Source organism: Anser cygnoides, chromosome 4, assembly GCF_040182565.1.
Source record: "Anser cygnoides isolate HZ-2024a breed goose chromosome 4, Taihu_goose_T2T_genome, whole genome shotgun sequence".
NCBI classification, from domain to species: Eukaryota; Metazoa; Chordata; class Aves; order Anseriformes; family Anatidae; genus Anser; species Anser cygnoides.
The window spans coordinates 39,584,301-39,656,389 of record NC_089876.1 but is presented as its reverse complement, the minus strand read 5'-3'; the positions used below and the strand labels follow the sequence as shown (position 1 = coordinate 39,656,389).

Sequence of the window (72,089 nt, the reverse complement as noted above, 5' to 3'; positions counted from 1 at the left end):
CAACAAACAAAACCACAGTGTTTATTGTTTAACAGAAGTACTTTTCCCCCTTGGAATTCAATATAATTCCAATTAGCTTTAACCCAATACCCTAAGGAACGTGACATTCTAAGGGTCTTGTGTGTTTGAAGATATGGAGGCTGCTGGATTGATTAAATAAAGAAAGAAAGAAATAGATCAAACAGTAACACATTAATCAGGATGGACACTTACAGAATGTGTTCCTAAGAGAGAGATTTGATTCCGGTGAATATGAAATCTTTTTGTTTGCATCACCGTCACTCGAAAGGGAATTCAACTAATTCTTCTAGAATGAAGTAGCAGTTTATAAAATAATTATTAGTGAGTAACAGCATTAAGATACGATACTTCTTCAGGGCTTGCTTCAAAGAGATTAAAGAAGAAAGATTTACATTACATGCATAGAGAGCAGGGATTCGAACAATGCCATAAAGTAAAAAAAAAAAAAATAATTAAAAAAACCACTCTATTATCTGATGAATGTGTCAATTAAATATAACAATTAAGAGGAATAATTATGCCAATATGGTTTAGATACCACACTGCTATGTAAGAGGAAATCTGGTTTTAAGAAATATATTTCATTTGTATCTACTTCTAAAGGATTAGATAATTGTTTATGGGAATGGTATTTATTAGTAATTACAGTCAGTCAGATAGCCTGAGTAGAGAAGGTAACAAAATTTATTCTGTTCACAGACCAGTCCAGAAAAGAAATTAAATGAACTCTGTGAACCCAAAAGTCCGTTTTGCTCACTTATGTGTTTTTTTTTTTTTTTCAGTGGTGAAGAAGTGTAGCAAAGCAGAGGTGTGTTACTTTCACTCCAGCTGCAGAGTTTGGTGGGTTAGTGTATAGGCAGGAAGGCAGAAAGGAAGAATAAATTACATTTCTACGCAGTTTCTGTTTATGCTGTTGTACTCCTTATTTGTTTTTGGCAAGTTAAGCATAAATGACAAAGTAGTTCCCTGAACCAGGACTAAAAAGTAGCTAAAAAGCTGGGGGAGGGGGGAAGGATGTGTGTTTTTGTTTTAAACAAGCTATGATTTTTCGTTGCTTTTTGAATTAGGCAAAGGTTTTATGCTAGGACTCAAACTTTCTCAAACTTTTTGTTTTGCTTTCTAAATGGATTATTTGAAATTGTTGTGTACTTCCTGTGTGGGAATTTTCTGCCATTATGCACCACTTAGTGAATGGATGAGTCATCCAAAAATGAAAGTGTCAAAGAACAATGAAATGGGGAACAGGAACAGAAAGAATTATTTTCTATAATTTTTAATTATCCCATGAATTTGAAACTGAGATTTTTAAAAATTCTTTATTTTTCTAATCTTTGCAATATCTCATTAAAAATAATAAAGGGTCTGTTTAACTGTTATCGAATACTCTTTCAAGTATATTCCATCAATGAAGATAAAAAGATAACTTTGAAGAAGCAGACCTTATCTCTAAATCAAGCACAGAAAAAAAGATCCTGTAATCTTGTGGTGTTTACGAGCCTCTTTCTCTGAGAGTTGTTCTACTCTGAAGCTCATTGGAGGAGCCAAGTGTAAAGAAAGGAATGGTGAATTGCCCAGAGCAGCAAAATTAGAAGTCTAGCAAAAATGTATGGAGCAGGTTATATTCCAAAGATACTCCTTTATATTACTAGGAAAACAAAACAAAAAGAAAAAACAAGTCACACATGCAAATTTTTTTTAATACTCTTCAAATCATGATCCATATGTATGAATGAGAGTTTCACTGCTTTTTCTTATTCCGTATTTTCTCACATTCACATATCACAAAAAGGCTTGAACTTTAGGAATACTGTAGTTTTAAGCAATTATCGTTTCTAAATAGTTGTATGTCTTCCCTTAGGAAAGCATTTGGAAGCCTGCTTAGGAAGTATAGCTACTGAGTCATGCTTGAAGTTCAGTCCTCAATTTACACACTTTCTGTAGTTGCAGTTCTGTAAACAAGCTAAGATATAGTGGAAATCACCCTTATAGGAAGAGAGACTGTCTCTTGCATACTGATTTGAAAAATGTCTTAGATGCCTTGGTTGTAGATACTGCTATCGAAATACTGTTTTGAAAAAGCAAAGGTCAACCTCAAACTGTAGTTAAGGAAATATTAAGTCAAATTAAGTGGATAGTATATTCTGCCAAGCTGAATAACCAAGTTATTGAGGTATTTACTGGTGGTACCTTTGCACACCTGCATTGTACATCTGCAATGTAGTACCTACCATACAGACTGTAAATTCTGAAATTAGAAATTATTTGAAAAAAAAAGAAAATTAAAAAGCCATCAGAATGACTTAAGAATTAGAAATTCTAAGGAACAGACTGAAGAGTTGAATTATTTTATTGTATTTCATCTGCCCAAGGTTAATTTGGGATGTAATTTAATTCTGATATATATAAGTAGAAGTATGAGGAAAAAATAATTTTTAATGATAGATAGCTTTAATCTGAAGAAAAAGGGAGAGCAAGATCAAATGACTGACAACCAATGCTCTCAGGTTAAACTAGAAGTGTTATTAAAGGTTTTTCCAATGATGGTGATAAATAACAAAGTGAATCCTCAACCCTCCCCACTTCCCACCCTCACTGGACTCATAAATGTAGAGAGAATGTCTTCTTAGAGGTTGTGTCCTAAGTTCAACCAAAAATTTGATCAAATGTTGACTATACATAAGCTCAAAACTGATTTTAATAGAGCCTACTGGGCTTAAAACCTACAAATATTTTTATGAAATATAATGCCATGGCTCCATGCTAATCTACAGTTAGTGCAATAGTATGGAGATCAGATTTATATGCAGTAAAATTAAGAATAATTACAAGTTATAAGCACAATGTATTAATCAAAAGCTTCATCCATACAGGGTACTACAAACATGGGTTGAAAAAATATTGGAGCATTCCAGGGACTTAGTAGAGCTTGATATAATCTACAGTACTGTGAGAAAACAGATTTAAATGGGATTTTTCAATTAATGCTGAATCTTGGGACTTGAGTATACAAGCAAACAATAAAAGGCAAAAGAGAGACCTTGGGAAAGAAAGAAAAATAACAAAAGATTATCAACTTTTAAAAACTGTCCAGCCTTTAAAATACGAGGCAGGAATAGGATAAATTAGCATATTGGGAATTTTTAAGGAAATGTGTAACAGAGCCTTTGATATGATTATCTTCTGGGCTTAAGGGGTGTTTTTTTCTTTTTTCCTTTCTTTTTTTTTTTTTTCTTTTTGCTTGTTTGTTTATTTTCCAGATAGGAAGAAAAATGATAGTGGATGTATTACCCACTAATTAATTTTGTTTCTTCATGTCCCTCCTTTCCTTTCTAGCTCCTTAACTTAAATGCTGAGGCTATGAAAAACAAAAACATATTAAGAAAACAAAGCAGTCTTGGCTAATTTTTTTTTTTTTTGCATCCCCTACATTTACATTTTAAAATAATTTTAAACCTGATACTACTATTTTTTAATATAAAAATGTTGAGTCATAGAAGTATTTAAAACAGTTTCCAGTTTGAACAAATAGTCCTTTTTCATTAAACATGAACACAGATGTTAAAAACAGTCTAAATAATTTGAGTATTTATTATTGTACTTCTAATTAATTTCTGATATAACAAAAGTCAGTTCATAATCAATGTTCAATTAGAAGACACGACACACTCTTCATGTGGTAAACCAAATCTCGTCAGGTAGAAGTCAAGGACAATATTTTTGTTGTATAACAGAATCTTCTAATGATTTTATTATTACTTTATTGATTCAGGTGCATAGTGATTAAATTAATAAATTTTACCCTGTTCACCTCATAAAAAAGATGAAAATATGACAGTCTTATAGGAAATAATGTCCTTTTTCAAATGCTTCTCCCAGATTAGTGATAAAGTATACAGGCAAATTCTTAAATGAAGACATTTCTCCATACTTGGTCAACTATTCTGTAGCTTCCACAGATGGTTATGACTATCTTTAACACACAGATAAACTCAGAAATTAATAGGCCAAACACATATGTGCTCCTCTAATTCATACATTTCAAGAGTGAAATACTTTTTTTTTTTTTTTCCTCCACTGGAAAAAAAAAAATCTATTTCAATATTTAGCTCTTCAAAAGCTTCAAAACATTTTATAAGGTAAGTACCATGCTATCCTTTCCATGAATGTAAAGACTGAAGTAATCAGCTGAAACACAAGGAAGGGGAAGAGGCGAACAGGAAAAACATACTAATCTCTAAATCTGATGATCCTTCCGAATGTCTAATTCTTACACCTGGACAGATGTTATACTGCATATCAGAAGCATCCTTACCTTTAGTCAGGTACTCCTGACCTTGTTATTTGCTCAGTTTGTAATGTGACATACATAACGCTGTAAGAACTGAACTGTTCAGCAGTGTCCAGGAGAGCACTCCTAACATTTCAGTGTAGTTAAGCAATTTCCATTCTAAAGCATGTATTTCCAAAATAATAATAATAGTAATAATGATAATAAACAACACAACAGTTTAAAGCAATACTACATAAGGAGTTGAATTCAGGCATTATACAGAGTTAATTTTTCATGCTAAAATTCATTTTCTACTTGTAAAAATAAATTCTGTCAAGATAATTATACTCTAAAAATTAAGACCGATCTTGGAAACTACTTGAGATTGGAATTTAGAATAAGGAAATAAGGCAATTCAACTTCTTCCCCACTCACAAGTGAAATCTTTCCACATATTAATGAAATTACATATCTTTGAAAGGATTGATTGAATGCTGTGGCACATTTGTATTTCTAAGATGCACAATGTATGTCTTAGAACAGATAAAATCCTAGAGGTTTAGAGGGTAATACTTCGGTACTTTTTATTTGTATGTTCTGATGAAAGCCAGAAGAAAAGAAAAGGCTAAGATCAGTCATCACAAATACACATCAGGAAAGTCTGGTGAGAAATGGAGTTAGAAATTTTGCTCTGGAGTTTGTGCAATGTAGTGACAGAGTCTTATGTGTCTGCTCCGCACAAGTATAGAAAACACTTCTGCTATTTCACAGACCTTAGCTATTTCACAGAATTAAATGTCCACTTGAGTTTTAAAGAAGTCTTTCAACCGTAAGGACTGATTTATTCTCTTATTAAGCAAACCATGTTAAACTTGTACTGAAACATTGTATTTTCTTAAAGTTTTGCAAACATCCACACCTGTTCAGGGAAGAAGAAAAAAAAAAAGTTATCTCTACTCATGTGTGCTTTTAAGGTTGGTTATAAGTAAGGAGGTAACACCAGGATTGAAGATGCTTTAGTTGTACTGTGTGATGAAGTTTGTGGGTGCAGCTGGTTATGTCAGCACATGCCAGCAAAGAAGCACTCAGTCCATTTTACCTTCTTAATTTGCTATCCATCCACCACCAAACTGGGAGTAAATTTTACTGCACTTCAGGTAATGTTGTAGTACAGATTTTGTGGTATAAACCTGCAGCATAAACATAACATATCCAGAAGGATCCAGAACCAGTTTAGACTCAAAATAAGGTATTTTATTTTCATGTAAGTGTACTAATTTCTACAAAAGTAATCTTGGTATAACTTGAAGGTGATAGAGCTGGTAAGAAAATGCCAGTTTGGTGGAATATTCACCTCTTCATAAAAATTTCTTCGCAAAAAGATATTAAATAAAAAATCAAGGTAATTCCATCTGATTAGAACAGGAATTAATTTCAACTTTAGTTCATTTCTGTGGGGAGATAGGTTTTTTATGGAAATCTTTGGAGAATGTGAACTCTCAATGCGGCCAAGGGTTGTTCAGCCATATTTCAATCACAAGAAATTTTAGGAGAAGTAGCCTTGAGATTATATTCCTATTTTGGAAATGCTGATTCCCTGAAGATAAAATGAGAGAGTGGCGACACAGGGAGAAAAAAATAAAAAAAATCAAAGTTTTAGAAAATTGTTACTTTTTCTCTCACAGGCTCAAACTTTAAACTTTGCTGTCAAGGGAAGAAAGACGCATCAGGTACACCAGCACCTGGTCAGTATCTGGGTTTCATTTTGTTAGTTTGTCATTGCTTCTGGAATTACTTTTGTGACCATGGACACACAGATACGTCGAAAAGGAAAAAGATGAAAAAACCCACAGTGTTTCCTGACTAAATGAGGTGACAAAAAAAAAAAAAAAAACTGAGAAAGCAAATAATGAATTTCAGGGAAAGGAGAACAAGCAACAGTGTGAACTTACAGCAACTGACATTAGGAGTGGTCGTACTTGAGCTCAGCTTGAAAAAAATAATAAGAAAAAAAAGGTCTCTTGTTTTTCAAGTATCCCACTTATTTGGAGTATCAATACAGTTTGGATCCACGAATAAGAAATAAAGGAGGGGTGGAAATATATTAAACTTTGGGTTTAATTCAGGAAGCACTTATTTCCTGTGGGGGTGATGGAGCACTGGCACAGGTAGCCCAGAGGGATTATGAAGTCTCCCTCCTTGGAGATCTTCAAGAGCCACCTGGACACAGTCCTAAGCAACCTGCCCTCAATGTCCCTGATTGAACAAGGGTGTTGGACCAGATGACCTCCAGAGGTCCCTTCGAGCCTGAACCATTCTGTGATACTATGATCAGTGTACTTTCAGAAGAGTCAGAACAGAGTCACATCCTTTCCCTTGTTAATACCTTCTTTAATTTGTTTTTGTATGCATTTTTTGGATTCTTGAACTGTAGCTAGTGTTATGGTATATTTACTCTTCATTACCCTTCATGCTGTTCTATACTCTTTATTGCAGATGCTCTGAACAGCAAAGAAGTGATCGATGTGTCAGAATTATTTTAGTTGTTGGAGAAACTGGGTAATGATAACACTGAAGAAACCTTTGGTTAAGGAAGAGTTCTTGTGGCTACAACTGGAAAATACTAGATGTTGGAGGGCTTTGTGCCCTAACCATAACATCGTCAGGTACTTTGCAGGACTGTTTGTGGCCCAGAGTCTGCTGCTGCCAAGGCAAGAAGATATTTTCATTTTAAGGTAAGTACCATAATGTTTAATTGGTTATCCTGGGGTTTGTTTTGTGCATCCTAGGAGTAAGAACTATTTCAGAAATGTTTTGTATTTTTTGAATCAATTATTTTACTGTACGTTTATTTAAAAATTTTAGTTTCTACTCTTCAGCATCACAGTCATAATGTGGTTCATATCTGACACAGTACATCAGAAAGGAGAAATACTAGAAGGCATTTTAGTCACAAAATTCATTTTCAGTGAAAAGTAAAGTTAATTTAAATTATCAAGGACACCTTGTCCTCTTCAATAGCCACATGTAACTGAAGCATTTTACATCTGGAGATGTCTTTTTTGCTTTTTCTTTAAATAACACGAAAAAATATGTTGTTCCTTTTCAACTATGAGGAAAGTGTGATGAGGTGTTCTTTCCTATTTGAAGTATGTTTGTGGTTTATTCTTTATGTTTGTGGTTTTATTCTTTTCAAACTCAATAATTTTTTGTTTCTAGTGTATGCATACATGAAGAGTATATTTTACTGCTAAGATAGAGATAAACTAGCTGCCTGAAAACAAATGCATGTGTGCGTGTGTGAACTTAGAATCATGATTACTTGGATTATTTGGGTAGAGAACCATCCGATTCAAGGAAAGTTTCTTAAAAAGAAATACTGTTGTAAATCTCTCTCTAACCATCTTTTCTAAAAAGTGTTTTTTTTTTTTGTTTGTTTATTTGTTTTTCATATGGATTTGATAGTTCAAGTAGCAGAAAGACATAATTGTGTTTTTCAGGTTATGCTAGTTTTCTTTAAAGGAATACACAGTAATCGATCGTTACAGAACAGTTTTACTTGGTAGAATGCCAAGTAACAGCAGTATAAAATGCAGTTCTTAAAATATTTAAAATACAATTCAGTTAACTTTGAAGGCCTATAGAAAAGCTATTTGTAGGAAGAATGAAAGATAAACAGATTCATTTCTATTTTCTTCTCACAAATGTAAATGTAAATCATTTTTGAAATTCTGTGTCTTCTTGTGAATTTAGAAACTATAAAATTAAAGTCAAGCATTAAACTTTTATGAAGAGAACAAATTAGAGATCCCCTAGTAATAACTGAGCTATCACTACTGTTCTCAGTCATTTTGGCTGTCAAGTAGACATCTTTCTTTGTCTGACAAGGAACACATTTGCAATTCAGAACAACAAAGTTTTTTTTTTTCTTTATGGAGATAAAGAGTATATTAACTAACGTTCAACATCTGTAATATCTGTACAGATGACTGAAAAAAGGTATTTATATGGGAGATACATTCCAAAAACTTTTCTTTAAAAAGTAATTTGTTCTGATTTATGATGTTCTCATTAACAATTCCTTTCTAAGTACTGGTATTAACAGTGTTTTGATGCTGTTTGACCAAAACAAGAATAAAGGGAAGAGCAAATAATACTATTTGACACTTTTTCCTACTTTTGGGTATGTTCTGCTGCTTGACTGAATACTTCCATTAAATTCAGCACACAAATTACACAGTTAGGAAGTGTTTCTCCATGCCAGTCATTAGCATGTTCTGGAAGAAGAGAACAGAAGAGAAGAAAATAATCTTTTCTTTAACTTGTTCTGTGTATTTGACAGTGTTTTCTGTTCAATGCCATATCTTGAGTGATTTTTAATTTAAAGAACACTCAAAGGCTTATATGTATGGCAATATATAAAAATATATTTCTTATAAGAAAAGATTATACATCCCCACTTTTATTCGTAGGATCTTATCCTGATAACACTCTGGATGGTCATAGAGTACTGGATTTTGTAGCGGATTATCTACTTTGGGCAGTAGATATCAGTACTATCTGTTGACCACAACTGTAGAGTAATAATTAACTTTGGTATCAGCATTAGTGTCCATTCATAAGAGAAAGTGGCAATACTGTGGAGTTATTTCAAATGTTGTGTATCGACATTATGATAATCCCTGTTCATTCATGAATAAACTCACTTGAGTTGAAATTGCAACTCGTTGGAAAAAGAACCTGCTTCAGACATGAGGTGAACTGTTGTTCAGCAACTACTGTTGCTTTTGCATCTTTTAGAGCATGATGAGATGAATATACCTTAGATAAGGAAACAACTGTACTACCATGGAAGCAGTCACACAGGGATACTCTGTATTACTGGACACTTGTATCACCTATATCTAAGGATACTTTGTTCTGATAGGTCTTACATCAATATCAGTTGTTAGAAACTGTAATACTTCCAATTTTTTTCTTTTTTATGCTATTTTTGTAATCAAAACATTTTCTAGCTCAATACAAACTGCTTTCCAAAATGCAAAAAAAATCAAAATGCAAACTCATTTCTTGGTAGTGAAGGATGAACAAATAAGGTCTTAATTTTTTAATCATCCATCCATATTAATAGTATTCATTTGGCGTGCACATAATGGCATTTATCAGAGCATGTGAAAATACTTGACAAACCCTTTATTGAGCCTCTTAACACTTGGGAGGATTAAATCTGTCTTCCAGATAAATTCATTAATAATAATGTGAGAAATACTTCTTTTTACTTCTCTGTAAGCTATGATAAAGATTTTGAGCTCAGTCTGAAAAAATAAAATGCTTCTGGTGGTCCCTGTTCAAAGTCATCTGAAGTGAAATGTGGTGATGCAGTTAGTAGACAAGATCTGAATAGATGACATTTTTTGTACAACAAATGAAAATTAATTCACTCCATGACCTATATAGAGAGCAGAATGTGTGGAAGGACTGAGGGGTAGAGATAAGGGTTCGTAAACATATAGAGTGATGATGACAGTGGGGTCCAGATGGGAGGGGACAAGAGTTAATCAAGTTTTCAGTTCATATACAGAAACTCCTCTGTACTGGAAAATTGAATATTCCAATGCAATAGCTAATTATTCTTGAGGGAACCAAACTGAGGGCAAAAATAAACTCTAATTATTACTAAATTGATTATGTTTGTTAGATTTTGAGAAATTTAGTTTGGGGTTCCTTGTCATCCAGCATTACCTATTCCTAAGTCTTCTAGTCTAGCTGGTATTTTGTTGCTGTTAATGTAGGCATAACGATAATTTTCTCTGAAGCTGGAACAGTTTAACCTTTTTTCAGTAGGTCACTGAACAGGGGTGACTGTGGAAAGGGTCTGAAACACTTCTGAGCTTTAAGCTCTGTAATTATACTATGTAACACTCTGTAAACACATTCCTTAATGCTGGCTAGAAAACTAAGATAAATTGTCAGAGAGGTGAGGCAGGTAGCTTACCTTACCTTCAGGAAGAATACAGAGTCTGGGTTAAGATAAGAGAAGGAAAAGACTAGGGGTCCTGCAGTGGCTACAGTTCAGTGAATTAAAGAGCGATGCATGATGCATGAGAAACTGCAGGAAGCATTCAAGGAACAGGTCCTGGTCTAACAAAGGAGGGGCTTTAATTTCTTGGATTTTTAATATTAACACACTAGACATGAACAAATTCTTGGAAGTGTGGAGGACAGTTTCTTATCTCAGAGGTTCGATAAAGCAGCTTAGATGTAATATTCGCAGCGAAGATAAGGGAGAACAAATTGAGCATGTGAAGACTGAAAGGTAAGTGAAGAGGCATAATGGTAACATGATGTAGTTCACAATTCTAAGAAATAGGGAAAAAAAAGCAAGAGCAGAAGGATGGATACAATTCACTTTAACATTACTTAATACTGTCTTGAGAATTTAAACTGGGAAAGAACCCTTTTCCTTAAACTACTTCCTAATTTTATTTAATTTCTGAATACCTATTAGTATAATATTCACCTGTTAATACTGTGGCTTCTGAGAGCACTTAGCATGAAAGCATAGAGGAAATGATGGTTACTGAAGAAGAAAAGGCAATCACTAAGATCTCTTAGAATCTGAAAATAAAAGCAAAGGAGTCATGTAAAAGGAGAACCAAAAAATTATGATCAAATTTAAAAATTAAGGTTAGCATAACCATGTGGGGATAACCAGAAAAAATCTAAGCAGCAGTATAAAATGAAAATACCAAAAGATAGAAAAAAACAACCAGAGTTCTACTAGATATGCAAGAAGTAAAATTAGAGGAAGGCAAAGGGTCATGTAGTTTTACTGATTAATAGCAACAAGAATAGTTAACAGGAGACAAGGTGGAGTGCTGAAAGGCAGTCAAGAGAACACTCCACACACTGGATGAATTAAAGAACTCAGTTCCCGATGAAATTCACTGCAGAGTATTTAAGGAAGTAGCCTAAGAAGTCTCTGAATATTAGCAATTATCCTCTTGAATTAATGGAGGCTGTCCTTTAAGTCCCTGGAGACTTAAAGAGCAAACATAGGAACTTACCTTTAAGGAAGAAAAAGATATTTCTTGGGAAATAAAGACCATTCAGTGTAGCTGGAATACACTGAAAGTTATTTGGAAAAAAAATATGAATAGATTTATAAGCATCTAGGAGATAATAAAGTGATTAGGACAGGTAACATGGATTTGTCCAGAATGAGCAAGTCTAATTTTCTTCTTAAACGAAAACACTGGCAGACTGGATAAAGCAGGAATACTAGATATGTTATATTCTGACTTTAGTAGAACTTTTTGCGTAGCTTTCTTCATAGCTAACTGGGGAAGCATAATGTAAATAGATTATTTCAAATTAAGATGAAAATGAAAAATTGGAAAAGAATACCTCTGGGGTGATTACCTGTTGTAGGCAAAGTGGGAAAATTTAATTTTTAAGTGAATTACTCTAGATACCTTTTCTGGATATTATTCTGTTCAGGATTTTTGTTAGTTAATTGCATATTGCCCTACTTCAGTTACAACTGGTTTTGTGCTTTCAACAATCAGGATGAAATACTGTTTATATTTTGGGCATCTCACTTTTAAGAAAGAGATAGACAAGGAAGATAAACATACAATGTCTTTAGGTAGTCTTACTTTTCTTCTGGAAAGGTTTACCTCCCTCTGTGTTAGATTGTGTAAGGACATTGGTGAGACCAAGATAAGTATTTCTCTTTGGTAGCTGAAGAGAAAACCTTATTGGTGTTGCAGGCAGCTGTCTAATACACAGCAAAACTCACTACAGGCTCAGAAAAGATGTGCTTTTTAGGAAACTTAGAATACTTCAGAAGAGAAAGAAGAGGGGACAAATTATCTTATATGCAAATGTTTGCTTTTGGTTCCACAAGGCCTAGGAAAGCCTTTGATTTGGCTTGATTTGTAGGGAAGATGAGTTTTGTTACATATAAGAGAAAAAAATTATATATATATATATATATAAAAGCACAATTAAGCAAAAGGAAATAAATTCCTTAAGGAGTCTGTGACATCTCTCTATTAAAAGAAGTGTTCAGAAATAACCATCTATCAGGGGTAGTCTGAGTCTTTCTAACCTTGTTTCAGTGCAGGGGGGTGAACTAAGTCAGCTTCCAGATAAGTTCCAGCCATACTTCTGTGTTTCTATGATATCATGGATGTTTTTTCTCTGTGACTGCACAAAAATATCTGGATGCCCGAAGCCTGTAATTAAAACATCAGCTGAACAAAGCAGGGTTGTAAATTTCAACTCATATGAGAGACAGATCACGACACCAATGTGTCAATTGCCTGCCACAGAAAACTCTGAGAAGAGTTTCTTTTCTATGATATTTTAGCTCATCAGTCACTAGTTTTTAATAAGATAACTTGTTTAATTTTTGACCTCTAAATTAATAAGCAGATGTTGCCCTTTGACAAGTGTTTCAAATGAAAAACTGTTATCCTTAAATAGTTTTTCTGTCATTTTGACCTAGTTGTTTTGATCCCGAACTGTCTTTAGTTAGTAGTTATACAAATAGGTTTTACAGACAAACATAATCCATTTATTTTGTAATGCAAAAATAATTTGTTTGACATTCAGTGCCAGTTGCATGGCTTAGTGTTTAATAGTTATATGCCCACTGTACTCTGAATTTGCTGTTATTTGATTGGTGTTAGTTTTCTTCCCTCTCTGTCTACAGAGGTAGTATATCTGATATCTCCCGAATTAGTCACTGTGGGATTCATTTCTTCTCACCTCACAGACTACTCATATTTTCTTTGATCAAAAGAACAATGAAATGTTTTATTCCTTTGTAAAACATACAAAAGTAACAATTTTAATTGGTACAGACTCAGTCCAGCAACATACATGAGATATTTTCAATAAAACATTGTTATGAAAATGATAAGTGTAATGATCATATATCATTAATACTTGCTGCAGAGTGATGTTCCTGTGAAAACATGATCTTAGAAAATATCTTTCACCATTTGCATGTCTCAGAAATATATCAATTCCTAAGAGAAAAACTACATGTTTTTCAGTGTGTTTGATCATTCAGATCATTCGATTGCCAAGTTTTTGCCTTGACAGTGGAATAGGTAAGCATGATGAGAAAAAGAAAGGGAGAAAGGAAAAGAGGAAAAAAGAAGGGGAAGGAAAAGGGGACAAGGAGGAAAATAGGAAAAAGAAGAAAAGAGTAAGAAGGGAACCTTCTTCCTGATCCTAGTAAATACTGGGCTGTTATAAAGACTGTTATCTCAGCAGAGTCAACATTTATGTCTTGAAGGCTTGCTATGGAATAATAATATATTAATTAACGGTAGGCTTTCAAACAATTTCTGTTGATTTAACAGTGGTGAGATTTAATACTGACTTCCATGGGATCAGAACCAAGTCAACAATGAGCTCCTGTGTAAACATATTTCTAATTGAAAAGATTAGGAACTCTTAATACAGCTGTTACTGTATGTGTCTAATACAATATTTGCATTATTTCTGATAGAGTATTTGGTACTATTTGAAAAAAAATCAAAACAGAAACAAAATGGATATTTCTTCTCACTGTTGTATAAGGTCTATGGAAGAACTCTATTTTTCTACTGCCAAGCTTAAGAAATGTTTTGCTTTAATATTTGCCCTTTCCCATCCTTATCAAATGCATTATACAGAGAACTCCAAAAGAACCCCTTAGAAAGTTCATTTATTTATTTTACTAATTTACTTAGTGTTTTTTTTCCCCACGAAGATTGTAGCTTTTAGAAACAATTCTTGGAAGACAGGTACCATGGGAGAGCTAACTCCTCACAACTTAGTTACTATTAATAAAACTAGTTAATATTCTGCCATTATCTGACTAAAATTGAGAAAATGTGTTAACAATCACACTGTTGTCTTGCAGACTTGTGGCAACCTAAAAGTTTTACTTTATACTCCATAAAGACACAGCAGAGATAATATATTTTCATGATGTCTGACTGCTGTTTTTAGTAGGACTATCAGACCAGAACATGACTTCAGCGCTAGTGAACCTATTTCCCAAATCATTTCTACCAGTTCACAGTCATTTTGTGTGCTCAATTTCTCCAGTCATTGGTCACAGCCAATACAGATTCACTGTTTAAGTAACTTAATTTCAGCAAAGCTTTTGATGCTGTTTCTCACTGTATGCTTCTGGACAAAAAGTCCAGTATACAATTAGAAAAAAAACATAATACAACGGGTGAACAAATGGCTGACAGATCAGGCTCAAAGGTTTATAGTAATTGGGGTTAAATCAGACTGGAGGCTCTAGTCACTAATGCAGTTCCCCAGGGCTTCATTTTAGGGCCCGTTCTCTCTAATGTTTTTATAAATGATCTGGATGCAGAATATGAATGGACACTACGGATGTTTGCAGATGATTCTAAAGTAGGAGTAGCTGTTAACTTGTCTAACACGACAAGTCTAACAAGAGCAAGTGCTGGATTCTGCACCTGGGACAGGGCAATCCTGGATATACGTACACACCTGGGGGGTGAGAGGCTGGAGAGCAGCCCGTCAGAAAGGGATCTGGGGTTCAGGTCAACGGAAGTTTAATATGAGTCTGACTTGGCAGCCAAAAGGGCCAACTGTATTCTGGGTGCATCAAGTGTGGCATTGCTGGCTGCTCAAGGGAAGTGATGGTCCCTCTCTCCGGTCTTGGTACAGCTTCACCTCAAGTACTGTGTGCAGGTTTGGACTTTACGATATAAAGACATAAAACTATTTGAGGGTGGCTGATGGAAGGCAACAAAGATGGTGAAGGGTCTAGAGGGAAAGATGTATGTGGGGCAGATGAAGTCGCTTGGTTTGTCCAGCCTAGAGAAGAGAAGGCTAAAGGGTGACCTCTTTGTGGCCTACAGCTTCCTCATGAGGGAGTAGAGGGAGAGGCGTTGATCTCTTCTCTCTGGTGACCAGCAATAGGACAAAAGAGAGTAGTACCATGAAGTTGCTTTGTCCAAAAATGTTTTTTTGCATTATGCCGGTGAATACAGTTTGCAGTATTTGATGCTTACAAAATGTTTAATGAGCTGGTAAAACACTTTTATGTCTTTTTCTACTTTTATTTTTTTTTATTCATGGAAAATATACACCTTTGCAAGGAATTATTATTTTTTTTCCTAGAAAGCTATGAAAATAATGAAATAAATGATTTTTTTCTCATATTTGAATTATTTACCAAAAGCATGTTTCATGTAGCATAATAGACAACTATTTACCACAAGATTGGAATAGATCTTATAAAAACATGAAACAAGTTTTCTTTCTTATTTACTAGTCTTTAGCTGTTTTGATGAACACCTGACATCGAGCATGTATACAACATGATGTCTGTATGGAACAGCTGGAGAACAGCACAGATATTTTAAGCTAAACTTCTTTTAGTAAATTTCTCTTAAAGGTCAAATTAGCAGATTCAGTCTAACCTAAAGTATCATGGTGTTACGAAGTGAACCTTCAGTGCCTATCTCAGCCATTAGTAGAGATATAGTGATTGGTGTTCAGTGATGAGTGGAGCCTTACTGGAAAAAAATCTGCAATTTATTCAGACATAACTAGAAATGAGACATCTAGCTAAACAAAATATACCACATCACAGGTTTTGAAAATGTCAGTGTATTTATTTAATATATTTATTTATTTATTTATTTAATTTAATAGTATTAAAAGTATTATAAAAGCATATAAAAGTATTTAATAGTTTTGTTTATTTTTCAAAAACAAGTTATGGGGAGCAAATAATAGCATTTTGTTGTGCAAACATTGGCATACTTTTATCAAAATTAAATTATTTAACGTAAAACTTCATAAGCTACAAACAGAAAATGATGTCTTTTAATATTAACGTTAATATTCCATTTGTTAAATGTTAAGTCTAAGCATCAGAAATTTGATTTGTTTTAGCAAAGCTCTCTGTAGCAAACATGTGCCAAGACACATAAATACAGAAATATTGGTTATGTTTTAAATATATATTTTGCTATTGTTTGAAAGGGAATAAACATCACTGTTTAGAAACGTGTAAGTTTGGTATTTATTACACTTTCGCCATTAAAATGCCTTTAAGAATCATTTCAGTTGAAAGAAAATAATTTCTAAGCTTTTCCATCTGGAAACAGCTTGCTTCATATGATCAAAAAGACATTTATATACTTTGATTAAATGGTCCTTTCAAAACAGCAACATGAGGAACCATTCAAGAACTGGAAACAAGGTAAGTTTTTCATATGAAAAGGTTCTTCAGGGGAGGAAATGAGATTTTAAAAAAATCATTTAGAAGACATGGAAGTATATATATTTGCCCTCTTGTTGCTAAATAAGAGCTGTAGATCTTTGTAGATCTTTGATAAAACTGATAAGAATCCAAATTTAAGGGATTACAATAAACTGTGTAATTAATAATAGGGAAAAAAATAGGGAAAAAAAAAGTGTTCAGAAATAAATGGACTGGTCTGTCTTAAAGAAATTGAAGTAAATATGAATAAGGTCTTAAATAAAGTTCCAAAAGGACAAATTTTGCCCTTGGAAGAATAAGGATGTATCCTGTGGAGCTCAGTGATGCATGCGAGGGCAAAATTTGACTTAATGTGCCTGAAACGTGAAAAAGAAAGTTTATGAAAAAAGGGCATTAACTTTGTTAACCTGCAAGGCTGTCACACTGCTTACCTTTTTACTTATGATGAGTGAGCTCTCGGAACAAAAACCTTTCCTGCTCTGTCCTACTTTTTTTTCAACTAGATTTTTTCATCCTAGTTCTGTTTAGGGATTAAGTTCAAAACAGTATACTGGATGAAATATGTATTTGAGATTGGAACTATTTGGAACTACCTCCGTAAGTAACAGAATCTTGTTCAACACTAGTTAGTCTGAGTATAAGCAGCTTATTTATAAAAGAAGTGGTGATTTTTCTGTTTGTTTACATCCGATGAGCCTACAATAATAAAAAGTCTAAAAACCAAAGGAAAAGATTACCTAAATTCTAAATTTATAATCTTAATCACCATATGGTTCATAAAAAAAGTGTGTACTTAGTGTGAAATGAGTAAATGTACAACAGGTAAGATACTTAGATTTTCCTATTATTGTTTATCAAATTTTGTTCCTTCTGAAAGAGTTCTGGTAGTAGAAAGTTCTAACGATTTAAGAAAACTAATAAAATCCTGAAAGTAGAAGAATAGAAATATAGACATCTTTGCTGTAAAGTAGCAGGAAGAATTTATACCTGATGGGTTTAATTCAACTTCAGAACTAGGGATTCAACGTTTTCTGATTCTGTGAAGCCTATATTCATAGAAACTTCAAAACTGTGGCTGCACAGACTTTTCAAGGGTGAGGACTGAGGAACCCTATTGTTCTTCCTCCTAAAGGGAATTCCAGGTTTCTAGAAGAAATTACATATACTTGGAAAAAGAGACACTACAAGATGGTGAGTAAAACTATATCCCAGTATTTATTTAATCTAAAGTTAACAGATGTTCTACTCTGACGTGTATTTTGTTACTTTATTTGCAAACATTTAGCTTCTTAGCACAAGGTATTCATATGTGTATATGTGTCTCTTATATTCTTAGCAATAAAAAAAGGCTAGAATAAGATCTGAATGAAAATGCAAAAATGAAAATGTATATATTGTTTTGCTCTGTTTCTGTTTTTGTTGTTGTTGTTTGTTTTCGTAAACAAACAAAACTATTATTTAGGGATGGAGAAGAGTTATAGACCTTTATATCAATGCAACATTAAGTTTGAGATGCAGAACCAGTAAGATTAGGAACATCGAAGTTAAGAACCCACAGATCCTACACCTGTCACCTTTAATGCATGTACTATGATATGGAATTTGATTATCGGTATCCTCTCTATCTCAGTTACCTGAACATTAACATAAGAGTGGTGAGACCTTACCAGACAGGGGCATCTCTATATGGTTTGGAGATATCCCAGTCTGCTGAAATTGGGAAAGCACTTTGCACAGCAGAGAGACCCAAGTCTGCTTGTCCATATTTCTTTTCAGTAGCACAGTTAAAATCAAAAGAATCAGAAGACAGGAAAAATAATCAGCTCTCAGAATCTGAATCAGCATTTCAAAATCTACAATGCCTATTATGTATACAACAAAATGCCAGAGTAGAGGCTGAATACATTGGTAGTCTTGTTTACAGTTTTTGAAGTGCTTGGTAAGGAAGGGAAAAAGGAGGAAATGGAAGAGGTAGAAAAATAGATTAGGAAAATGAAGGCTTCAAATGAAAATCATAGATATTTATGAAAAATCACAGGTACTTACAGAGTAAGAACATAAATTTTACTTATTTGATTTTTTTTTTTTTTAAGCTTTCGGGTAATCACGATAGCAGAGAACTTGTACTCTAAAGAAACTTTAAAGAGGGGTATTATAGATGGCATACCCCGTGGCAGGGGGTTGGAATTATATGATCTTTAAGGTCCTTTCCAACCCAAAACTATTCTTGATTCTGGAATAAGTACTCTAACATGTATCTTCCTATTCTGAAGCCAGTATTCCTATTCTGAAGCTACTGCTAGCCACTACGAACAAACTTCATGAACTTATTGTTCTTGTTTAAAAATAATGTGCAGTGCTTTAGTGTTAATTTTGAAAACACCAGCAAAACAAACAAACAAGAAGTCTAATCTTTCAAAATAAAAAAGGAAGAACATGAGAACATGCATTTAACATATTGCTACATATATAGAGGTTATTTATGAGTGAATCTTGTATCCCAGGTAATAATTCTTACTTTATTATTCTAGCAAAGTTCTGCCTCACTATTGGTATTCCTAAAGACATTTTTTTATGATATTAAAATACGCTGCACTGATCACTTTACAATTGTAGTAGTGTTGTATCATATCGTATCCATAGGATTTCGTACCAATGTCAGGGAAATTTGAACAAATTAACTTAATGCTGAGTAGTCTATAAATTTTACCTAGATAGTTTCAGCGTTGTAGCTTATCATCAAGATTTTTTATAAAGTATTTCATGTACTGCTTCGGTTTTAAGGTAGAATATGCAAATATGGTATTTCTTTGATATCTGTCTTCCTCACCTCCAGTCTGGAACTATTGTTGAGAAGATAAATCGTAGCACTCATTTACTTTCCTATTACAGTAACTAATATTTACTGTTCTCAGAAATATACCTTTGCTCCATATTAGGTGTTTAAGCCAGGAAAGCTTCCAAACAGTCCTTACATTTTTCACTCTCCTTGTTTAAGTGACTTGCAAGCAATTAGGTTGTGGTTATGTTATCAATGTGGAAGATCGGTTGAGACTTAGTGAAGTCAAATTTCATTTTTAAGTATCTGAAATATGCATGAGCATTCCAATGGTTCAATAGATCATGGATGTAGATTTAATAAAGTAAAATGATGACCACAAATAAAGGCATTCTATTTTATTGATAAAGCTGATGCAATAACTTTTGCTATACTGTACTTATTATCATTTTTATTTCTGTTGATATCATCTCTTCCTCTTAAAAATGCCAGATGAATTTCTTCTTTATTCTACTTAACATAACAAACCTAAAAAAGGCTTTATTGAAGACACAGTAAATGCAAACATTAAAAGTGACAAACAAACGATGATATTTAGATATAAAAGAAATAACAGTCATTTAGGTGAAATTGCATTTATAAAACAGTACCTTTATTTCTTTTTCTCCTTTTTAAATACTTCATGGTGTCATACTTTCTTTATGTTATGGCATGGCTACTTTTATTTAATGACTGTCATTTGCAACATCAAAATACATGTTATAAATTTGCATTCTCAGCACAAAATAATACAATTCCAGGATAACTCACTCCCAAAACAAATGAGAAATTTGAATAACAGTGAAATAAATATGAATTATGAGATTTAAGTTTCATAAAATATATATAAATGTGATTAGGCAAAACTAAAATATCAATATTGACAAACTATAAAGGATATTTTTATTTTTATTTTTTATTTTTTGCTATACGTAATATATAGCTGATAGTTTTATTGCTAGAAAATATCTAAACAACATTTTTTTTCCATAAAATTTAGGGAAAATATTTTCCACTTTCTCATATGATACTTCTTTACTATTGAGGTAGCAATTTGTGTTATGAAAACAACATCTTTTCCCAAAGGATAGCTTAAGTGAATGGTAATAGATTAACAGACCATTAAATTCTTGGTTAAAGACCAACACAAATTGGCATGACTAAAACATTCTACCACCTGTTCATATTTCTTTTTTTAAATGAGCATAATGGACTCAATCCAACTCCCAAAGGAAAAGTGTCCATATCAGAAATATCACCATAGCTGGCATTAATTGGCATGTCTTTTGGCAGTTCCAAGGAGAAGCTAAATGGCATTAAGACTGAACTATCCCGCCATCCAGAGAGAAGTTACCTTAAAGACGGTTTTCAGTAATATTTGCAGGAAGTCTGGTGTCTGCCTGTTGGTCTCATCTCTACCTTTGTCAATAGAATGAAAACAAGCCTTCTCCTTCCAGACATATGAGTCTAAAAGCATTCAGTATTACTGCACATGAAAAAAAAAAAAAAGCCACAAAATTTTCAGTCTTTTCAAACTAAACAGTAGCTGGAATGACTAGTCCAGAATTCTTCAGACTCTCCCAAATGGTTTCATAAACTTCTGTAGCTTTGCTATTACAACTACTGATTTCCATGGAAGTTTATTGGAGACTGAATGGATGAAAGCAGGTGCTACGCTATTTCACATAAATATAATGTCTTAGATATAATCTATGTTGCCTTTGCTGCAAAATATCTAAATTGGTAAGAACAGCAAAGATGTATGTCCATAAAAACAGCAAATGGCTGCTTGTTTAAAATGATGTCTGTGGAGAGTAAACTGAAGCCATAAAAGTAAACTATGAAAATAAGATAGCTGGGCAGCCACCATTCTGACACATAGATTAAAAATAAACTATTAGGACCAACATCAAACATTTAATAAGTGCACGAGAGAAGATATAGCTAGTTCCACAAAATAAATAAATAATAAATAATAAATAATAAAAAGGAAATGAAATAATCAACAGAAAAACTGGGGTTGTTTTTCTTAATATTTTCATTTCTTGAAAAATATAAGGACAATTTACCATTTTCTCATCATAGTATATATTCTTTCTATTCAGAAGTAGGAGAGCCTGTTCAGATGTAGGAGATAATATGAAACTATCCAGTTTTATAGATTTTCTTGTTGATTAGCATTTTATTAGCAGTCCCAACATATAAATCACAGAGTTATAAATTATGAGATTGGAGTAGTCGTGATCATCAAATTAGAGCTCCTGAATATCATTTACCGTAGGATTCCTCCATATGTTTTATGATTTAAGTAGATCTTTTAGAGGAAAAACAAAACAAAACATTTTTTGTTATGAATAATAATTAAAAAAAAAAACCAGCAGTGGAAACTCTAGCTCAGCCCTAGAGGAACAGTTTGAATGGGAAATTATTAGAGCTTTTATGATTAATTAAGTTTTGATTGGTGATGGGAAAAAAAAATGAATCTGAAGCAAAAATGTTGAGTTCAATCTTAGAACAAAACATATGGTGTTTCTCTGTCTATATTAAAGAAATGGAGGCTGAAAGCTGCCAGGCTTGTATAATCTGTATTTTAGTCCTTGGCTAGAAAATAACCCTGGGGGATGATTTCAGCCTTTTTATTACTGATCTTCTAACAGCCTGATCATATCAGGAGCTAGGAGGAAAGGATAAAGAAACTTTCTATTGATCTTTCCTTGCCCTTTAAAGTTGATCTTTCTTTCTGTCCCTAGGTTTGTTTCAATTCTGTTTTCATTTCTATCAATTGTGCAGTGTTGGGATTCTCTCTTGAGTCTTGATTACTTTTTCATAAGCATACACATGGCAGATGTGCATCATAACCAAAAGAAGACCAGTATGTCCCATCCTCACAGTCAGAAACGACAGGGATCAATCCCACTAAGACACGGCGTATTTATTTTTCCAAGCGCAAACTCTGAACCATTCCAGCTGAATGTCTCAGAAACATCTTGTCTTAACTGGTCTCATGGATATTAGTCCTCTGTAGTTTTCCTGTTTTTTGTTGTTGTTTGTTTTTAGAAAATGTACCTAACTACCAAATATCCAAATGAAATGACTTAAAACAGATACTCATAGAGTTGTCATCAGCTTCTCATTCACTAGTATTTTTATTATTATTATTTTAAAATGCTCAATATTCATTCTGATAAATTTAAAATGCATTCTGATATGAAAAAATAGAAATAATAATTTACGGGTTGTTTAGGAGACACTGCAGAAAAATGAAATCAAAGTGAAAAGAAAGCCAAAATCAAATAGAGTAAAAATAGACCAGAGAAAAATGCAGTAGGCAAATCAAATATAAAGCTAAAATTAAAAGTCTGAAAGGATGATGAAATACAAAACAGCCCCACACCCAGGCTGTATCCTGGAACCAGGACTGTGAGAGGACTGTGAGAGAATACTCAAGCTCCAGCTGTAGAAAACTGTTTGGGAGTTTTTACTCAGGACAGGGAGCCTGAAGGTATGTCCAGCCTTGATTAAAAAAATTAAATAACAGAAACATCCTTTTAACTCTCTTTGCTCTTTATCACTTACATTTTTTTTTTTCCTGAAATTACAGGAGGTTTGAGTTCAGAAATGTTTAATTAAACTAACTTCCTTTTTAGAGTCATTAGAATGCTACACATCACTGTATTAGCCAAACTATCTTCTCAGTTAAAAAAAAAAAAAGTCTGTATTCCAAGCAATTTCCAAGCAATAAGTATTTTTGTGCAGATGTACCCCAGTTTAACCCTCTTTTCTGGACTGGCTTCATGAAAGCATTTTGAGAGACATTTTGAGAAAAAGAAAACAGAGTATGTTATCAAGATTTACAAAATCAGACAGGTGGTAAATGCAAAACTGTTTTTCACCAAATTTCACAGAACTAAAACTAGAAGGCAATCACTGAAATTACTAGGTGATGTAATTAAATTAGACAAAAGATCGTATTTTTTCTCAGTAGGTAGAAAACTTCTGGTTGCAGGGCAAACACTATTAGTAGATTTAAAGCAGGGTTAGACATGGATGGAAGGTTCATAAACAGGTAACAGCAGGAGCAGGCAAGCATGTATATTTTATGTCCTTAATTCAATATGAATGTTGAGGAGTACAGGTGGAATGGATTGCATACAATGACCATGTCCTCCCTAAACTGCTTCTTTTCTCACTCTGTCTGTAAGGCACACCAGTGATCTTAACCTTTCTTCCAAAACAGCAGAAAATACAAATAATTTGTCTGTCAAATTATCTGGTTTTCAAACACAGCCAAAACTCAGAGGCAAATACTGCTGAGGTTTTACGGATTTAAACTGTACCAAAACAAAAAACAAACAAACAACCACCACACTTTTTTTTCTTTTTTCTCCATTTTCCCAGACATTACTGTAAATGACAGGAATAAGAAACAGGACTTATAAATAACTGTCTTAGGCTTTCAACTAACATGATAAAATATTTAACTAATTCAGTTTTCTTTTATTTTAGATTGCATGCAGTCTAGATTCTGCTCCTTGCTTCTGTCATCATCTGAATGTTGGAGGTAATTTATAACTAAATTTGTTTTGTTACTTATTTTAACATTTAAATTAGCATTAAAGTACCTGTTACAGATATATGAAATTCTCTGCCAATTGAAAACAGAATTACAGGGACAGTAATGCTACAAACCTCCTGACTCTGCCAGTGTCTACTTGTAAGGAAAAAAAAAAAAAAAAAAAAAAAGATCGATTCATTTGCTTTGTCTTTCTTTGCTTGCTTACTTGCTTGTTTGTTTTTTTGGTCTATCATCAATATATATGATGATCTGGATAGTTGATGTATCATTATGATAAGTCAAGTTTTGAACATTATAATCCTCTACAGTGATTTCTGGGGAAAATAATCACAAATGATAATGCTATTTGGTAATATCTTGTTTTCTCAGAACAAGTGCCTTATAGTGCAAAGTTAAATTTCTGAGAACTATCTGAGAATGGAAAGAAAGGATATACCTCCAACAGTATGTACTGATTGCTCCATTGTGATTGTCACTAAAAATACTTTTACAAATTGCTTTAAGATGAAAGAACATTTTTAGTGCATTTCAATTTTTAATTTCTAGTAGAAAATTGTGAATTTAGATTTTTAGTGTTTTTTTTTTTTTACAAGGGGGGAAATATATGCACTCTTTTAAATAGTTTGGTCAAGTTAATGTCATATACTGTCAAAAGTGTATTTGACTTGCATATTCGTTTTTATATGACTTTGATTATAATACAACTATTGGCATTATTTGCTAAAATCTTTTTTTCCATAGACAAGGCTTAATAATTCTTAAAGGCAGAAGAACAAATGAGCTAGACCCATAAACTTTATCTTGGATTTAATGTTTCAGTCTTTAGGCAAGTTGTCCAGAAGGGGCCTCAGACTGTTGCTTCCTTGCATGTTTTATCTTCTGGCTACCTCATGGATTTATTGCTGTTTGTGCTACTTCAGCTGTAACCTGGACAATGCTGTCACTTGTGACTCAATAAATCAGTACAGAAAAACAGCAGACCTGTAAGGAAGAGTTCAGATGTAAAAAGAAGTGAAACAAATAGGATGGAAAATAATGATTTAATGTTTGCCCACCATATTTCTCTATAGATTTAAACAGAGTGTATTACAATGGGTGACAATATAGGAATAGTTTAAATATATTTTTGAGGTAACAGTTAGAATTTTCAGTTAGTGCTATCACAGTGAAAATACTGTGTTGTTGCCTGACATCTTTTCAATATTATTTTCTAAATTTGTATAAAGCCTCCTTATTTAAATGCTTATTATTTTTTTTATTATTCCAATAAAGTCTCAAGTAGAGCATGAATTTTAGAAGATTGCTGTCACCTTAAAAAGTTGGAAATAAACTCAGTATATTGTTGCTTAATTTGATTTTTTTATCCTAATGTTTACATTAGCATAATAGTAAAGAGAATGCTAACTGTACAGATTCTGCTAACTGTGCATTCTGCTAACATTCTGCTAACTGTACAGATTTTTCTCTGCTTGTTTTAGACTTTTAGAAAAACAGTATGATTTCTGCTAAGTCTTGTTAAGTGGAAAAAAGACTATTGATTAAGCTTGCCTTTTTGCTAGGGTGAATATTTGTCACATGCTGTGCTTCAGCACAGAAAATGTTGAGTAATTCTGCTTGCCAGGAGTACAAGGTCTCAGCGAACAAGTCACATCACTACATCTTGAGGTTCATTAACAACAGATGATTTGTAAAAGAACCCAAAAATTAGTTTTCTCTCACTTTTTTTTTCCCCCCGATCTGCTAGTTTTTATTATCTGAAACTACACTACTTCAGTTTTCATCGACTAAGTGGCATTTATAACTATAGCCAAACCAGGTAACTGGATTTTCCAGGTTTTCTAATCATGGATTTAGAACTAGCTCATAGTTTTTATTTCTATGTTGCTGACAACTCTGTCTCTCCTAAATGTAATGGCAAAATATATGAGACTCAAGAGAAATGCAAGCCATAGACTTGATACACAGAAAACCACAAGAAAAAAAAAAAAGGCCACAAAAAAAAAAAAGGCCATAAAACCCCTAAACCAGTTATTAAATTCATTAATACCAGTTATTAATTCATTCTGAATCCAGTTTGAAATGTGTATGACTTGTTGGAGGTAGGAGGGGAACAAGAACTTTTATGGATTTCATTCAGCACTTTGAAAATGTCCTTAAAACATTGTCAGTCATAGAATATGCTAAAATATTATATTTATGAGTATATGTAGAGTACGGTAGGACATTTTCTGTGAATCCATATTATATTCATATACAATTAGATATGTATGTAGTGGTTTTCTAAGAGGCAGAGAAAGCCAGTCTTGGGGAGCAGTTAGGTTTTTGGTTTTTTTTTTTCGGTTTTTCTCTAACCTGCTGACAGCAGAGGATGTGATTAAAACCTTGCTTTACTAATGTCACCTATTGGAAAATACCTAATTTACTTTATTTTGTGTCATAAATTGTGACAGATTCTAGTGTGGATTCAGTCATGCACAGATGACCTCATTTATTTCTTATCTGCAGCCATGAAATTCTGAGATACTACTGAGGCATCACAATTGAGACTGGAATAGCCCCAGATTTTATGTTCCAGTCCTTTGGACATAGTGAAGTCAGCTGAGGGATACTGTAGTTGTCACAGTGAAAGATGTGTTGTATCACAGATCCATGTGACTCACTTCTTCAGTGCTTAGGCTGTGTGGATTTATACTCTCAAATCAACCTGGGGGTTTGAGAATCTCTGGGGTTTGATAGTAGCCATACCTGCTCTTTGAAATTTGTACTAAAAACGTGGCTACCACACACTTGCTGGCGACAATCTGTGTTTATCAAAAATCTTTATTGAAGATGAAGAGGAAAAGAAATATCAGGCAAGTAACACTGGTGTCATGCACTACATTTATTAGTATATATACTACATGCTTGTAGCGTTAGAGCTGCTGCCCCGACTTCTGGGGGATTCAGAAAAGTGCTCGAAAACAGAACATTACTTCCGTACATTTCCTCTTGCATCTATGCAAATAACACTTGTGTTAGAGAGATTCCCGCTTTTCTCTCACTGAACAGTTAACTAATAAATCATTTTGTCACATCAAAAGTTGGCAGACTGCAACTATATTTTCTGCATATGGAGAATAAAATGTAAATCTAACCATGATTATGGACCAAATGACCTCCAGAGGTCCCTTCCAACCTCAACCATTCTGTGATCCACAGATTTAGTGGTATAGAGTATTTTATTACCTGAAGTGAAGGTGTCTGTTTTAAAGTGATTCTTTCACCCCTTAAATTTTCAGTAAACTCTGCTCTCACATTGTTTGTACTGATCTTCTGTGGCTTTATAGAGAAGGAAGGATGCTGCAGATTCCCTGTTGTATGTGCATCACTTGAGGCATGCTGTCATTGCATTATTCCAATATTATTGTCTTGTATTTGTTATTTATGTTGATATTTTGACCAGAACATTTATATTTGTATGCTAGGTGTACATCTAAAAGGCATTAGGTTATAGACATTGCTGAAACAATATGTTCTTTGTGATTCTTTTAGAGGAGTTACTGACTACTACAATTAGCTTTAGAATAAAGAGAGTTCGAAAATTTTTGGAAAGCATGGACCATGTCTAATTTTGCAAATCCTCCTTTGGTATCACAAGCTACATGTGTCTAGCAAACCATTAAGTTTGAAAAGTTGCCTAAGACAGTAGACAAGAGAGGGGGAGGGAGAAAGGGAGTGAAATGGGTACTTTGGGTAATGGATTAGAGAGGCAGTGTTTCTAGAATTGACTAGAAATCTCTATTAAGTTTAACATGTTGATCCTTGCATCTGTGGTAAAAAGTTTAATATTGAGCGCAACTAGTAGGAGTCTAACCTTCAAACATCAAATGTCGTGAGGTCTTCCTACCTAGCAACAGAGCAATGATTGTCAAAGGTGGGATAGGTCATGAAGTTAATTTAAACCCTTCTTCAGGCACAGCACAACACACTACAGATATTAGATATATTTCTTAGAGACTAGACAGCAACTTGTAATTGGATTATAATCGGGGGCAGAGGAGAAATTAAAAAAAAAATAAAAATCTGAAACCATAGCACCTGGGAGCCTTCATATAAATGCAAGATGATGAGGGCAAGACAGCTGAAGCCTGTGTGAATGAAGGACAGCAGTAAAGTGGTCAAAATATGATACAGGTGCTATCATGTCTTGACAGTGAGCTGCAGGATGAGGGTGAGGTTTAATCCTACTGGTGGTTACGTTACTTGGCTGCTGTACATTATCCACCTTGTTGTTTGTCACAAGGACCTGAAAATCACAACTTGATGTTTCCGTAGTAAAGATGCAAAACAAGTATCAAAAGGGTGGAGGAACTGAAGAGGTATTAATTTTTACTGATTGTCAGGTATGTGGTTGATGTTCTTTGGGGTGATAGTTTTGTTTTCTTGTAAGTTTTCATGCTGTTTGGGTTTGTCACCTCTCTCCTTCCCTGCTACCTTTTGGGGAGAAAAAACTTAGACTCTGTTTGCAGGCAGATGTTACTTGCTCCTTGTTCAGACTTCTGAACTGGGGAGAAAGATGTATGAGGTTCAAGGCAGTGTCATTTAAAAGGTGCAGCTCTTAACAAGAAGAGAAAAATCATGTAATTACTTTTCTGTGCTTTCATCCTTCTGTTCATAATACTCCTGTATAGACAGCCCATGATGAGTATGTATTCATTTACATTCTTCCTACAGTTCTTTCTATATATCTATGTATTCTTTTGGAGAAAGATAATAAGAACAAATAAAGTAGGTGAAATTATTTAGGCAAATTAATATTTGGAAGACTATTTTGTAGTTATTGAGAGTTCTGCAAAGTTCTTTCCTATCCCTTACTTCTATGACTGTTGTCTTCTTTTGTTTGTTTGCTTTGTTCCATGAAGACGTTTTAAGCTATCATTCCAGTTAATTTTAAATTACTTATTGGAATGTACCTGGAATAGAGAATGCAGTTGTGGACAATAATCATCCTGAAATGCCATGAATTACTGCATGCTACCACAGCTGGTAAAATAAATAGAATCAGTGTATCAGGATGAGAGAAAATGTTTTAGAAAGGTGCTTCTTCTAGGATTAATGACTTGGCTACAACATCAAAGATAATGAAAAACAAACAAACCTGTGGTTGTGTCAGGAATATGCTATAAACAAAAGACTTGGTATTTAGCTGCTTATTTGATTCCCTGTCTTTACACTCCCCACTTCCCGTTTGTATGTTAACAGTGCTGAAAACTGTATCACCTCAGAGCAGTGTTAGGTAAGGTGGTTTGACCAAGTGAATTGTTACTTCTATTTAATTAATAGTTACTGACCAGAACGATAACTATGGGATTAGGATAAAAATGGCTTGCATGCTCTTGTGTCTGTGAGGTTAGTGATATGTGCCTCTTGTAATCATGTCTTCAAATCATGTTTTACTGGAAAACACAAAGTACGTTTTAATTCTTCCTGTACCATACACTGAATAAGGTGTTTTTTTCCTACATTTTCCCTTCTACTTTTAACCTGATTTTGACTTCTAAACATTTTTCTGTATTTATTCATTTCCTTTTAAATAGGTTAGGAGGGGGACAGGGATATGGTAGAGAAGTGAGGGGACATGTATCATATAACTATATTCTCTCATTAACGGCTACCTAAAGATGTGCCTTACCTGAAGGCTAATTAATTGTCAGTGGACAAGTCTTCACTATTGTGGAATATGTCAAAAGCATGATATGAAGAATTGAATTGCTTTGTTTATGCAGTAAATATTTCTGTGAATGTACTTTAATTACGAGTTGCATAGGGAAAGAAAAATAATCACTTTCTTGTGAAATTCTGTATTTCTTTTGAAGATATTCATGCTGATTCATCTTGTGGGCAAGCTGTGAGTTGATTTGTTCACACATCTCATGGGTGTTTATGTGAATGCACTGTATTTGCAGATTTGAAACATAAATAGAAATTTGTGTAATTTATTCAGAAAGCAGTCGTTTAATAAACTTACTCTAAATTGTTCTCATGTCACTCCAGAAACAACATGTATTCTGAGGATAGCAATAATTCCCCACACACACATGCACACCTTGTAAATGAGTCTATCTCTTGGCTACTGCTAACTTATTTTGGTTGCTTGTAAACCCTCAATTCAATCCTGAGAAGCAAAAGGCCTTTAGTTCAACTAGACTATGCCTAGAACAAAAGTATTTCAAAAAAATGTGTAAATGAATAAACCAGAAAGAAGGTTTTTTTTTTTTTTTTTTCCTTTTTCTCTCTGCAAGGTCAACTGCTTAATCATCTTCCAGAGGTTATACGAACTCATTAGTGCCCAGTGGGCCTGCCTCTCATTGCCCTCAACCTTACGTAGTCACTTAGTTGTACAACATAAGTAAAAAGAGACATAAAATTATATCAAATCAGAATGTTCTTATTTCACACCAATTCTATAACAGCATAAATGACTATTTAAATTACAGGAGAAGGTGAGTTTTTTTTTTTTTTTTCATCATGATAAGCAAGTACAGCCTCAGTATAAATTCAGCAGCTCCTTTCCTTTTTTTTGTGTGTTTTGTTTCTTTGTATAGGACTGCATTTTATGGAAGAAACACTAACATGAAGTGTTAAATTCTGCACAGGTCTGGTTGAGTCATGCTGACAGGTGACAGTATAAAAGTGTAAAAATGGAAGGTGTTTCTCTTCATGCAGAAGAGGGAGTTGGTAGTAGAGTACAGCAAAAAAAATGAAAAAAAGCACTCATGGTGCTTTGTTAAATCTCATTTTGGGACAGACTTTAGCTAATGTCTTAAGTGTAGTCAGTGTTAAACTTTTTTGTAATGTAAACAAGGCCTTTTCACAGGGAAATTACTATATGACTGAACTCTACAAACCACCCTTCTGATGAATTAACTTCTCAAAGCCAAATTCTTTTAATATGCAGTTCCTTATCATTTTGTCATTGCAACCTACATAGAAGGTATTCTAAATATTTTTAGTATCTTAATTCCATCAATATTTTCCATAAAACTAGCTACTTCTCATACAAGTTAATCAGTTCTGATCTTGTTTTCTCTTAAATGTCCTAGGGCAATGAACATGTTTCTCTGCAGCTAGAAGGAACTGAGAGGAAAGTGTTAAGTGTGCTCATCTTTCACCAATTTCTTCCGCTCCATCCTTTTTTATTTTTTCTTTTTAGCATCCAAATCATAAATCTGTTCTGCTCATTCTCTAATGTAACTTGTAATCTTGATATGTAGGTGAGGTGAAAAGCACGTTGCAAATCAGTTGTCAGATGAAGTGAAGTGGGAAGGCAGATCCCAAAATGCACTCAGGTCCTTGACCTGCTTTGATTGACACAGATACGCATGACTGATGCTGTGGCAGGCTCAGCAAGCCATGAAGTAGTTTTATTTAACTAGGGAATTGTCTATGTCTCAGAGTGTTACTTACGTGGTGTGTGTCTATGAATAAATATTTTTAAGTTTCTATGTAAATGGTGCCTTCACAGCTGAACTGAGACTTTTGCTAAATTGCAGATCCGTGTGTGTTGAACACTGAAATATTGAATGTGGGGGTATCCTTAATATGTGAAGAGGTGGTAGCAATTCACTTCTTTAACACTCAAACTGACTAAACTCAGCGCTCATAAAAACAAACAAAAACTCTACTGTTCATTAGACTGTAGACAATTACTGAAGTACTGAATGGACATAGTTTGAGCAGCTCTTGTCTGTGTTAGGAAACAGTGGATTTATCCCAGCAGTGTGTCCTGTAGCATTAGCCTGCTAATCCCAAAAATCCCTTTCCTCTTGTACACACCGCATGATGGTATTTCAGGCTTATCCTGTACCATTAAGGTGATTAGGATACATGCTATTGAAAACTGTTGTTCAGAGTTTGCAATAAACCTAGAGCGAAGTGGCAGGAATAAAGCAGTGAAATAGAGGGAAGAAAACCAAGCCATTTGCTAATACAGCATTTCAAATATAGCAGATGAGTTCTTGAAACATTTAAGCATTTTGAGACAGCTGCAACACCTCAGCTATTAAATACTGCTCCCTTACTGAAACATGCTAAGTGAGTGAGAACTATTAACAAAGGACTTGCAAGCTTTTTAAAATGATATTTTACTTTTTATAGGATGTCGAAACAGGTCACGTTTAGTTATTAGCTTTTGTGTTAGGGTAAGTTTTCGAGTTTTCTTTTTCTTTTTTTTTCTTTTTTCTTTTTGTTTTTAAGCTATCCCTTAGCTACATTGTACATTAAACTAAAGTGCTGTTTTATTTGAACAAATACTTTCTCAGCTTAATCCTTTCTCCTGTTCTGTGTGTATGTATGCAATATACTTAAGCAGTTAATCGTTTACTGCCTAGTATTATATTTTAATCATGTTTTCAAGCATGACCATTTGAAATTCCTTCATACTGTATATGAGGTAAAGAATCTATGATATTTGGGGGGAAAAAATGTAGGTAAGGATACACTTCTGACAAAGCTGTCGTTCCATACCTTTGCTAATGTTTTTCACCAGGATCTTAATAAATCTATTCCTCCAGTCATCACATAAATAAAAGATTTCTGAACGATGCCTGTGAGTAGTGCCCTCATAGTAGGTATTTCCTGTAATTGTAGCTCCAAATTCTGTACTCCCACCAATATCTGTGCTGGGTGGGTGTGTTGCTGTGATACCTTTGTCTGCTTCACTCCCTGCTTGTGTCTCCTTTTGTACCTCTTCTCAGACTTTTTTTTTTTTTCCTTACATTGTCTGCAGTCTCTCTGCCTTTTGCACCTCATCCAATTCAGTTACGTTTTCTGAACATCTTGTGCTGTCTCCAAAGCTTGCTTGGATTTTTCTTGAACTTCTTACCTTGCTTCTGCCTTGCAGACCTGCCGGTGCTCTGCTCACGTATCACTTTATAATCTCAGTATTGAGCATCTTTTGGAAGGTGCAATGCTGTCTAAAGATAGTCTTCACCAGCCAATCTATCAGGCTGAGGAGTAAAGATGGCTTAGTAAAAGCTATGACCTTTATAATGATAAATGCGTTGTCCTATTCATCACAATAAAAATAAAGTATTGCCCTGGCTTGCTGATAGGGCAGTGTATGTACTGTGAAGAGCAATATTGTTCTATGTATGCCATTTCTATGTATTCAGGGCTTTTATTTAATAACTAACTGAAAATAAACACAAGCATGGAGGCTGAATACGACAGATTCATGCAGTTTCAAAGATATAATTAGAACACCATAGACAGGAAATTTATTACTATTAAAATCAGTTTAGAAACTGCTTTTCTGTACTAAAGTGCTAATTTGTATTTTTATGGCTTGATTAATATACCGTGATGAAATCCTAAAGCTGAAAAGCATTAATTGTCACAGAACTAAGACTAAAGCTTAATATTTTAATTTTAATGTGTTCAGGGCAGTTTAGTGCTGTTGAGTTCTCCATATTTCTGTGTGTTTTAAGCAGCCAAAGGATTCTTTGAAATTAAGAAAGACTAATTGCTTTAAATGTAAACAAATCTAATGAGTAGGGTGTGGACTGTGGTTTAGAATATCAGAGTTCAATTTCTGCCACCTTTTTACTGTCCTCTAAGTTGTTCTATGTAAATTTCTAACCTTTGTTTTCTTCGACTTTTCTACAGTTTGAGTGGGCTCTGTAGTTGATGTACTTTCCAATATGTTTTCAGGACTCCACACTGCTGTGGTGATCTTAGCATCTTTTAGGAATATGGAGAAAATAATGTACGAATGCAGATATGTTCACATGATAGTGGTATTAGTTCCCTATGTACTTGTAATTTGTCTCTCCTCCTCCACCCCCAAGCCATTTTTCCTTAAAGACTATACTAGACAGTTTCAATGTCTTGCAACCATCATGATTTTTAAAGAAAGAGGGAAATATTATAAATAAAATTTATTTTTGACAGTGAAATTCAAAACTTCCTTTAAGGTTTGTTTAAAAAAAAAAAAAAAGCTAAAAACACAAAATTGAATGTCTACCACAACATGTTCCTGTTTGTGACCACAACTGACCATTTCATGCAACTGAAAGCCTAACTTTCCAGTACAACTTAATATCTTGAAAGAAACAGAGAAATCGAATTTGGAGCCTGCAATGCATTTGTGTATGAAATGTACACACTTCTTTCTGTGATAACTAAAGACAGAGGTGTTTCATAGTAAAGAAGACAATGTACTTGGTGATTCTTTCATAATTCTTTTATGGCCTGATATCTTATTGACTTTATAGTAGAGGTAAAAGATCATAATGTTCTGATTTTCAAAACTTAGTCACTCAGCTGATTATCTCCCTTTCAAACCACAACTTTAAAAAAAAATAAACAAACAAAAAAACACATAACAGAAAAACACACAGCACAGGATCATAAGGAAAAAATAATGTTTCTAGTACATTTTAGGAAAAGTTTTTTTTTGTTTTTTTGTTTTTTAAAGCATGCAGTGGTGAGGGTTCTTTTTTTCCTTTTTGCTTTCTTTCTCCCAGCATACACAGTATGCAAAGTTATCAGCTTCCACAAGGAATTCTTTGACCTCGTTCACCTTTGCTCATTTTCAAGTCAACAAAACTTGTCTAGTAAAATCTGATATTTCATAAGAGTAAATGCTATTTTCTCTCAGTTCATAGTTTCATCTTCCTCCCCAAACCATGATATTTTCAAAAATAAAAAATGGTAAACTATAAGATTTTTTAATTTATTTTTCCTTTTAATAGTATTAATATTTGCATAAACAACTGCATTGTTTTTGAATGGTGAAATATTATGGTTATTGGTTAATTGTGGGGGTGTGTCTTTGGTTTTTGGAGGGAGGAGAGTCTGGCATTTTTATTTTTTTACCAAAGGAAAAACATTTTAAACATGTTACTGTTTTGAGAAGTCTTTATTTGACTTTAAATTTCTGAACAAGAGCCTCTAGAAAGACCAATTTGTCTTTTCCTTTTAATAAATCAGACTTTGCAGGCTGGGTTTACTCTTAAAAGTGTGGAAGTATTTAATGTTCATTTAAAATTTGCTTCAGGCAGCTTCTGTGAGTTTATCTGCTCGTGTAAAGAACAGCAGAGCATTTGAAATAAGCAGCGTTGCTGTAGTGTGTGTGATACAGAAAGATTTCAGCTATATATATCTTCATTTTCCCCTGGGGCTTCTATCAGATAAGTAATGTTTGGGATAAAGCTAGGTGGAAGAATAATAAAAACTGAAAAATTATTGTTTACCTTTTTGATCAAAACCAATTATATTTTGTTCCTTAAAGGTTTAATTAGCTCTGATTTTCTTTGAAATTAAAAACAAATTGTTCTGTGGTAATAACCTCCAGACAGTGAGTGACTTGATGGAATGTGTTAACTCTGTTCTTATAGATATTAAGGGATATTTTACAACTGAATTATACTAAAGCATTTCCCCTCTCTAATATCTTGAAATTTTACTAGAAAAAGTGTAGTCAGGTTAATAACAAATATTTCAATTGCATACCAGTCTCTCATTAGTACAGATGGGTTCCAAATTATGAAAATAGCCCACTAAGAGGGTTTATATGGAGATATTATCACTTTGATGAGGGCTGAGCAGAATAGAGCTGCAGGCATAAACACTCAATTACCTGAGCAGACTTTGTCCACCATTATTTTCAATTTGAGCCAGAAACCTTGTCTTTGATAACTAATAACCCATCACCCAGTGTCTTTAGTTGTACTTACCTAAGGGGAGAAATCAAACCTCATCTGAGAAGTTAAAGAAAATATACACTTTTTTTTTTTTTAATTCTTTCCGATTCATATATAATCCAGGCAGATTTTCTCACTCTGCAAGGATTTCATTGCTGCGAAACTTTTGACCAAATTTTTCAGGCTGATGGAGTTTTGGCAAAGGTTTAGAGTGCCATTAAAATCTGTATCCATTAAAATTAAGACTACTTTCTCTTCTTGCACAGAAAGTGAATGCAAAGTTGGTAATAAAAGTACCTTCTAAAAAGAAGATTGGTCATGTCAAAAATGGATGCTTTAATCTGACTGCCTTTGAGCTCATTAGGGTTTATCAATTTTGAATATATTGGAAGCTAAGGAAAAAAATCATTTTAAATAATGTCTAACACTGTGTAAAAATGTTAGCAAAGATGAGTCCATATGAAAGTTACATATGCTGGAAACGAACAAAAAATGGTTTAAGGTTAGAAAATTATTTGAAGGAAAAGATTAACTGTTAAGGCTTTTGGGGGTTAAAATTAATTTATCTAATTTCCCATGATTAAAACCTGATACCTATATCATGCTTCATCATAGGTGTAATGCTAGAGCTAGATAGAAAAGGAAAGATCTCTAATTATTCCTTATTTCTTCATGTTGTATTTCACTTTTTGTTTTGACTCATACCATGTACTCAATATTAATATTTACAAAATGTAATGGTACATGAGTGTAGATTCCAGGATATCCATTACCAATAAATAAAAATATATCAAGATGTATAAGGTTTGGTTTGGTAGGTATACTCTAAGTTGTCAATAAACAACTGCCTGTTAGGTAGATTTCAGACTAACCAATATTAATATCCAGGCTGTAGAAAGGACCATGTGGCTGCAGACTGCTGGAGGTAATGGTGATGAGTGCTGCTGATAAGACTGGCTAAGAACTGGAGGGTACTAAGTATCTTAACTTAAACAGCTGGGTTTTGGTTAGCAAGATCTAATCATACCATGCAGAGTGTTTCTCAAGTGAATGTGTTACAGCACACAAATCTTTCCCCACCCAAGTTCCCGCTTTATCTATTGGGGCAACACATTTCTCAAGTATGTTGGATTTTACTGGTGATGAGGGAAAATACTGCAATGAATTTATTAAATTAGTCGTTCATACTCCCCACCCCACCCATTTTATCCCTTGTTTTCATTTAATCACTCTATGCTCTGCTTCTTGTTCAAACTGAAATATCAGTACTGGGAGGAATTACCTGCAACATCTTCCAAGTGAAAGCACTTGGACTAGCCGGTCTATTGCATGCTGCTAATAAGAAACAGAAAATACCTTCTCTGCACAAATGGTTTAAGGATGTCATTCTCCTATTGCAAGTTCAGAAATGTTAACAATTGAAAGCTATTATTAGATTGTTGTACATTGTTTCTAAGAGGAAAAGTTTGCTGGGGCTTGGCATGTTTCATCTCACTTAGAAACGTTTAGGGTAGGTGAAAATAGGAAAAAAGAAAAAAGCATCTCTTGTGTTACTCGTGCTGATAACTTTGGTCTGGAGACCTTGATGAGGTGTTTATGCTGCTAATGTCTATGCTTAAGCAAGATGCATCCTGTTTCTGAGATCTCAGACTAAGAAGAAGGGACATAATTGGGATTGTCCTTGCTGCTATAACTTTTTTTGGTGGACCACAAACAAAAAACCAAGGCCTCGTTGGGCTGTACATCTTCTGTATTATAGAAGGTAAAAAAATAAAAAAATAAAAAAATAAAAAAAATCCAGAGTATAGTATGTTGAATTTAGGATTCTGTTGGATGCAACTGCCCTTAAAAATTGTTGTTCATTCTATGTTTGTGCCCACCTTGTGAGTAACTCAGTCTTTATCCAAGATGGCTTAAGAATGTTCCATTAAAAGAGCAATTAGATCAAAGTATTTGAAGGGACTCTGTGAAGTAGATTTTCTCTCTCTCTCTCTCTTTTTTTTTTTTTTTTAAACCTAAGTCTGCATTACAAGGGGTGTCAAGTTCCAAGAGGTTGTTGTTTATTCACAGTGGAATATATATCAATCATAATTCACCTGTGGGAGCTGAGCTGTAGCCGTGACATGGTATGGAAAGTGACTGTGGAGTGGGAAGGAGGAAGTCTGAGATAGAGGCCATGCAAGTGACTTCTTTGACATACATAGGTCTGTGACAAATGTGATGACAAAGCATACAGTTCACATTCCAAAAAGGCTTGGAAATAATCTGTAATACACTTCATTTTTTTCTCTGGGAAGCTACTTCATACTGTGTTTTATTTATTTATGATGATGCTAATTAATATTTATACATAGCATGGGTAAAACAAAGATTGTTTTTTGAATACTCAGTAATAAAGTTGAACAGAATCGATCCAATATATAGAAAATCTTTTATTTCTGGCATGGCTGCTATCTTCAAATGCCATATACATGTATGACCTGGATAAAAATAGTAAGTGTATATATAGTTTTTATTATGTAAGTCCTTTCAGCGTCTTCCAGAGATAAACATTTGTCACATTTTGAAGAGGTTTTCATTGACAAAGGCTTCAATCATGCAGAAAGCTGTTTTCAGATTTCCATAAAACAAAGCAGACACCATTTACATGATAAATTGCTCCCAGACAAGAATCTTAGCTGACTACCCAAGTGCTTGATTCTGTTATCACTGATTTGTCCTTCAGTTTTCAGCAGAATGAAAATGAAGGACTTGCAACTAATTGTGCCAGGAAAACAGAGCTAATTTGCTCATACTGCCAAAAAAATAAATGGATTGTAAGTCATTAGAGTTGAGCGTAAATCATATCCTATACAACAACAAAGCATTATTAATGGCTATACTGTCCTACAAAGAGCCCGAGGGTGATACTTTAGTAGTAAAATTACATCTTGAAAGGTCAAAGACTTTTTTTTTCTTTAAACCATGAGGGCATGTGCTTCTAGAGGTATCTGAAAATTATGTCTTCGAACAAAAGCTATGAATATATACTGTTTTTAATCAGTACCAATCAAAAGGAGGAAATAAAGTCTAGTTATATAAAAGTGTTTTGGAGGTCCTGTTTTTATGAAATTTTATGATGAAGATATCAGGAACTAGATAATTTTAAAAACTTTAACTCATTAAAAAGCAAAGCATGAAACTAATTGATACTTTAACTAGTATAATGGTGAAATACTAGTCTATTTTATGTACATCTTTATCTATTCCTAGCCAGACTGACAGTTCAGAATATAACAGTTGTTGAGTAAGCAGGAGAAAATCTGACCTTCACTGAGAACTCAAGCATACACTTCTTAGAGACACTCTTTTTTCTTCAAAACTGTTTTGGAATAAAATTAAAGGTACTTTGACACTGACATAGACACATCTAGCTATTTTGGTGCATTTAAATATTTTTTTCTGTAAGCAAGTATTATGCATAATGTTAGCTGTGCCTTCTGTTTTATGATTGTCTGCTCTCATGCTTTACTCTCACACCTTTTTATTGTTTCAAGAGTTTTAAAAATGTTTGGAATAACTTTGCCATTTCCTATATTCTTCATTATTATATTTTCTGTTTTTTTTTCTCTTTTTTCTTCTCCTCAATTTCTGTTGTTATAAGCGTGATTTTGTTTAAGAAATAACATTAAGACAATAGATGGAGCAGTACTATTAACTTCCATGTGATCAGTGTAACTTTTGTCTGTATAGTTTTGTATACTTAGACTTGGATTCTATTGCTAACCAGAAAACCCTGAAAGATGGTTATGTTATGTTCTCATTTAAAAAATAATAATTAAAAAATAAAGGTAAAAGATGAATAATATAGAACAAGGAAGGAGAACTAGAATAAAAATGAAAAGATGTAATTTCATTAGGTTCATAAGCAAAACCACTCAGTGGTTCCACATCATTTATTACTGTTCCAGTCGCTATTAAAGTGCAGCCTAAATAGTTGATTTTGACTGTTTTTTTATTATTATTTTTATTTTTCCCTCCTGATTTTCTTATAACTTATGGATCTCTGATTTCATTGTATAAACATTGATGGGCTCCATATGCAACTTAATGTGAAGTTATCAAACTTTGGGGCTAGTATGTTAGCTTCAAGGCTAAATTTGAGTCCTTGCTCAGTCTTACTGAGTAATAGGTGAAAGGAAGGATAGCAAGGATAGTTGTTAGTAATAAAAATTGATATTCAAACCAAAGGGATTTCTGTGTTAAATTCAATCAATGTGGGATTAGAAGGAAAAATCTGTGTTGGAGAAAAGGTACCTAATTTACTGCTAATGTTCTACGTAGTTCTTACATTAGATGATGTTCTACATCATCTCACAGCCCATACACAACGATATGGGAACTAGAGCTTGCACTGCACATACATTTTAATTAATTTTGTGAGTAGTATTGCCTGAAATTGTTGTATTCAGTATGTTAATTAGTTAGAATGCTGATAATCAAATTAGACCATAAATTTCACCACAAATGACACCTAAACTACTTCAGATTAAGTATAATCATTATCTTTTTTATTGTGTTGTTATACCTATTTCCCCTTATCTTAGCCAATCCTTCCCCAATACTTTCTGAAGCTATGTATTAAATTCTATTTCTTATGTGAAAAGATCAGCTTCTTTCAAAGAACTTTAAGATGGTTCAGAGCCTAAGAAAAAATTTCATAAGGACAAGAATTGTCAGGTGGATTTTCTATGTTATAATGACTTCAAAACATATTTCAGTTAGTTATAAATGTGGATAATAATAATGTTTTTGAAATAGTCTGGAATCTATTGTAAAGTCTTTCAAAGAATCTTCAGGACAAACTCTTAAAATAAGCAGAGCTTCTTCTAACTAGGGAAATTGACTACAAAAGGGGGATGAACAAGTTCATGTATTGCAAAAATTACATTCTATGCAATGTTACTTTAAAACTGAACACATTTGTATGACTTGAAGATTTAAAAAGATGAAAGGCTAGAAATGAGGTAAGTCAGGTTTTTTTTTTTCAGCAGTCACATGTCCACATACAGTTGATGAGATCACAAATTAATATGTGTGAGGAAGGCTTACAGATGCCTGTCAAAAAATTGCATAGAGTATCAGGAAGATTTATAGTATAGTATTATAGTATTGATTCTCTTTCTAGATCTGTAGGATTTCACCTAACCATTGTTATAATATAGATAGTAATAGTATGCTACATGTAGATAATGTATAGGCGTAGATATGGTTGTGAAATTTGACGTAAGACTCTTTTCTTCCATTCAGAATTAGGATTTATTCAGAAGCTGTAATTTAATGTTACATCAGGTCTCAAAATTCCCAGAATGCCCTTAAAAATAATGGTAAATTATGGTTTATTTCACTTTCATAAAGGTAATTCTGGAAACACAAAATCCATAAAATACAAGTTTTTCCTTCTGGAAGCATCAGAAACAGACTGCTAAATTTAAGTGTTTTGCAGGGTCAGGGCACAGCAGACAACTTACTTTTGCTCAGAAAGTACCCATGGAGGGAAAAGAAATAAAAACAGGAGGAAGAATCTGGGCAATTAATGGAATGAACACTTCATTAGACTTCTCCCACCAAACTCTGGGACAGGATATCTGAGCAGTGACATTACACAGCTGTAGAAGGAAACTTGTGAGTTGCTAAAGGAGATACTTTAGAAGGAGCAAGTCCTACTTGCCTAAGCCTGAAACTATAGTGAATATGAAATCAGAATGGTGAGATGAAAGAAAGAGGGAGGAGAGTATTCTGTAATGTTTAATAGATGCTCTAGTTACACTGAATATCACAGCATCACTTTATTCATGGTAGCCCAATTTAGTTCACTGGTGCTTTGCATGAGGAACCGTTTGCCTTTGGATACCTCATAACAGTGCTGTCTAAACAGGTAATAAAAAAATGTTTGTCTAGCATGTTTTAACACTGCACAGAGAAGCAATAGATTGGTGTAGCACATTGACTAGATGTATACACTTTTATATATTGGTTTATTTCATATGTATGTAATAATTTTACTGTGATAGATAAAAACAAAACCATAATGACGAGGACAAAACTGTATAAACAATTTTACACTTCCCATCTGAAAAAGTCTTTTGAAAAAAAATCTAGAATTCCCTGCGTAAGTATACAGATAAGCTAGTTGTGTCAGCTGCTCGTAGTCCATCTAGGTTGAGATGCAATTATCAAACATCTTGATTTCCTATTTCTCCACTGAGCTTTCAGTTCGTGATTTTTCTCTGCCATCTGGCAGTGATGGACTTGAAAAAGAAGCTTAGATCAAAATTTCTCTGTATTTAAAAGAAGCAGCTAAAACCCTTCTTTTCTGAATGATAGTTGGAAATTCTTTTGGAAACCATAGAATCTGATTTATGCTGCTCCCTAGAGCTGGAATTAAGGGATATATTAACATCTTATTTTTACTCTGTTGAATTCTGCTATCCTGAATAGCTGCACGTTTACTCTCAGAATCAATGTCTGTTACTTCCTTTTGTTTCCACTTGAATGTTGCTGTCCAAGACTGAGTTAACTTATTTTGGTGCCAAATGTCTTCTGAATTGCTTGAATCTGTTGGATGGCAGTTTCCAACCTGGAAGCATCTGGACAACCTTGTCCTGCCCAAAATATAAACAAGTTATAGAGTGGCATTGCAGCTCCCTTTGAGAATGACATAACCTTCAGAAAACCCATGTTGCTGCTGAACTATGGTTTTTGCTGTGTGAAAGAGAAGAAAGCATGAGTTTCCCCTTGAAATGAGTGAAGAGTTTGAACATCTGAATTAGGACCACTTGCAGGGACTAATTATTCTCACTTTGGCTATTTTTGACCTTTCTTAAATTGCTTCTCATAAATGCAAAACTGCCTTATTCATTGGCTGAAACACTTCCTTCACTGTATCTCTAAATCATGGGATCAATGTAGATGTGTTCCCAACTGTGTGATCAGTGTTTTGGTGGGTTTTGTTTGTTTTTAGGAAAGGTGAGAAGCCACTTTATTCTCTGTGTCTCTGTTTTCCTCTTATCTATTTGATAGTTTCTTAGGAAAGGAAACTGCCTCACTGCATGCTGGATAGGATTGTAATTTGCTTGACTGCTTGTTCAGCACCGGGAGATGCATGGAGGGGGTAACATCATCCCAGAATTCAGAATCATGTTTTGTTTTGTTTTTGTCCTTTTCTTGATGGAATTTAGGGGATTTAAAAATCTGTACTGATGTTCCCAAACTTGGCATAGTTTTGATTAGCTTATCTTACTCAATATATGTTGGCTTTCTCTCTCTCTCACTGTCTCTCCTCAATTCACTTTGTCATTATATTCCAAATGCTTCTTTATTTGGGTCTTCCTCTATTTTCCTTGGGATATCCCTACTTGATGTAGGGATATCCCCCAAAGTGACACGCTTAGTGGATGAGGGAAAGGCTGTGGATGTGGTCTACCTTGACCTCAGTAAGGCTTTTGACACCGTTCCCCACAACATTCTCCTCGAGAAACTGGCTGCTCGTGGCTTGGACTGGCGTACGCTTCGTTGGGTTAAAAACTGGCTGGATAGCTGGGCCCAAAGAGTTGTGAATGGAGTCAAGTCCAGTTGGAGGCCGGTCACTAGTGGAGTCCCCCAGGGATCAGTACTGGGGCCAGTCCTCTTCAATATCTTTGTCGATGATCTGGATGAGGGGATTGAGTGCACCCTCAGTAAGTTTGCAGACAACACCAAGTTAGGTGCATGTGTCGATCTGTTCGAGGGTAGGAAGGCTCTGCAGGAGGATCTAGATAGGCTGGAGCGATGGGCTGAGGTCAACTGTATGAGGTTCAACAAGGCCAAGTGCCGGGTCCTGCACCTGGGGCGTAACAACCCCAAGCAGCGCTACAGGCTGGGAGATGAGTGGCTGGAAAGCTGCCTGGCCGAGAAGGACCTGGGAGTACTGGTTGATAGGCAGCTGAATATGAGCCAGCAGTGTGCCCAGGTGGCCAAGAAGGCCAACAGCATCCTGGCTTGTATAAGAAGCAGCATGGCCAGCAGGTCTAGGGAAGTGATTGTCCCCCTGTACTCGGCTCTGGTGAGGCCGCACCTCAAGTACTGTGTTCAGTTTTGGACCCCTTGCTACAAGGACGTCGAGGTGCTCGAGCGAGTCCAGAGAAGGGCGACCAAGCTGGTGAGGGGTCTGGAGAACAAGTCTTACGAGGAGCGGCTGAGGGAGCTGGGGTTGTTCAGCCTGGAGAAGAGGAGGCTCAGGGGTGACCTTATCGCTCTCTATAGGTACCTTAAAGGAGGCTGTAGAGAGGTGGGGGTTGGTCTGTTCTCCCATGTGCCTGGTGACAGGACGAGGGGGAATGGGCTAAAGTTGCGCCAGGGGAGGTTTAGATGTTAGGAATGATGTTAGGAAGAACTTCTTTACCGAAAGGGTTGTTAGGCATTGGAATGGGCTGCCCAGGGAAGTGGCTGAGTCTCCATCCCTGGAGGTCTTTAAGAGACGTTTAGATGTAGAGCTTAGTGATATGGTTTAGTGGAGGACTTGTTAGTGTTAGGTCAGAGGTTGGACTGGGTGATCTTGGAGGTCTCTTCCAACCTAGACGATTCTGTGATAATGTGATTCTGTGATGTTGTTCTCCCAGGTACAAACATTCCTATTAGGTTATTAGTCTTCATCAACTTAATCTACATTAAAAAGCAAGAACAGGCAGCTTTTAATCCTTATGATTTCTAGTTCTGCCATGTATCACAGATTGGGGCTGAAAACTTCTGGCAGTCTTTTGCTCTGTATAAACTGTATTTGGGAAGGGAATAGTGATTCCTGGAACTGAAATCAAAAAGAATAATACAGTAAACTATATTTATAAAAAGAAGCCCTAGTAGAAGTTAAAAAAAAAAAAAAAAAATAAAAAATGAAGAGAAAGCAGAAGGTTCTCTAAGGAAATAGAATTCTTAAATTGCATGGATTTGTCATTTGCCAGTAATCTTGGACGGTGATTTTTAGAGTGTCCTCTGCAGAGCACTTCTATGTAGTTGGAGGAGTTACTTTTGTCAAAATTGTGCAACAATGATGAAAAATTGAAATACGAGGTCATTCCACTATCCTAGGAAATTTCACTTGGGTCTGGCTTCAAGGAGAATTGCCACCACTCCCTTATATTTCTTTGTCTTATGGGGTTCCTGTACAAGAAATGAAGTTAGTTTCTCTTTTTTTTGATGTGCCTGTGTAAAGACAGCTGAGTTCAGTATGCTTTTGGCACTAAAATTGGAATGGAGAGACAGAAGAGAGTGAGCTAAATAGCAGAATCATCTGGAGTTATACAATTCGTAAATCTAAGTAATGTCGACTTTAGCAGTCTGGTGAGAATAAATATTAGTAAATGTAATAATCTGTAGTTTTAGTGGGGGACAAGGATCAGAATGAATATACAATTTTAAATTCACCTTTGCCTCACAACAATAAGAAAAACAGGATCAGCCCTCCTGTTAAAATTGTTGTTCTCCTTAATACTGTAGAAAGAATAGTTTTCATATAACTTCAGGATGTTGCTTTTCAGGATCTGCAACCAGGGCATGCATATAAATTACTGAAAAGCAGCTGACAAATAGGAAGGAGACAGGGGAATAGTCTTAAAGAGATCTCCCTCTTGCTCTCCATACAAATAAAATATCAACTGAAATGAATAGTAGTAGTTAAATAATATCACGATTTTAATACAGTGATGGTTACTTTTTAAGTGAATTAAATCTGATAGTGAAGGGGTTTTTTTGTTTGTTTTTTTATATAAAAGAACAAATTGTGTTGTAGCCCTCTCCTAAATCTACAGAAGATACTGCAGATTGGCTACCCTGTACGCTTTGAATTTTATCGTCTTAATTATGGATTTCTCTATGATCTCTTTTCATTCTTCCATAGCAACATTTACATTAGAAAAGAACATTTAACTTTGTTTTTTATTTTGGAATTAGAGAAAGTTTGCTGTCCTTTAATTTTCAGAGGAAGTGGAAAATGTACACTGCTGCTGAAAGAATATACAGAGACACCTATTTTTGTATTGTTACAATACAGAATTGAAGGATGGGACTGTTTAGGTTAAACTGTAACAACAATAAAAATAAATTTGAAACTCCCAAACCTTAACATGATGTTAACTTCATTTACTGAAAATGCAGTCATGCAATCTTACTACCAGCAGCAGTAATTTCAGTAATGAAAATAGTATTTGCTCTAACCGGTTTTCAAACTTTTCCTGCCACTGCATTCCAACAGCTTCTCATTAATGTTTGTCGAAACTAATGCTGCAGTCTTTAGTGGAGTAAAACCTTCAATTAAGTCAATGTAAGTTTTCTCTGTTTTGGAACATCAAAATTTTCCCTAAGTATTTCATTTGTCATTACTTTAGATTTAGACCAAAGAAACTGCTGTGGGTAATGAAAATACAAAACACATAGGGAGTCTGTTAACTTATGTCTGTGCTAACTTATGATTTTCAGCTATTGTCTGGAGGTGGTTTTCTTTGTTCATTACCATTCTAACCAGCTGCAGAGATGTCCTCTGAAATCGAAATAAAGGCAAGAGTACAAAGATTAAGAAATAATGAAAAGATGATTCCTACAATCTATTAAAGCTTTTTATGTTGAGGGAAATGCATGCAATCAAAATTCCAGAAATCAAAAAAAATGTTAAAATAACTGTTTTAAGTAGCATTAAAGGGAGGAAAATTAGAGAAGATCACACAGATTATGAAAAACTATGTTTATTAGTGTCATTTGTGGTTATAGCACTAAACAAACAGTTCTCTTTAACAGTCTGTTCTAGCAGTCCTCCTACTGTGAAATCTTATGCAACATTTCCCTTCATCTCCTCCTTCCTTGCACCCTGTCTCTCCACTGCAAATAATGAATGCAGCTGGTCACCCTTCCAATCTTCCTTTCTTTCTTCTGCCTAGGTGATAGTGGTAGCCCTCTGGGATTCTTTGAAATGGCTGGTGAGCAAGATATTTTCCTGTTTACAATGACTAGCAATGCTTGCAAGCCTACAGAGAGCTTAATTAGTTTTTCTTTATCTCTGCTTCGGTGTGTCTCAAAGTCTCTCAGTGCTGAAATATATGCTCTCTCACACGCTCGAAGAAGAAGAGAGAAGTACAGTGTGAATGAGCTCATTTTGAACATCACCTTATGGTTTCAGCAGCTCTGTTGGCTCTGTGCTTGGAGCAGTGGGAAATATTTTGGCAGCTTGGTTGCGTGATTTTCTACTCACTCATCAGTTTGATCCAAATGGGTGAACAGCTGGGATCTCACCATCTTGGAGACGATTGCTTACTGGAGTTCATTTCTCTGGCAGACGACATGCTATAATCTTATTGAATGGTGCTTTGCTATTTTCCTTTCTTTCCTTTTTGCCTAATGAAAAGAATATTGAAGTTCAACCAGAAGGTCTTTATCTCTAGCTTTTTTTTTATTGTTTTTATTTTAGTGGTAAAAAGCTTATTATTGTATTTGCAAATTTTTAGGGAAGATCTGACAAATAAAATTCCTTGAGGACATGGTTTAATGGGTTTTTCTCCTTTGAAAATATGTTTTTTCTCCTTTGAAAAATACCCAAACCGTATTACTAAAGTTCAGTAATTATATGCAGCAGACCCACAAATAGTCCCATCATGAAGTTTTCTATTTGCCTGTAGAAAGGAAATCTTGATTCCCCCCAAAAGGAAAAAAAAGTTAAAGCATTCAAGTACAGATACTTTTGAAATATTTAAATGACCTTAAAAGTTAGAAATACTTTAAGCGTGGATCTTCCCCGCTAAAAAACATAGGAAGTGATATTGTATTATCAGTTGAAGGACATATGCCTCACTGCCATGAAGTAGTTCCAAAATTGTAAATGCAATTTCAAATCTGTTTTTGTTTTTTTGTTTGTTTTGTTTTTTAAATTTACATTTGATTTCAGTCATCTAATGCTTTTACTTGATTTTAAAATAAATTCCCACAATACTCCTGTATTAACATGTTTCTCTTCTGGAAAAGAACACTGAATATATTAAAACTGTTAATACTACTTATCAGATAAAGGGGTGCAGTTAAAGTTTCCTGGTTCTTCACAGAGGAATTAAATTCGGTTTCTTATTTTTAGTAGTGAAGATGACTTAAAAACAGGTGAACTGAATTATCTATTCACATAGTTAGAAAATAGTAGAGCTAATTTTACTTTTAAAAGTAATACAGATGTTAATTGTCTGGGTGACTTCTAGTTATTTACAGTCACATGATCTGATTCTCTTAATATAACACATCATGACCTCTTTGTAAATTCCTCTTCAGAGGAAAAGGAGCTGTTTGTCCACACCTATTGATAAATTAGAACAAGAAACAAAATGACTCCTTTGTATGATTTGCTTTGCTTGATTTAAGACTTTAACCTTAAAATACTATTGTTATTATTTGCATCTTTGAACAATGGAAGTATATTTAGTATATCCTGAAAAGCAAACAATCATAACTACAATATTTTGCGTTCCCCTGGGTAAAGGAAGCAAAGAACATGAAGATAGCCTCATGGCTGGTGGGCTTGCAGTGAGCAGAGAAATTAGAAAGTTAAGGACCTTCCTCCTAATTTTTGTTTTTGTTCTCTGACATTACAATGGACCTGAAATCATTCCATCTGAATGAGGTGATGGTGCCTTGGGATTGAAAGGGAGGCAATGTGTTAAGCGTGATCCAGGTTGGACAAATAAACTAGTGAGATTTTAACTTGAGCTAACAGGGAGAGTCAATCAGCACAGGAAAATTATGTCCCTGGGAAAATCATGTAATTGGAGATAAAGGACTATTTCACAAGATGCTGCTGAGATAGATAGGATGTAAGCACAGTAATGGCTTTGTGTTGCTACTTTTTTCTTTTCCAAGCTTTGTCTCTGATTTAAACTTGGTGCTTCTGTAAGAAAAACATATGCATTTTTAGTTATATAATATGTATGTATAGTGAAAAGTCTCCTCCTCTCTCCAGTATTAAGAGTAGGGGCTAAAATTTGTTTCCTCAGTTTTAGGAGGAGTCACAGTATACTTGAATCTAGTTCTTCCTTGCTGCAGGAAAAAAAAACACAAAACAAAACAACAACAACAACAAATCCTGGCAAAGAGGTTGTGAATGTATTTTCAGTCCAACTAGAAATAACCTTTTCAATTAATAACTTTCTCTTCACAGCCTGCTCTCTGTTAGTCCAGTCTGGAGAACCATTCTCTTAATCTTAGCTTTCCAAGAGAAGCAAACAATAAATCTCTACAGTGATGCTTGGAGCAAGTACTTTTTCCCAGACAGGAAATAGAGAGTTTCTATTTCCAGGTGCTTTTTTGTCCCTATCACTCTCATTCTCAATCATTCTTCTCTGTTCCTACACTAGCATGCAATATCTCTACTTAATATATAGTTAACTTCTGGGAGGTATAAAAAGACTTTTAATAAAAAGTCTTCAATACGGTCGATAAATTGTTATTTAATTTATGTTGTTCCAAAAATTACTGTGGTCCAAGAAATACCTAGTGAAAGTATTAAAGCCTTTATTTGTAAAAGTGTCTCCCAGGTCTAAATATATCAGTTGGTGTTTTGTTTTTGTTTTAAATTTAGGCTTTAGGCAGCAATCCTCTTCAGACCTGTCCATGTTGGTAGAAGTCACACCTTTCTGTCAATAGAATGGCTCACATGATAAATTAACTTGCAAATTTTTCCTAAAGTAAATTAGGAAAAAATCTCATGAACTGGTTTGTGACAACCTTATTTTTATGTGTATATATATATCAGACTGAAAATCCAAAATGCACTTTAAATATTTTTTTTTAGAAAGTTGGTATTTAATTTGAGAAACCATATGGAGAGCGGTGCTTATCTGATGCATATCTAGTTTCAGCAAGTGGATATGACAATATTTTAGTCAAATTTTAAAATAACAATATTACACATAGTTCAGAGAATTCTTAACCGTTTTTTTTTTTTTTCAGAAAAAAAAAAACATTCTTTGAGTCTGTAACCCTCAAAGAAACACATTCAACTTGTTGCATCTGTTAGAAGTGATGGGAATTGTGTTGTAGACGTTCCACCTAGTAGCCAAGACATTGAAAAACTATGTTTGGACATACAGAATGTCTACGTTTGTGGTAACAAATATTTTACTTAATTTGTCTATTGTAATGTCAAGTCAGCTTGCTGCAAAACAGTTTGATATCATTTGGTTCAAACTGTAGGGGACTAATTCCTTAAAACAATTTTCAGTGTATCGGCAGGCTGCATACATGGCAGTTTTCAGTAATACAGATGACAAATGGTGGTAACTTATCTCCACATGACTATCAACTGTTCACAAAGTTCTGTATAATTTTGTTCAACGCTGTGCTTGCTATGAAAGTGCCACTTCATGATTCACAGAATCAGAGGAGATTTGATTAATTATTTGAAGCTGCTTTTTTTTTTTTTCCTGTCCAGAGGATAGAATTTCCAAAATCAAATTAAATACGTTAGGCTAGTGTTTCTCCCAAGTTACATATGCACAATTTTCAATGGAGTTTTTTATTAAAAATTGTTTTTCTGCATTTTCATATGAGTGACAGTGAAGATGTGGTTGTTATTGAGGTAGAGAATTTGGATGTATCCATTAAAATAGTGTCATTACATTTTCTAAATACAGTATTTCCAATAACTTTCCATCATCTGAGTGGCTCTGATATAGACCTTACTGTTTCTAGCTGCTTTTCAGCTGGTTGTTTCATTGTTTAATTCTGTTTAATTAAATCAGCTTAAATTAATCTCATAGTATCCCCTCTCACTCCCTTTGCATCTCCCTCATTCAGTGCTTTTACCAGCATCTGTAACAGGTTTAGTAAGCTTAATTTAGATAGAACAGAATAACTTGGATGGTTCAGTCCCATTAATTAGTACTGTCTGCCATTGTTTTTAATCTATTGGCTATTTTTTTCAACTTCTCAGTGCTCATATATTGTGGATGATTTCTCAGAGGTCCAGGATTTCGCCTTGGTTTTGATACAACTTCAGTGACTTACTGATTTCCAAGCCTTATGGTGCAGAACTGTAGCAATACTGGACTAGAAAGCCCATGCTAGTTCCAGTTTCCTTAAAAACATAGAATATATCCTGACCCACAAGGATCATTGAGTCCAACTCCCTGCTCTGCAAAGGAGCACCCAAAAATCAGACCATATGTCTGAGAGCATTGTCCAAACACTTCTTGGACTCCGACATGCTTAGTGCCATTACCACTTCCCTAGGGAGACTGTTCCAGTGCCCAACAACCTGTCACAGCTCCATGCCATTCTGTTGGGTCACATCGCTGTTCACCAGGCTCAGTGCCTCCGCTCCCCTTTCTGAGGAATCTGTAGGCTGTCATGAGGTCTCCCCTCAGTATTCTTTTCTCTAGGCTGAACAATGCAGGTGACTTCCACTGCTCCTCATATGTCTTGCCCTCTAGACTCTTCGTTTGTATACTTAAGTAGTTCTCTAACTCAATTACCAGTTTGAAGCGTCAAATGACCTTACTGTAACTGTCCATAAAATATCTTCAGTTTTATGAAGTAGAAGTATTGGGCTTCTCTCTATGTCTCTATGCTCAAAGCATGTTAGAGCCTACTAAACCTTTGAAGGGAATATATATTAATCTTTTTATAGAAAAATGAATGTGAAGAACCAGTAGTTTCTACAAATACACGTGTATATATACATGAATATACAGATTACGTTTGTGATTGGGAAATTTTCCTTAGGACTCAGAAAAAACTATTTTAGCTTTTTTTTTTTTTACTTTTTTTTTTTTTAAAAAAAAGAAATGTGAGAGGTAGTGTAATTGTATAGAAAACTACTTGGCATTTCTGATAACAGATCATAAGCACCACTGACTCTGAAACTTGGAAGATGAATTAAATTGGAACATAAATAAAATTGCAGTCAGCCATTTAATCTCGAATGCTTTTAGACCCTACACTGGCCAAATAGGTCAAATAGAAGCCTAAACAAGCCTTTGCTGCAATCTAAAGAGTTGGGTGTCACATAACATACGCCTTGGAGCTTGGCAATTGTCTTATTTCATCTAGTCCAAGTAAACATTTGGCATTCTGCTCCAGTTTCCTGTCTAGAGAGCACGTTTGCTGTTTTCTAGTTATATTTTTCATTCTTGAAAAATATTTTATCCTGTCTCAGAGACAACTAAAGGCTTTACAATAGTATAGGTAAACTGAATTTTTGCCACTCAAAGAACACAGGGCCAAAACTTGTCTTTCCTTCCCATAAAGGAAGCAGAGGGAGACCTGAATGTTTAAACATGCTACTCTTGATACTGTCTTCCACTTCATACCAGTCCATCATCAGCAGCTGTTTCTAGAAGGAGTTGCCTCTACAATAATTATGGAATATGAAAGCAATATATGATGTACAAAGATTATCCTGAAATGTGATAATATTCTCTGTATAAAAGGAAAGACATACAGTTCAATTTTAAAGCATTGTTCATTCTAATTAACCAAAGCATTCAATACCTACTGTGGCAAAATAAAGATGGACACTGTATTGTGAAGATGGCTTTGCTAATTCTGGTTGAAATATGTTACAGTAACTTGAAGAAAGAGGTAAATGCTTAATCAGATAATCAGAATGTGAAAGAAAGCAAACAAACAAACAAAAAAGTATGCTGATCCTCCTGAGACTACAACATTTGAAAATATACAGATGTGTAGTCAGGCTTGAAACTCTATTGCAATGGTAGCTATCATAGTTCCACTACTCAAATGAAACCTGTACAGGTCAATTCATTTAATGCTTTTATTTATTTTTTTTTCTAGCGCATGAGAAAAACAACATATCAATGCTTTCTAAAAATGGAGAATTTAAAGTCTAGTATTTGCATGAGTGATCAAGTATTTCTAGCTATGACATGTAAGGCAGTCTAAACAAAACAAAAGAAAAATTGCAAGTAAGATCTCTGAGGTTTCATACTGCTGACAATTGTATGCATTCTGCACATATTAGAGACTATTTTTAATAGGATTTAGTCTGATAAGTTTACTATCTTCCTTATCCAATATATTATGCCATTTTGCCATATTAATTTGAAATCATATCTTGCTGTAATTAAGAAGGTAGAAGGTATCCTAAAAATTATATTCATGAGAAATGGCAGGGAAAAGGTCTGGGAACAGTCTCCAGAAATCATACAGACCATCTGCCTTGGAACAGAATCTAACAACTAATACCTTCTTGATCTCATTAAGTTGTTCATAGCACCTGCCAGCAATGGACATTTCAAACACTTTCTAGACAGCTTTTTCACATCTCATGTTCTTTTCTCCTGTCTTATTCCTGTTTTCCATCCTGCTATTAAAACGCACACTTTCTTCACCTTTGGTCAGTGAAAATGGAGATCTGCCTATTCCCTTCTTCCTATTCATTTTGGAAAAAGAGAGGAAGAAGGTTAGGAGAATTGAAAATAATGCTTTATTAAATACACAGCCATGAGCATTTAATAGATGCGTAAAATGAATATATTCACAGATTCACAGATTTCTCTAGGTTGGAAGAGACCTCAAGATCATCGAGTCCAACCTCCGACCTAACACTAAGTACTCCACTAAACCATATCCCTAAGCTCTACATCTAAACGTCTTTTAAAGACCTCCAGGGATGGTGACTCCACCACCTCCCTGGGCAGCCCGTTCCAATGCTTAATAACCCTTTCGGTAAAGAAGTACTTCCTAACATCCAACCTAAAACTCCCCTGTCGCAACTTTAGCCCATTCCCCCTCGTCCTGTCACTAGGCACGTGGGAGAATAGACCAACCCCCACCTCTCTACAGCCTCCTTTCAGGTAACTGTAGAGAGCGATGAGGTCGCCCCTGAGCCTCCTCTTCTCCAGGCTGAACAAGCCCAGCTCCCCCAGCCGCTCCTCGTAAGACTTGTTCTCCAGACCCCTCACAAGCTTGGTCGCCCTTCTCTGGACTCGCTCGAGCACGTCCATGTCCTTCCTGTAGCGAGGGGCCCAAAACTGAACACAGTACTCGAGGTGCGGCCTCACCAGAGCCGAGTACAGGGGCACAATCACTTCCCTCGACCTGCTGGCCACACTGCTTCTTATACAGGCCAGGATGCTGTTGGCCTTCTTGGCCACCTGAGCACACTGCTGGCTCATATTCAGCCGACTATCCACCAATACTCCCAGGTCCTTCTCGGCCAGGCAGCTTTCCAGCCACTCATCTCCCAGCCTGTAGCTCTGCTTGGGGTTGTTGCAGCCCAGGTGCAGGACCCGGCACTTGGCCTTGTTGAACTTCATGCAGTTGACCTCAGCCCATCGCTCCAGCCTATCCAGATCCTCCTGCAGAGTCTTCCTGCCCTCGAGCAGATCGACACACGCACTTAGCTTGGTGTCATCTGCAAACTTACTGAGGGTGCACTGGACGCCCTCATCCAGATCATCAATAAAGATATTAAAGAGGACCGGCCCCAGTACCGAGCCCTGGGGGACTCCACTAGTGACCGGCCTCCAACCAGATTTGACTCCATTCACCACAACTCTCTGGGCCCGGCCATCCAGCCAGTTTCTAACCCAGCGAAGCGTACGCCAGTCCAAGCCCCGAGCAGCCAGTTTCTTGAGGAGAATGTTGTGGGGAACGGTGTCAAAAGCCTTACTGAGGTCAAGGTAGACCACGTCCACAGCCTTTCCCTCATCCACCAAGCGCGTCACTTGGTCATAGAAGGAGATCAGGTTCGTCAAGCAGGACCTGCCTTTCATAAACCCATGCTGACTGGGCCTGATCGCCTGCTTGCCCTGCAAGTGCCGCGTGATGACCCTCAAGATAATCTGCTCCATGAGCTTCCCCGGCACTGAGGTCAAACTGACAGGCCTATAGTTCCCCGGGTCTGCCCTCCGGCCCTTCTTATAGATGGGCGTCACATTGGCTAGCCGCCAGTCGACTGGGACCTCCCCTGATAGCCAGGACTGCCGATAAATGATGGAAAGCGGCTCGGCCAGCTCCTCCGCCAGTTCTCTCAGTACCCTTGGGTGGATCCCATCCGGCCCCATCGACTTGCGCACATCCAAGCTCCGTAGCAGGTCGCCAACCATTTCCTCATGGATAGCGAAGGCCACATCCTGCTCCCCATCCCCTTCCACCAGCTCAGGGCACTGGGTATCCAGAGAACAACCGGTATTGCCGCTAAAGACTGAGGCAAAGGCGGCATTAAGCACCTCAGCCTTTTCCTCATCCTTAGTAACTAGGTTTCCCCTCGCATCCAGTAAAGGATGGAGATTCTCCCTAGTCCTCCGTTTCGCGTTGATGTATTTGTAAAAGGATTTTTTGTTGTCTTTAACAGCAGTAGCCAGATTGAGCTCCAGATGAGCTTTGGCCTTTCTAATTTTCTCCCTGCACAGCCTCGCTACATCCTTGTAGTCCTCCTCAGTGGCCCGCCCTTTTTTCCAAAGATTATAAACCCTCTTTTTTCTGCTAAGCTCCAGCCGCAACTCTCTGTTGAGCCAGGCCGGTCTTCTTCCACGCCGGCTCATCTTTGGGCACGTGGGGACGGACCGCTCCTGTGCCATCACGATTTCCTTCTTGAGGAGCGCCCAGCCTTCCTGGACTCCTCTGCCCTTCAGAACCGATATATATATATATACATACACTCCTGGAGGTGTGAAAGAGCAGCAAGCTTAAATACTTAGGTTTTATATTCTTATTCAGAAAGACTGCACAGATCTATGTCTATGCCATTCTACCACATTTTCTGTTATTTCTACTCTATTACAATGCAGAAATGGTATGTTACTATTGCAGTTGTGTGCCTAATTTTTTATAGCTGAGATTTAAACAAAAAATATGTATAAAATAACTGTACATGGGTGGTTTTGTTTTGGATGGTTTGGTTTGGTTAGTTCCTGTCACTTGTGATAGGACCGGTGTTTTGAAGAAAAAAACAAAACAAAACAAACAAACAAAAAAAACCCACACCACTAGTGTGTATACATGTTTTAGGAAGCATAAAAAAATGGGTCGTAGATTTTTAGCATGTGATTAGTAAGTATCAAGAAATGTTTTAAGTGTTTATCCATAGTTCTGTCACACTGAAAGCCAGTCTATAACTTCTGTTTTAGGATATGGACAGTAGATTAAATAGATATTTTATCTGTATGCAAATTTCATTTGACTTTATGAATATAGTTTCTGTTGTAGCATATTATTAGCTGAAATGTGCTATTAACTATGCAGCATTTTTCAACATCAGTTTAAACAGAACTAAATGTGTTCTCTTGAACATAGTAATTGTATCCTCACTTTTTTATTTAAAATAATTCATTTTACAGACAATAATATGGTTTACCTTCTAATATAAATTCCTTGGGGCAAAGATAATGTATTATTCTCTATTTGGGAGACAGGCACATCATGGGAACTACTAGAAATGAAGGATAGTAATTACATTCCTTAAGGGGAGAGGGAAAAGCTTAGTTTAAATTTTAGGAGACATATAAATGAGCACTCTGCACAGAATGAATTTCAACACGAACACGCAAAACCGGTGTCTATATTAAAAAAAAAAAAAAACATATTGGAAATGAAAGTTCTAGAGTGTTTTATGTAAACGGTTTGAAAAGATGCTGAATGTTGTTTTTGAGTGTGTTTACTATCAGATAAAATGAAGTGGCGACAATATTATGGAATTGAGGGTAATTGATACCTTTTTTTGAAAGAAAAATGCAGTAGCTAAATAAAGGTTTGGTTTATTGATGGAGAGAGGAAAATCAAACTTCGCAAGGAAACTTCTGTAATCTTTTATGAATGCTTTCTTATGAAAAAAACTAACCAACAGGTCTGTCTGTCCATCAAAGCTGTCTGTAAGCTATACTGAATGTTGATTGTCCTATGCCACTGATGTCCATATGTATGGACATCTCTCTGAAATTTGATATATGCAACAGTTCAACAAGGAATCAAAAAAAAAAAAAAAAAGGAAGCATTAATGCCTGTCTTGTTCCTAATCTCTGCATGTTATAATGACACCATTTTGAATGAATGTTAAAATTGGACATATTGGTCAAACTTCTCATGCTACTTTACTAATTTGCTAGTATAAAACCACAAAACAAAGGATGAGCTCTTACTTTTGTTGTCGTTTTTCTGGTGTCATAGAAACTGTTTTCCCTACATCATTCTTACAGGAGTAGTCAGATATTTTGTAAGAATTCATTTATATTTTACCTCTTCACCTAAAATTAATTGAGTTACATTAATGGTGGTTGATGCCATAAGATAGTAACTTTGGTACAGAGCTTTTATCAAGAGTATTTTATGAGCAGTTCTACTGTATGATATAAATAAATTAAGATAATAGGTTGTTACTTGCATAGTCCTAAAACTGCTTAATTCTTAAATGACTTTTACACATTTTAAGATACTTTATAGCAGAACCACATAGTTCTTTAAAAAAGAACCATAAAAGAAAGCATGCCACCCTTAGCCACTATCAAGAACAATAGCTGTGCTCTCCATCGCCTTTCATTGCCTGAGGCCATGAAGTGCTTTTTAGATGATGCGTTACTGGGTGTTCTAGGCATGTGTAAAAGTCTAGTTTGAAATATACTCACCTTTGTTGATGAAGAAAAATGAGATCATCATTATCTAAAGCATGCAAATTTTTCTTTGGTGGAAAAACAAGCAGGTGTGCAGAATTGTATATCAAGCAGCATAGGTCATGACAGCAAAGAAAAACATCAGATTCTTTCAGCTTTACTATTTTTCTTCAGTAATAGACAAAAGCAGTCACTTAAGGTTGGAATAAATTAAAGTTAGGGTCTGTTTTCATAAACTACATTGAATATGGGAAGAGTATCACCTGGAGGCTATAGCAAGGTGGAGATCGGTCTCTTCTCCTAAGCACCAAATGATAAGACAAGAGGTAATAGCCTTAAGTTGTGCCAAGGAAGGTTTAGGTTGGATATTAGGAAAAAAATCTTCACTGGAAGGGTTGTGGACTATTGGAACAGGCTGCCCAGGGAAGTAGTTGAGTCACCATCCCTGGAGGTCTTCAAGAAATGCATAGATGTAAAGCTTAGTGACATGGCTTACTGGTGGACTTGGCAGTGCTAGGTTAAATGTTGGTGTAGATGTTTTTAGAGGTCTTTTCCAACCTAAATGATTCTACGAATGATTCTTTCCACTCATATGGAATTAATTACAGGAATCAGGCCATTTTTAAGTGCAGACATTTACAAGATCAGATCTACTTTTTTTTTTAATATTTTTATTTTTTATCCCAGTATGTTTTGTTTTGTTTTTTTTCTTTAACAAAAATAACTTTTTATACCTGCATGAGATATTTATTTTATTTCATTTTGCTATTTATTTGGCTAGAACAAATGCTATTTAATGACTACAACAAAGGCAGAAAATTCTTCAGCTGGTTTAATACTGGAAAGTTAAATCTACATTGATAATATCAAACAGTCTTAATGTAAATGTTGGTTCTTACTCTTGAAAGGAAAGAGTTAAGATGAAAGATAGATGCTTACTTGCAATATGAGAAGTTTAGAGACCCTTTTGAATTTTAATGGAAGATCTGTTTTAATTTCATTTAAATGTAATCATTTTTCTTAGGGTTGTATTTTCTGACAAGTTTGACAGTCATTGTAGAGAAAGATTTTTCAAACCTTAAGTTCTTGAATACATTAAAAAATACAAAGGTAGTTTTGTTATTACAGAGAAAAAAAGTCCTTTCAAAACTTCAACCTTTAGAGATCAGTTAATCTGAAAGAGTTCTGCCCTGGTTACGTTTTAAAGCATACACATAGAGAGATACATACGCTCGCACAAATTCAGTGGTGCCCTCGGGGTGCCTCTGTATTACAGGGCTTTTCACTCAGGGTTCACCCGGGGTAGAACTGCTCAGCTTCCCTTTGTGCTCTTGAAGCCACCTATAATAATACAAATAGAAGTACCCTCAGGGCACAGCATATAATACATCAAGAAAAGCCAGAGATCCTCTGGGGTATGAAGTATATAAGAAGTAGGAAAGAGTGTTTTCCTCCATGGTAAATATTTTTGTTGTTGTTTTTGTTGTTTGTGGTGGTTTTTCTTTAAGAGTATTTGGCAAATTTATGTGAGCTTGCCTAAAAAGGTGAGGCTTTTTAGCATCTTTAATTTCAACAGCCAAATGATTGGTCACAGCCTGAGAGATGTAGGTTGTTCCCTGGGAGGTTTTCCTGTTTCTGTACACAGAGAATATTTTCAGAGCAATTTACATTTTCTTTAATAATAAACCAGAAGCTTCAAAATAAAAGGCAGAACTGTATCAAAACTCATAGCTTAAATTCTGCATCACAAATTTACTTTACAAAATGAGACTGAATCATCAACGCACCTTTGTGTCCTTTTTTTTTTATTTTTTAGAAAGCATAATACTGGTTTAAATAACAGCTTTTTCAATTTTTTTTTTCTGAGCTACTCCTTATCTACTACATTAAAAAAAAACACTTCATTTCTAGCAACATTAGGTCCTTTTAACTTAGGGCATATTAATGTTGATATCTGTGATATTTTATTTTTTTATGATAATGAAACAGTTCTATTGCTGATAGTTTTAGCCTATTATTTTTTAGAAAATGTGTAAAAGAGGTGTTTTTCTACAATAATGAATATTTTCTTATGATCTCTTCTAAAATTCAAGGGGCATAGTTCATGCTTGTTAAGGCTACAACAGAGTATTTGACAATTTGAGTAAGTGCCCTTTTGTGGACACTTCTCTTGTGTTTTTGACTTTTACTGTTATTTTTAAAGGCTGATTGAGATCAAGGTGTTTAATGAACTTGATTGCTACTTCCAGTGGTCTTAATTTACGTAAGATACCCTGCAGATGTTAGTAACTAGTCTCCAGCTGCAATAAAGTGTTTCATTTCCACTGAAACCAAGGGTTCTCTCAGGATTTCTTGATAATATGGTTCTAGTTTCACTCTTTCATTACTGAATATTTGATACAGATGCTTCTTCCATGCTCTATTCTTTTGTGTTTTCACACTGCCATTCTACCACTACTACACCATCTGATTTTTTGCAGTTTCCTTTATGCACAGTGACTATTGCTCTAGAAATAAACATTTTAATAAATATATCCACTATATTGGATCTTTTATTTTACCTCAAAGACATATTGGCCTGTTTTTTATTTCATTTTTAATAAGAATCTGATTTCTGTGTAACTCATAATTCTGAAATTTTTTTTTTTTTTTTTTTTTTTGCTTAACATGTCAGCCACTTCTGTCCCTGAATTCTGACCTTTTTTTTATACTAATGTTCTGGCAGAGTCAAATATCTTCCTTGTTTTCTAAGGTCACGGAAGCCTAAAGTGAGGAGGGGAATGGAGACTAACCTGGAGACTGACGATTCCTCTCATTTAAGGGTTTTATTTGGTTAATGCATTGTAATATGAAGCTTTGCAAGACAATGCCCAGTCACACAACATACAATAAACAAACAATAGGGCTGATGAGTTTGAGTGGTAGTGTCCTCAAAAAGTTAGCCCAAGGTCCTGAGGCCATGTAATAATGCCTCCAGCCCTTCAGCTCCACTGAGTGCTGTACGGTAGGGGCAGGTTGCTTAATTGCTGTATACTGCTAGACTCTGAGATCTTATATTGGGCTGTAGTGCCAGCATTTTCTGTGGTTGTCATTAATTCAGTTTACCATACACAATGCTATCTTTCAGCTAACCACAAGCCTGAAGAAAACTGGAACTGTAAGGAGAGAAAACCAATTCAAGCTAATTCTGGAGGAGATTGGAAAGCTGTCAGCAAGAGGAAAACAATTTGAAGACAGACAAGTATTTGCTGTCAAGAGTTGTTATCCTTTAAGAGGGCTGCTCTCAGATTCTTGCAGTTTCTTGACAACTAAATAAAATCAGAAAGCCAAAATACATATTTGGCAACTCGGGGATTTTTCTGTTTTTTTGATATCACCTCTAGACTCAAGCAGCCGCATGATGTATGTTTTCTGACTGCCAACTTTTCACATACCCGAGATTGGTTACAAAAGCCCAAGGAAACTTTTCTTCTAACTTAAACATGCTTTCCCAAGTATAAAATTGTAAACTATTGGTTTCTCCCTACTTCCACATTCGTTGTAGGCTGAGGAAAAAAGGGGGAAAAAATACTGCTTAAAAATTTGAAGTCTATATGCAGAAGAGTTCAAACATTAAACATCAAATGTCTACCCATGAGCACAGAGCCAAACATAAAGTTTTAAAATATTTGGGTGCTTCCCTCTACTACATAGAAAAAATAATAATAATTTTCAAAGCACATTACCCTTTACCAAGCTGATTTTTCTTTACTTCTGTAGCTGACGTTTTTTCCTTGCCATAATTTCAGGTAAGTCAACGTTCAGGCATAGTATTTTTTTTGTTTTGTTTTTCTCTTGTTTCAATTCTGTATGCTGTTGCAAGTTCTTAACTTTTCAAAAATGTTCAAAAAACTTTCCTAAACTACAAGTACTTTCATAAGCCACATGTCTGCACTAAATTAATTGTGGTTCAAACAAATTTCCTGTGCCTGCATGGGAAAAGATGAATTGCTGGTATGAAGCTACAAACATTATGGTGATAACTAACTAACTAACTAAATAAAAATCCTACTAGCTTTTTCTCCATGTGACAAAGAGGGGTAAATAAGAGGGATTGACCATCCCATTTTGATATTTTTAAGGAGGTTTTAATTTAACACAGTATGAAGAATTTTTAAGGTATAAAGCATGATTCATAAACCTTATTACAGAATAAAGGTGATATTTTATTAATTGCAACACCTACAACCTATACCAATACAACCTATCCTTGTTTCTTACAAATGTTTAAAGGTTACTTATTGTAGATGTCACTGCACTGTGATACAAAGTATTCCCAGTTTAAGATCTGATCCCTGGAGAAATGCTTATATGCACGATGGTTAACTAATTTATTTATTTATTTATTTATTGTGATTTGCTTCATTTCATGGTAGTAAACATAAAAAATATTTACGTTTACATATAGAACATTTACAAATTCCACACTGGATTTGTTTTTTGATCAATCATTCTTCAGGTACACAAACGCTGCATTAGCCTATTAAACATATCGGGAGAATATTCAGGGAGAATAGCTAGTCTATTAAGAGAACTAGAGTCTATTAAAAGAAGCAGAGAAAACTTACCATATATCAATCTTGATTGCATTGGAGACAATATTGATTTGAATATTGAAAGCAGGTATATATTCTATGGCAATTGGTTTGCATAAGACTATAAACTGATTATTGTCTCCAACTCCTAAGCAAAGCTTCTGACAGAAAGCCAAATTTCATGCTTTGTGGGTTAGATCATTTTAAATTGCCATAATTGAATTAAGAAAACTGTGTACTAGCAATGCTTTCCAAGTTGTTACTAAGAAATGACCCAAGGTTTCTGAAACTTAGAATTTCCTTTTCCCTCTCTGCATCCTACAGGAAATTTATTCCTTTTTTTTTTTTTTCTGTTCATTCATCACTTTAGGTAAACCCATTTTACCTACAGTGCCTGCAATTTAGCAACATCAGACAGGCAAAGAAATAGCAGTAGTCTGACAATCCAGGCAAAATATCTAATTTTTTTGCCGAAGACATTTTACAAGCTTTATTTTTGCTGGATTTCACCAGGACAGAGTATTTCTACTAGAAAATCTCTATTTTGGTTTCCTTTGCTTTTTTCTGAGGTTACAGGTTACAACAATTTCTAGATCCTTTCAGTCTCTGAAAGGAAAAGAATGTCGTCTTCCACTTTTGAGCCATACCATCTTCTAAATGAATGCAAGGCCATTCATTTAGCTAAAAAGGCCAACCTTTTATGTTAGGCCTGTGCCAGATTTTCAGATGTTCAGATGTTCTTGTCTATATGTTTGTTCATATTGTCCTTTCTAGGTCTTCAAGTAATTAGTTTTTATTTGCATGCATCATTTCACTGCTTTGCTCCCAGGATACAGTCCTTGCTTTTTGGCTGTCCTATGATTTTATTCCCTTCAGCCTTCCACTGGGGCTTTTTATTCATTTTCTTCAGGCTTCTACTTGAATTGTTTATCTCCGGGGTTTCCCTTTTCTTTTTCTTTTTTGTCAGTTTTAGTAGCTCATAGATTGTGCTGCTTATCAGAAATCTGTTTTGTGCCTTCTTCCATCGTTTTTATTTTTATTTTTTAATTTCTGAGCAATGACATCAGTCACTTATGTTGATTTCCTTTCACGAACATTGTCTTTTATTAATTATTCTTTATTCACATGACTGTTTTAGTTCTCCATTCCCCAAAATTCTGTATGAACAAATAAGTAATTTCTTAAGAAGAAATTTCTGAAATAAGTTAAGAAACTTCTTTTATTACATATTTAAAATGTGCATAGATTTTTCTTAACTGTTTATTTACTTTTTTTTTTTTTCAGAACGGGTCTTGGCATTTGTTTGTTAGAGATTAATCTCTTCACAAGGTGATATAACAAGGTGATACTGTAGTCATAGGCAAAACTCCAAACAGCAGAACTAGAGAAGAATCACAACATTATATTTGTGTTACATCTAACATAATAATGTATTATACTTGAAAATAATTACTTTAGAAATTATAATATGAACATTAACTGATTGTGTTTTTTTCCCCCCCTCACTTGAGGTAGTCTTACATAAGATAGAAGTTATCTGCATGAATATCTGAAGGGAATGAATAATGGAAATATAAAAATGTTTGGCTTGCATTTAGTTGTTGAAGAGATTTGTAGAAGGAAATGTTAGCCTCCAGTGAACAGATCTCTGATTTCTGTGGGGTTATACTGTACTTACACTACACATGGATGTTAATATTGACGCAATGTGAGGTTGATTCTTTAATTGTAAGCTTTTAAATTCATTGTATCTTCCTTAAACTATAACTTAAGATTGTACTTCTAAGTTATTATTTATCCAGTAATAAATTCAAGCATTTCAGAAAGAAATGAAAAAGATGATAAAGTATTTATTTAAAAGAAAAAAAAAAGGTGTTAACTTGTTCTTGGTAGTAGACAAATTTGGTGGTACTATACTGGTAACAATTAATACAATCAGTGATATGCCTAGCTGGGGGAGGGAATATAGACAATACAAAATATAGGGACCTCTTTTTTTTATCTTCTCATTTAGCTATACAATTATTTAATTTCAAGGTTTTATTCAGCTTCAAAAATTTCATTTCCTTTGACCTATACGGTCCTCTTAACACCTTTTTCAACTAAAATGTTTTTGCAAGAGAAATAGATGTGAAAAGAATGAAGAATTGGATGCAAGGGGAGAAGAGAACATTGTGGTAGTATACTTGGGTTGTGGTTACTTTTAAAAATAAAAGCCTAATCTTGAAATGCAGCTTTTTTGTTTGTTTGTTTGTTTGTTTTTCCAGGTTTAAGTTTCCTGTTACTGAACATTGTTTTTGTCACTGGGAAAACTAAGCTAACTTATGTGACATAAAGTGCTACCTAAACCATTTGTGGATTGGGGAAGAATGTCTTTCATTATTTAGAACAACATACTTCTTTCTGGTCATTTATTCTGAGGGCAGGGAATTGACTTTGTGATGAGTATCTGGACATAGACTATTGATCAATATCTCATCTTTGCCCTGTACTTGATCCTCTGTTCCCATCAATATTATATGTGTGTAATTCCTTTCCTCTCACTGGTTTCTCACAAGCTGCAGCAGCAGATGAGATATAGGGATCAACACAATTAACTTTACAGCTAAGAAAATAGAGTAATCAGTGTAAATTAAGTGGTCGTTATCTGGCACAACTACAGCTATGGCAAAATCTATTTTTTCCCTGTTTTAATTTAAGCAAATTTTGAGAAATGAAGCACTTAGATATGTAATCATGTACAAGTTTAAAGTTACAATGGAAAAAAAAACAAACATACAAATTAGCACTACACATTATACAGAGGGGTCAAGTTGCATTCCATCACCTGTGCTATTGGACTGATACTCAATTTTTGATTATTGACAATAGTCTTTTAAATATACCCCTTAATTTGAAAATAATTATTCTTTAATCTTGTATTCAAGTTACCCTCAGAAAGGTTATTAGTGAGATTGTTAGTAATTTCTCATTATTTTTATTACATTTGAGTTGTTCATCTTAAACCTTGTTATTAAGCATTTCTAAACATTGAGTGATCGAAATGTGGTGATCGTATTCTGATTTTTGAGATTTTGAACGGGCTCGTGGCAGGATTGCTTCTAATAAGTATTTGAATTTGCAAGGCATTTTTTTGTATGCGTGGAGTATGTTGAGCTGTAGGGAAATTTATTAAACTAGATGTATCTAGTTTTTATTTTATGGAAAGATAAAGGACTAAGCTGCAGAGTGTTTACTGGAATTGTGTGCATATATTGTTACATTGGGTGTACAACATTACCTAAAATGTTTTTTAACAATTTATGATAAGGAGACAGTATATATATGTGTGACACAGCTACATTTTGGGACTCTGAAAAAAATTCACTACATGCATATTAGGTTCTCAGTTATTCACTCATATTTACTTCCATCTACTGAGAGAGTGGTGGAACACGTACTTTGATTATTTTATAAAAAAATCCCAGGATATATGTCTGTTTTAATTTTTGTTCTTTCACTGGCACCCTAAAAGATAATGCATGGAAAGAAAAAGAAATGCAAGGAAAGAAAAGCATGGAAAACTAATAAAACATAAGTCATGGAGACTATTTAGCATGCTATAAGACAAAAACTACTTTAAATGGCATGAGTATAATGAATGTGTTGTCCTAGTAAAATCTGATATGACTAGATCTTGAAGTTTCTAGTGAGTAACTACTACTGGAATAGCACCATTATGCTTTTTGTGTGTGCATCGTGGTATGCAGTGTGTGCACATTGCACTGGAAGGTGCACTGATTAATTTTTGACTTTTTTTTTCTTACTGTGTCTAGATTAGAACACAGCTGGAGGGTGGCAAAAAGCTGCTAAGTTTTGGTATAGAACTATTTCTCCAATCACTTGCATGTAACTGGAAATACTATTTCTCTTCTTGTGGTCTAAAGTGCACTGCTCTGTCTGAGTGCTTTACAGAGCAGAGGAACATCTCTTAGTCAAGCATCTGACTTGACCAGAGGAAAGCATCTAACATTCTGTCAACCACAAGCTAATGCTTGCTTCTGACAGCACCAACAACATCTTTACTGCAAAAGTAGTCGAGGTCCGCCCCCTCAGAGCCGGCGCAGCCGCAGCACCCGCCCACGAGTTACAAGCAGGGATCTCGGGCCTTTGGTTCGCCAGGGGCGGCCCGGGGCAGCAGCGCCACCAGGCCGCACACGCCGGCTCTCGGAGAGAAGCTGACAGGGAGTGGGCGTCCCAGGGCGACGGCGGCTGCGCCAACGCCCTTTGCCTAGAAACAGCCTCCGGGGGGTGGCAATTCGTCGCTGCCTACCAGGCACGGGGAGGGGCGCCCAGCGTGTTAAAACCGCCCTCAGCGTGCTGTGGTGGTGGGTGTGGGAGCTTGTGCGGCAGGCGGGAGGAATTCTGTCCGTCCTCCGTTTTGAGTCCACCCTATCCACTGGCAGTTTCTATGACTGCAGTTTTTGCCATGGTCCCCACCAGGCAGAGAGCTTTCCCCCAACAGACTGTGGAAACCCAAGCAGAGGGTCTGTCCAGAACCGTGGCTGTACAGGTCTCTGGCTGCAGGGAGTGCCAGAGCCTGCTGCTGCAGTGGAAGGGTGGCAGGCATTCACACACAGATTCACACAGATTCACACAGATTTCTCTAGGTTGGAAGAGACCTCAAGATCATCGAGTCCAACCTCCGACCTAACACTAAGTACTCCACTAAACCATATCCCTAAGCTCTACATCTAAACGTCTTTTAAAGACCTCCAGGGATGGTGACTCCACCACCTCCCTGGGCAGCCCGTTCCAATGCTTAATAACCCTTTCGGTAAAGAAGTACTTCCTAACATCCAACCTAAAACTCCCCTGTCGCAACTTTCGCCCATTCCCCCTCGTCCTGTCACTAGGCACGTGGGAGAATAGACCAACCCCCACCTCTCTACAGCCTCCTTTCAGGTAACTGTAGAGAGCGATGAGGTCGCCCCTGAGCCTCCTCTTCTCCAGGCTGAACAAGCCCAGCTCCCTCAGCCGCTCCTCGTAAGACTTGTTCTCCAGACCCCTCACCAGCTTGGTCGCCCTTCTCTGGACTCGCTCGAGCACGTCCATGTCCTTCCTGTAGCGAGGGGCCCAAAACTGAACACAGTACTCGAGGTGCGGCCTCACCAGAGCCGAGTACAGGGGCACAATCACTTCCCTCGACCTGCTGGCCACACTGCTTCTTATACAGGCCAGGATGCCGTTGGCCTTCTTGGCCACCTGAGCACACTGCTGGCTCATATTCAGCCGACTATCCACCAATACTCCCAGGTCCTTCTCGGCCAGGCAGCTTTCCAGCCACTCATCTCCCAGCCTGTAGCTCTGCTTGGGGTTGTTGCAGCCCAGGTGCAGGACCCGGCACTTGGCCTTGTTGAACTTCATGCAGTTGACCTCAGCCCATCGCTCCAGCCTATCCAGATCTTCCTGCAGAGCCTTCCTGCCCTCGAGCAGATCGACACACGCACTTAGCTTGGTGTCATCTGCAAACTTACTGAGGGTGCACTGGACGCCCTCATCCAGATCATCGATAAAGATATTAAAGAGGACCGGCCCCAGTACCGAGCCCTGGGGGACTCCACTAGTGACCGGCCTCCAACCAGATTTGACTCCATTCACCACAACTCTCTGGGCCCGGCCATCCAGCCAGTTTCTAACCCAGCGAAGCGTACGCCAGTCCAAGCCCCGAGCAGCCAGTTTCTTGAGGAGAATGTTGTGGGGAACGGTGTCAAAAGCCTTACTGAGGTCAAGGTAGACCACATCCACAGCCTTTCCCTCATCCACCAAGCGCGTCACTTGGTCATAGAAGGAGATCAGGTTCGTCAAGCAGGACCTGCCTTTCATAAACCCATGCTGACTGGGCCTGATCGCCTGCTTGCCCTGCAAGTGCCGCGTGATGACCCTCAAGATAATCTGCTCCATGAGCTTCCCCGGCACTGAGGTCAAACTGACAGGCCTATAGTTCCCCGGGTCTGCCCTCCGGCCCTTCTTATAGATGGGCGTCACATTGGCTAGCCGCCAGTCAACCGGGACCTCCCCCGATAGCCAGGACTGCCGATAAATGATGGAAAGCGGCTCGGCCAGCTCCTCCGCCAGTTCTCGCAGTACCCTCGGGTGGATCCCATCCGGCCCCATCGACTTGCGCACATCCAAGCTCCGTAGCAGGTCGCCAACCATTTCCTCATGGATAGCGAAGGCCACATCCTGCTCCCCATCCCCTTCCACCAGCTCAGGGCACTGGGTGTCCGGAGAACAACCGGTATTGCCGCTAAAGACTGAGGCAAAGGCGGCATTAAGCACCTCAGCCTTTTCCTCATCCTTAGTAACTAGGTTTCCCCTCGCATCCAGTAAAGGATGGAGATTCTCCCTAGTCCTCCGTTTCGCGTTGATGTATTTGTAAAAGGATTTTTTGTTGTCTTTAACGGCAGTAGCCAGATTGAGCTCCAGATGAGCTTTGGCCTTTCTAATTTTCTCCCTGCACAGCCTCGCTACATCCTTGTAGTCCTCCTCAGTGGCCCGCCCTTTTTTCCAAAGATTATAAACCCTCTTTTTTCTGCTAAGCTCCAGCCGCAACTCTCTGTTGAGCCAGGCCGGTCTTCTTCCACGCCGGCTCATCTTTGGGCATGTGGGGACGGACCGCTCCTGTGCCATCACGATTTCCTTCTTGAGGAGCGCCCAGCCTTCCTGGACTCCTCTGCCCTTCAGAACCGCCTCCCAAGGGACTCGGCCAACCAGCGTCCTGAGCAGCTCAAAGTCAGCCCTCCGGAAGTCCAAGACAGCAGTTTTACTGGTCCCCTTCCTGGCCTCGCCAAGAATAGAGAACTCTACCATTTCGTGGTCACTCTGCCCCAGACAGCTTCCGACCACCACATCTCCCACCAGTCCTTCTCTGTTTGTGAAGAGAAGGTCTAGCGGGGCACCACCCCTGGTAGGTTCACTGACCAGCTGCGTCAGGAAGCTATCTCCCACGCTCTCCAGAAACCTCCTAGACTGCTTTCTCTGTGCCGTGTTGTGTTTCCAGGATATGTCCGGGAATTCCACTTGTGTGAGATGTGAGCAGGTGGATGGTCAGCATGGTGGCAGAGCTGAAAGAGGAGGTTGAGAGACTGAGGGCCATCAGGGACTGTGAGCGGGAGATCGACTGGTAGAGTAGCTCCCTGGTGTGACAGAGGGAAAGGCGCCAGGGAGATACCCCACAACTGGTGGTGGGCCCCTTGACCTGTCCCTGTCGGGCAGAGGAGGGGGACCTGAGGGATGGGAGAGGGTCCATGCTCGGCATCATGGGTGAACCTCCCCTCTGCTTCCCTCACGCCTTCAGGTCCCCCTAAGCAGTAGGTTTGTAGCATTGGACATTGAAGGGGAGGTCAGTGGGGAGACACAAGAAGGTTCCCCAAAGACGTTACCAAGGAAGAGGCAGTTGACTCCACGCATTCAGACTGGCTCTGGCAGGAAAGAAAGAAGGGTGGTTGTGGTAGGTGACTCCTTTCTCAGAGAAATGGAGGGCCCCATTTGCAGATCAGACCCGAGTCATAGGGAAGTGTGCTGCCTATCTGGGGCCTGGGTCAGGGACATAACTAGAAAACTCCCAGAGATGGTTCACCCCACTGATTACGACCCATTACTCATAGTTGAGGTGGGCAGCGATGAAATCACCCAGGGAAGCCTGCAAACTATGAAGAGAGATTTCAGGGGTTTAGGGCGAATAGTTCAAGGAGCGGGAGTGCAAGTTGTGTTTTGTTCTATTCCTTCTGGGGAGGTGAAGGACACGGAGCAGGCTAGGAAAACACAAGTAATGAAAAATTGGCTGAGAGGCTGGTGTCAAGACAGAAACTTTGGGTTCTTTGACCATGGGGCAGTTTACATGACCCCTGGCCTGTTGTCGATGGATGGAACCCGCCTGTCTCAAAGGGGGGGAAATGAATCCTAGTGCAGGAGCTAACAGGACTTTTTGAGAGAGCTTTAAACTAGCTATGACAGGGGAAGGGGGTAAAACGGGGCTCACCAGAGAAGTGCCTAGGGGAACAATGCTGAGGCTGAGGGTGAGGCAGATGTCTCATCTGAAGTGCATCTACACCAATGTACACAGCATGGGTAACAAACAGGAGGAGCTAGAAGCAATTGTGTGACAGGCTAACAACGACCTAGTTGCAATAACTGAAACGTGGTGGGATCACTGCCATGACTGGAGTACTGTAATGGATGGCCACAAGCTCTTCAGAAAGGATAGACAAGGAAGAAAGGGTGACGGTGTAGCTCTTTATATTAAAAAGTGTTTTGATGTTGAAGAGTTTGTGGTTGAGAATGATAAAGTTGAGTGTCTATGGATAAGGATCATGGGGAAGGCCTGTAGGGGTGACATCTTGGTGGGGGTCTGTTATAGACTGCCTAATCAGGATGAAGAGATGGATCAGGCATTCTATGAGAAGCTTGCAAAAGTTACATGATCGACAGCACTTGTTCTCATGGGAGACTTCAACTTCCCTGGTACGTGCTGGAAGTGTAATACTGCACAGATGAACCAGTCCAGGAGGTTTCTAAAGTGTGTGGAAGATAGCTTCCTGACACAGCTGGTTCAAGAGCCTACCAGGGGAGGTGCCCCACTAGACCTGCTCTTCACTAACAAAGAGGACTGGCGGGAGATGTGAAAGCTGGGGACTTTCTTGGGCAGAATGACCATGAAATCGTAGAGTTTTCTAACCTTGGTGATGTCAGAAGGGTAACTAGCAAAACTGCTGTCTTGAACTTCTGGAGGGTGGACTTTGACCTATTCAGGACACTTGTTGCAGGGGTCCCTTGGGAGTCACTCCTGGAGGGTAAAGGCGTCCAGGAAGCCTGGATGCTCCTCAAGAAGGAAATCTTAACGGCACAAGAGTAGGCTGTTCCTGAGTCCCATAAGGCGAGCTGGAGGAGAAGAAGACCGGCATGGATGAACCGTGAGCTTTCGTTGAGACTCTGGGAGAAAAAGTCTACACCCGATGGAAGAAGGGACAGGCTACTTGGGGCAACTGCAAAGAAGTTGCTAAGATATGCGGAGAGGAAGTTAGAAAGGTAAAAGCCCAGCTTGAACTCAGATTGGCCACTGCAGTTAAAGAGAACAAGAAATCCTTTTATAAATATATTAACAGCAAGAGAAGAACCAAGGAAAATTTCCATCCTGTAATTGATGCAGCAGGAAATGTGATCACTGAGGATAAGAATAAGGCTGAGGTTCTCAACACCTTCTTTCCATCTGTCTTTAATAGTCAGATCGGTTATCCTCAGGGTACTTTGCGCCCTGAACTGGACGTCCTCTGTGATTCAGGTAGAGAATCACCCCCTGTGATCCAGGAAGAGACAGTTAAAGACCTGCTCCTCCATCTGGAATGTCACAAGTCCATGGGACCAGACAAGCTCTACGCTAGGGTGCTGAGGGAGCTGGCAGACGTGATTGCCAAGCCGCTTTCCACCATCTGTCAGCATTCCTGGTTATCTGGAGAGGTCCAAGAGGATTGGAGGCTTGTCGATGTGACTCCCACCTACAAGAAGGGCTGGAAGGAGGACCCGGGGAACTACAGGCCTGTCAGCCTGACCTTGGTTCCAGGGAAAGTTATGGAGCAAATCATCTTGGGTGAGATCACACGGCACTTGTGTGGCATCCAGGGGATCAGGCTGAGACAGCATGGGTTCATGAAAGGCAGGTCGTGCTTGTCCAACCTTATCTTCTTCTATAATCGTGTGACCAGACTGGTAGATGAGGGAAAGGCTGTTGATGTAGTCTACTTAGACTTCAGCAAAGCCTTTGACACAGTCTCCCACTCTATTCTCCTGTTGAAACTGGCTGCCTGTGGCCTGGACAGGTATACTGTTCTCTGGGTAAGGAACTGGCTGGAGGGCCGTGCCCAGTGGGTAGTAGTTAATGGAGTTAAGTCCAGCTGGCGTCTCGTTACAAGTAGTGTTCTCCAGGGGTCGGTACTGGGGCCTATCTTGTTGAATATCTTTATTGATGACCTAGATGAGGGGATTGAGTGTACCCTCAGTAAGCTTGCAGACGACACCAAGTTGGGAGGTAGTGTCGCTCTGCCTGAGGGTAGGGCTGACCTTCAGAGGGATCTGGATAGGCAGGAGTGCTGGGCTGAGGCAAATGGGATGAGATTTAACAAGGCCAAGTGTCGGGTCCTTCAATTGGGTCACAATAACCCAATGCAACGCTATAGGCTTGGGGCAGAGTGGCTAGAAAACTGTGAAGATGAAAGGGACC

At 36.4% G+C, this 72,089-nt stretch overlaps 1 long non-coding RNA gene across 1 annotated transcript; it reads left to right on the top strand.

Moving 5' to 3' along the window:
* Positions 1–16,184: 16,184 nt before the first annotated feature.
* Positions 16,185–60,598, top strand: LOC106040955 (uncharacterized). The gene is made up of 3 exons (XR_001210159.3): positions 16,185–17,759; positions 23,893–23,947; positions 60,385–60,598. It is a non-coding gene; the product is annotated as an uncharacterized lncRNA (long non-coding RNA).
* Positions 60,599–72,089: the final 11,491 nt, after the last annotated feature.